This window comes from Camelus bactrianus, chromosome X (genome assembly GCF_048773025.1).
Source record: "Camelus bactrianus isolate YW-2024 breed Bactrian camel chromosome X, ASM4877302v1, whole genome shotgun sequence".
Lineage (NCBI taxonomy): Eukaryota > Metazoa > Chordata > Mammalia > Artiodactyla > Camelidae > Camelus > Camelus bactrianus.
Window position 1 is genome coordinate 54,571,116 of NC_133575.1, and position 72,089 is coordinate 54,643,204.

At 38.4% G+C, this 72,089-nt stretch overlaps 2 protein-coding genes across 2 annotated transcripts; one reads left to right on the forward strand and one right to left on the reverse strand.

Annotated features, from left to right (window-relative positions):
• The first annotated feature begins 23,194 nt into the window (after positions 1 to 23,194).
• Positions 23,195 to 25,563, forward strand: LOC141576381 (uncharacterized). Its single transcript, XM_074359438.1, has one exon. The coding sequence runs from the start codon at positions 24,040 to 24,042 to the stop codon at positions 25,144 to 25,146; it is 1,107 nt and encodes a 368-aa protein (XP_074215539.1). The 5' UTR covers positions 23,195 to 24,039; the 3' UTR covers positions 25,147 to 25,563.
• A 19,487-nt stretch (positions 25,564 to 45,050) lies between these two features.
• On the reverse strand, positions 45,051 to 47,419 carry LOC141576380 (uncharacterized). The gene has a single exon (XM_074359437.1). It carries the CDS (start codon positions 46,572 to 46,574, stop codon positions 45,468 to 45,470), a length of 1,107 nt encoding a protein of 368 aa, XP_074215538.1. The 5' UTR covers positions 46,575 to 47,419; the 3' UTR covers positions 45,051 to 45,467.
• Between the last annotated feature and the right edge of the window lie 24,670 nt (positions 47,420 to 72,089).

The following is a 72,089-nucleotide window of genomic DNA, read 5'->3' on the forward strand; positions in this document are numbered from 1 at the left end:
CTATGGAAAACAATACAGTCGCTCCTCATACAATTGAAAATAGAATTACAATACGATTCAGCATTTCCACTTCTTGTTATTCTCAAAAGAATAGAAGTGAGGACTCCAACAGGATTTGGAAACCCGTGTTCATTAGCACTATTATTAACAATACTGAAATACTGGAAGTAACCTAAGTTTCCATCAATAAAATAACGGAGAAATAAAAGTGTCATATACATACAAATGAGTATTATTCAGCCATAAAAAGGAAGGTAAACATCGTTGACATTATATTAATTAAAATATGACAGTCACAAAAAGACAAATGCTGTATGATTTCACTTATACGGGTTACATGGAGTAGTTAAATTTATACACACAGAAAGTATAATGGCGATTGACAGGACCTTCATGAAGGAGTGCATGGAAATTATCGTTTAATCTGTGCGGAGCTTCAGTTTTGCACGATGAGAAGTTCTGGAGATGAATGAAAGTTACGGTTGTGCAACAATGTGCCTGTGCTGAATACCACTGAATTGTACACTTAAAATTGATAACAAGGTAATTTTCTTTTTGTTTATGTGTGTTTTATGGCAGTTAAAACTTTTAAAAAATATAATAGAATTGGAAATGTGCAAAATATTAGTAATAACATCAGTAAAAATGGAGAAGAAAGGGAATCTAGGAGCTTTTACCTGCCTTAAAACACACAAAGAATGGCAAAATGTCAGAATCAAACTGATCAGAACTCTGGAAGATTTTGAACAGTTTACAGCAACCAAGAGACTGCTTAATTAGGATAAAGACCACTAAAACATGGTAGGAGATATCTGTGGTGTTTCAACTTAATATTTGCTAAAACTGTCTCCCAGTATGGGAGGAGATTTTAATTCAACAGCCTGTGTTCTCAGTTGGCTAACAGGTTCTAGAAGGAGCAGTAGTTCCAAATCATTGTTTTTCATTTATATTTTATTTTTTGTACTTTAATTGTGGTAAAATGTACATAACATAAAATTCACCATTTTAAATGTACAGTCCTGTGGTAACAAGTATATTCACATTGTTGCACAACCAACACCATCATCTATTTCTATAATTTTTTTTACCTTCCTAAACTGAAACTCCAAACCAATTAATGAATAACTTCCCATTTCCCCCTCCCTCCAACTCCAGTACCCATCCTTGTGCTTTCTGCCTGTATGAATTTGATTACTCTAGGTACTTCATTAAAAAAGGAATCATACAATATTTTCCCTTTTCTGTCTAGTTTATTTCATGTCACATAATGTTGTGTGAATATCTCTACATCTCTATCTCTATATCTGTATCTATATCTATGGAACTGTTGGGTTATGTAGTAATTCTATATTTAATTTTTGAAGAAACACTGTATTGTTTTTCATAGTGGCTCCACCATTTTACTTTCTAACCAGCAATGCAAAATTGCTTGAAATTCTCCATGTCCTTCCCAGCACCTGTTATTTTTGAATTGTTGATTAGTCCCTTGATTATCAGTGGGGTGTTAATTCCTCTACTATTATTGTATTCCTGTTAATTTCTCCCTTTATTTCTGTTAGTAGTTGATTTATGTATTTAGGTCCTCCTATATTGGATGCATATAAGTTAATGAGTGTAATATCCTCTTCTTTTATTGATCCCTTATCTCTTATATAGTGTCCTTCTTTGTCTTTCTTTGTGGTCTTTGTTTTAAAGCCTATTTTGTCTGATATGATTATTGCTACCCCCTATTCCTTGTCATTTCCACTTGCATGAAAGATATTTTCCTATTATCTCACTTTCAATCTATGCATGTCTTTTAACCTGAAGTGAGTCTCTTTTAGTCAATATATTGTACGTTACTGTTTTATGATTCAATCTGCCACTCTGTGCCTTTTGGTTGGAGCGTCGCTTTCACAAATTAAATTTTTTTTAATCTATGTACTTAGTTATTGATCTTCAATCCTTTCATATATTTGCTTTTCCTGTTGTAATTTTCTCTTTCCTATGGATTCTTGCTTCTTTTCTATTTGGAGAAGACCTTTCAATATTTCTTTTAGGATAGGTTTAGTATTGCTGTAATCTTCTAGTTTTTCTTGTCTGAGACATTATTTAACTCTCCTTCAATTCTAAATGATAATCCTGCTGGGTTGAGTATCTTAGGTTGCAGGTTTTTCCCTTTCAGGACTTTGAATGTATCTTCCCACTCCCTTCTGGCCTGCAATATTTCTGTAGAGGAATCAGCTAGTAGCCTTATGGAGGTTTCCCTGTAACTAACTGGTTTTCTCTTGCTGCCTTTAGAAATTCTTTCAGCAGTATCTTGTAATTTTCAGCGTACAGATCTTTCCCCTCCTTGGTTAAATTATTCTTTAGTATTTTAGTATTTTATGCTATTGTAAATGGGATTTTTTTTCATTTATTTCTTCTTCAGATAGATTTTTGCTAGTGTATAGCATATGTGTGTGTGTTCACCACACTGTAATGTATTTAAAATGGTATGTAGATCTAGATATAAACATAGATATAGATACAGATATAGATATAAAACTAAATATGGTGCTTCTAGCAGTTATGCATGCCTCTGAGTTTGAGAACAGCGTTATTTCAGTAAAAATATGTGTTCAACACACTATTCTGCATGTAAAACACCATTTAAAGATTAATAGATACAAACTACCACACATAAAATAAACAACAAAGATTTAGTGTATATCACAGGGAATTATACCCAATATATTATAATAACCTATAAAGGAATATACCCCGGGAGGGGGGAGGATCACTGTGCCATACACCTGAAATTAACACAATATTGTAAACCAATTATAATTCAATTTAAAGAAAAAAGCCCATAAATAACAAAGGTTGGCGAGGCTGTGGAGAAAAGAGAACCCTTGTACACTGTAGGTGAGAAATTAGTGTGGAAATTGGTATAGGCACTGTGGAAACAGTAGGGAAGTTCCTCAGAAAACTAAAAATAGAACTACTCCATGATCCAGCTATTCCACTCCTGGGTACATAGCCAAAGAAAATGAAAACATTAATTTAAAAAAGATACATGCACCTCAATGTTCATAAGAGTATTATTTATAAAAGCCAAGATATGGAAGCAACCTAAGTGTCCATCAACAGATAAATGGATAAAAATGATGATATATCCATACACAATGAAATACTACTTGGCCGTAAAAAGAATGGAATTCTGCCATTTGCAACAACATGGCTGGACCTGGAGAGTATTATACTTCATGAAAGACAAATACTACATACATATATGATCTAAAAAAATAAAACAAATCAATCAGTATGAAAAAACAGAAACAGACTCACAGATACAGAGAACAAACTAGTGGTTACCAGCAGGAGGAGCAAGACAGTTGTAGGGGATCAGGAGGTACAAACTACTACATATAAAATAAATAAGATAATGTACAACCCAGGGAAAATAGCCAATATTTTATAATAACTTTAAATGGAATATAATATAAACTTTTGAATTACCATATTGTGAAACTTAAACTAATATAATATTGTAAATCAACAATACCTCAATAAAAATATCCAGCCTTTCCAAAAAAGATGTATATATAATACATGATTTTTATATTGCTACTTTTAAGTAAAGTTTTGGAAAGTATTATTTAAGTGAAGGCATGTGTTTACCACAATGTAAACAAACATGTAAAAAATAATTTTGTAAGAGTGCTACTTGATTGAGATGTTGAAAACATTGTTATTGCAGTGAATGGATGTGTTGTCCACACTTTTATGCGTGTAATGCATTGTGTAAAGACACAGGTTAAAGGATATTCCTTGAGTGTTACTGTTGATTAAATTTCAGAACAGTGTTATTTCAGTGTTTGGATGTGTTCACCATACTGTAATGCGTGTAAAATCATGCTTAAACAGATATACAAAAGATGACTTTAAGAAATCTCCATACTGTTTCCCACAATGGCTACACCAAACAACATTCCCACCAACAATAGGAGGGTACCCTTTTCTTCACATCCTCTCCAGCATTTGCCATTTGTGGACTTTTTAATGATAGCCATTCTGACTTGTGTGAAGTGATACCTCATTGTAGCTTTGATTTGCACTTCTCTGATAATTAGCGATGCTGACCATTTTTTTCATGTGCCTATTGGTCATTTGTATGTCTTCATTGGAGGATTACTTGTTTTGGTCTTCTGCCCATTTTTGGATTGGCTTGTCTTTTTTAATTATTATTAAGTTGTGTGAGTTGTTTATATATTCTGGAAATTAAGCCCTTGTCAGTCTCATTTTTGCAAATATTTTCTCCCATTCTGTAGGTTGTTGTTTTGTTTCGCTTATGGTTTCCTTTGCTGTGCAAAAGCTTGTAAGTTAAATTAGGTCCCACTAGTTTATGTTTGATTTTATTACTCTTGCCTGGGTAGACTGCCCTAGGAGGGCATTGCTAAGATTTATGTCAGAAAATGTTTTGCCTATGTTTTCTTCTAAAAGGTTTATAGTGTTTTGTCTTATGTTGAAGTCTTTAAGCCATTTTGAGATTATTTTTGTGTATGGTGTGAGGGAGTATTCTAACCTCATACTTACCATATGATTCAGCAATCCCACTCCTGGGCATATATACAGAGGGAACCTTAATTCAAAAAGATACATGCACCTCAATGTTCACAGCAGCACTATTTACAGTAGCCAGGGACATGGAAACAACCTAGATGCCCATTGACAGATGACTGGATAGAGAAGTTGTGGTATACTTATACAATGGAATACTACTCAGCCATAAAACAGAATAAAATAATGCCATTTGCAGCAACATGGGTGGACCTGGAGATCGTCATTCTAAGTGAAGTAAGCCAGAAAGAGAAAGAAAAATACCATATGATATCACTTATATGTGGAATCTAAAAAAAGACAAATGAACTTATTTACAAAACAGAAACAGACTCACAGACACAGAAAACAAACATGGTTACTGGCAGGGAAGGGAGTAGTTAGGGATAAATTGGGAGTTTGAGATTTGCAGATACTAAATAGTATACATAAAATAGATAAACAACAAGTTTATACTGTATAGCACTGGGAAATAACATTCAATTTAATGAAAAAAATATGAAAGCAAATATATGTATGTATATGTATGACTGAACTATTATGCTGTACACCAGAAAATGACAGAACATTGTAAACTGACTATAATTCTATACAAAAAGAAAAGAAAAGTAAAGTAAAAGATGACTTTAAGAGTGCTAGTGCTTCTGCTGAGTGAACTTTAGAACAGCGTTATTTCAATGTCTGGATGTGTTCACCACGTGTATATAAATGTATGTAAAACCGTGTTTAAACAGACTTATATAAAACTTGACTTTAAGAGTGTTAGTTACTTCTAAAGTTGAGAATAGTGTTATTTCACTGAGGGGATGTTTTGATCACACTATTCTACCTGCAAAACAATGTTTAAAGATACATGTATATTAAGTCTTGTAAGAATGCCACTTTTTCATGAAGTTGAGGACAGTTTCAATTTTAGTGAATATATTCTCCACACATGTAAAAGAGTATTTAAAGACATATGTATTAAACACATTCTAAGAATCTTTTTTTTTCTTTCAAAGTCAAAAACAGTGTTTCTTCAGTGAACAGATATGTTGACCACTTTGTTCTGCACTATTTGTTTAAACACTGTTTAAGGATTCATGTATAAAAGCTATTTCTAATAGTGCTATTTTCTTTTGGATATAATGCTCTTTTGGTGAATAGATGTGTTCACCACACTCTAATTTTGGGGAAAATCACTTTTGTGCATGCAATCTTTCTACCCCGACTTGGCTGCATAAGGTCTCGGACCTGGAACACTTCCTTTCTGAAAAACAAATAGCCCACACAGCCTCTCCTTGGCTTATCACTTTGCATGGAATTTTTTTCTTCTTTTAAAGGCCAAACATATTATAATTTGGTCTGCTTAACTGTATGCCCAAAACACTGCTATATCTGTCCTGTGAGAATGGGATGAGGTTCTCCCACTGTGGCATGAGATGGGTGCACATAGACAAAATCCTCTCTGTTGGCTGCTAGAAGAGACCTGCTAGTCGTGGGGACCGCACTCACTATAGAAGCTGAACTTGCCTTGTCTCTTGTAAACAAAGCATTGTTACATCCAGTGCTTGAATATTCTGTGTTATTCTTGGTGATACTGATACCAAGATGCGATGGGCAGAAATGTTCAAGTTCCTCCCCTGTGATTGGTAACTGGTGCATGGTGTTTTGCTCCCCAGGTCCAAGACCAAGGAGAGCCACTTAGAAATCTGGCCTCCCCCTGATGGCTAACACACTGATTGTGATCCTGGTTGCAGATCTGGAAACAGATCCATGACCCTGTAGACACAGCTATATTCCCAGTTGGTGTCGGTGCTGCCATCAGCAGCATAAACCAAAGGTCCTTGGAGGAGTCGTGCACACCAGTGTTTAGAGAAATAAATTTGAAAACTTTGTTCCTGAAGAGTCATCTATGACTCAGCTCTAGGCACTCGAGGCTGTAGAGCAGGAGCCTCTAAAAGCAAGCCCACTAAATTCAATCTGACTATAGATCTTGAAATGACACTCTAACTTGGCTCCAGCCCTTCCCAGCTGTAGTCAGAGAGCAGTCTTGCCTGCCCAGGGACCAGACAGGAACCACGCCTGTCTGCTCACCTGGTTATAGGATTGCAGTCAAAGGACTCAACTGTGGTCCCTGAAATTCACTTGTCCCAGCACCACCCTAGTGAACAAAGTTCTGGGGGCACTCTAGTCCACCCAGGGACCAGACAAGAGCTACACCTGCCCAGGTCCCTAGCAAAAAGCCCACAAAGCATGTACCCCACTGCAGATGCAGCAACAGCCTCATGACCCAGTTCAAATCCAGAACAACTGTGACTCCACACAAAATCCCATCAACCCAGGGAACTGACAGGATAGAATACTTACCTTCCCAAACCAATCTGCAAAGACTGGAAGAGGTGTCTCCTCCCTCCAGTACACAGACACCAATGAAAGTGTGCATGGATCATTAAAAATCAGGCAAATATGACACAACCAAGAGAAAATAATGCTCTAGTAAGTGGCACCAAAAAAATGGAAATCTATACATTGCCTGACAAAGAATTAAAAATTATCATCTTAAAAATCTCAATGGAATAAAAAAAATGCAGATAGAAAACTGAACAAAATCAGGAAAAGAATGCATGAACAGACTGAGACTTTAATGAAGAAATAGACAAAATATAAAAGAACCAAAAGGAAATCCTGAAGCTGAAGCATACATAGACACAACTAAAAAATAAATCGGATAGAGTTTTTGAACAGCCAACAACAGCATACATAAAACAAAATAAAACAAACAACAAATCAGGCAAGTGGAAGTCAGAACATTTGAAATTAGCCACTTGGAGGAACAAGAACAAAAAAAAAAAAGACGAAGAAGGAGAAGGAGAAAGAAGGAGAAGGAGAAGAGGAAGAGGAAGAGGAAGAAGAAGAAGAAGAAGAAGAAGAAGAAGAAGAAGAAGAAGAAGAAGAAGAAGAAGAAGAAGAAGAAGAAGAAGAAGAAGAAGAAGAAGAAGAAGAAGGAGAAGAAGAAGGAGAAGAAGGAGAAGAAGGAGAAGAAGGAGAAGCAAGAGAAGGAGAAGAAGGAGAAGAAGGAGAATGGAGAAGGAGAAGAAGGAGAAGGAGAAGAAATTTTAAGGCCTACATTAATTGTAGGACACTGTCAAATGAGTAAATATCTGCATCACTAGAGGTGCAAAGGACAAGAGAGAGAGAAACGGCCAGAGAGCTTATTTAAATAAACAACAGCTCAAAATTCCAAAATACTGGGAGAGAGATGGGTACCCAGATACATGAAGCTCAAAGGGCCCAAGTGTGGTCAACCCAAGTAAGGTTATCTGATACATATTATAGTCAAATCATTAAAAGTCAAAGACAAACACAGAAATTTGAAAACAGCAAGAGGAAAATGACTCATCACATGCAAGGGAACCCACATAAAGCTATCAGTAGATTTCTCAGCAGAAACCTTGCAGATCGGGGTGGGGGGTACTGAGATTGTAGATGCAGGGAACAAACAAGATGTATTTATTTTTAAACTACCAACTATAGACACTATACCCAGCAAAACATTCCTTCAGAAATGGAGGAGAGATAAAGACTTTCCCAGACAAATAAAAGCTGGGGGAATTCATCACCAATAGATCTGCCTTATGAGAAATGCTAAAGGAAGTTCTTCAAATTGAAATAAAAGGACATTACATAACAACATGAAAACATACAAAACTAACAACAACATTTAAATTATAGTAACTTATATAAAACTCACTGGTAAAGCTAACCATATTGTCAAATTCAAAATACTCCATATTGTAATGATGATGCATAAATCATTTTTGTCTCTAGTATAACATTTAGAAGACAATTGAGTTAAAACAATTATACCTGCAATAATTTGTTAATGGGTGCACAATATAAAAATTATAAATTATGATGTCAATATTATGAAATGTGGGTGAAGGATAGTATAGAGCCTTTGTATGCCATTGTAGGTAAGTTGTTATCAACTTAAAACAAACTGTCGTATCCATAATAGGTTTAACGTAAGCCTTGTGCTAGCCACAAAGGAAAAAACATCCAGAGGTAAAGGTAAAGGAATTAAAGTGTACCACTACAAAAACTAAAATGGGAAGCAGCAAGAAAGGTAGAAAGTAACAAAGGAATGTCAAAACAGAAAAACAAAATGGCAATAATAAGTCCTTACCTATCAATAATTACTATAAAAGTAAATCAATTAAATTATCTAATCAAAAGAAATAGTGTGGATGGATACAAAAGAAAAAAATGTTTCAAGAATATGCTGGGTAAAGGAGACTCACTTTAGCTTTAAGGACACAAATAGTCTGAAAGTGAAGGAGTGGCAAAAGATATCCCATGGAAATGGTAACCAAAATATAGCAGGAGTGGCTACACTTGCACTAGATAAAATAGACTTGCAATCAAAATTGGTCACAAGGGACAAAGAAGGTCACTATATACTGATAAAGGTGTCAATTAAACAATTTGATACAACAGCTGTAATCTGGAGGACATTACGCTAAGTGAAATTAGCCAAGCAGAGAAAGACAAATACTACATGATCTCACTTATATGTACAATCATAAAAGTGGTACCCATTGAACCAGAGAGTAGAAAAACAGTTACCAAGGGTTGGGGGTTGGTGGGGAAAATAGGCAGAAGTTGATCAAAGGGTAATAAATTTTAGCCATATGATAAATAAGTTTTAGGGGTATATTGTACAACATAGTGACCAGATTTAATAATACTGTATTGCGGTTTGCTTGAAATTTGCTAAGAGAATAGACTTCGTGTTCTCACCATAGTGGAGAATAAAAAAAAAAAAAGTAATTATGTGGGGTGATAGATGTGTTAACTAGCTTGACTTCACAACGTATAACTATCAAACCATCATGTTGTACACCTTAAATATACACAATCTTTATTTGTTACTTAAACCCCAATTAACTGGTAGGAGAAAAACACCCTCCAAACAAAGAAAGCCTAGAACAAAATGACTTCACTATTAAATTCCAGCAAATATATAAACTACAGCAACAAAAAATATCTATTTTTTTCTTAACCACTTCCAAAATGTGGAGCTAAAGGACCACTTCAAAACTCACTTTTTTGAAGCCTGCCTTACTCTGATACCAAACACAGACAAAGACACTACAAGAAAAGAAAACTACAGGCCATTGTCCCTGATGAATATAGATGTGATAATCCCCAACTGCATACCAACAAATCAAATTCAACAGTGCATTAAAAGGATCAGACAGCATGACTAAGTGAGATTTATCCCTGGAATGCAAGGATGGTTCACCTTTTGCAGTTCAACTAATGTGATACATCACGTTAAGAGAATGAAGGATGAAAATCACATGGCTATGTCAAGAGGTATGAAAAAAACGCATTTATCAGAATTCAAAATACTTTCATGATAAAAACTAGATATAGAAGCGTTGTATCACAAACATAATAAAGGCCATACATGACAAGCCTACAACCCATGTTCTATTTATTGGCAAAGAGAGAGAGAGAGAGAGGAGAGAGAGAGAGAGCTTTTCCCGTAAGATCAGGAACAAGACAAGAGTGCACCCTCACCACTTCTGTAAAACATAGTACTAGAAAATCCTAGTAAGAGCATTTAGGCAAGAAAAGACAAAGGAAAGGCATCCAAAGCAGTAAGACAGAAATAAAAATATCTGTTTTCAGATGATATGATCTTGTATGTAGAAAATCCCAAAGAATTCAAAAACGCTGTTAGAACCAATACATAAATTAAGTAGAGTACCAGGATACAAAATCAACATACAAAAATCGGTTGGTTTCTATAGACTAATAAGAGCTCTCTGAAAATTAAATTAAGAAAGCATTCCCCATGCAAACAACAGCACATCACTAGTAAATTATAAAATACTGAAAGATAATAAAGACTAAACCAAAGACTCCATGAAAGAAGAATCTGGTCATGTATAAAAGGACAAGAATTAGAATGGCATTGGACTTCTTGAAAAAGAACTGGATTCAACAGTAACATCTTTTGAGTTTTACAATCTATACATCCTCGTACAAAGATGCAGAGATTACGCCCCATACGCTTTCTGGTGAAGTTATAAAGGATGTGCCCTAGAAAAACAAGGCAATAAAGTGAGAAAGAAAAAGAATGGGATCCAGAAACAACATCTTCAACTCAGGAGAGCAAAAAAAGGCAACATCCTTGTGTTACCAGTGGGGCAGCCAGAGTAGAGAGTGTATAGTCCTCATTGAAGAAATAAGACTGGGGGTTTTGAGACAGAGGTCTCCAAGAAAGCAGCATTATTTACTGGATAAGTGAGTCTTTGGATTAATACAAACTATCTGCATATGCACATCAAATCAAGGAGGGGAATAAAGAAAAAGAGAATTCTAGAAATTGCTGGATCGGGGGAGAAGGAGAGGCTGTTCAAGAAAGTAAAATTGAATTAGCTGAAACCAGAGTTTGTATTTGGAGGATAGTCAGGAAGTCACTAGGTAAGGCCTACACTGGATAAAGCAAGAAATGGCAGAATGAAGACATTATTAAGAAATAAAGAGGACTACCAAAATAAGTAGCAAGAAGAATGTAAAGTGACCGTTTCTGGTAAGTAGGCCAGAGGTGGAGTAGAATAAGATGAAGTTATTTATATCTTTTTTTAAAAATAAATACTTGATTAAAATACTCTACAAGTATTGATTTTATAAAAATAAAAAAAAAACACTTTACACTACTTTAAAAAAAAAATTAATGCCACACATGGCTAAACACAAAACCTAAATCTAAGTCTTGGTCTTTTGCTATTTAAAAAATATGCCCTTTAATTTTTACTATGGTCTCCTAGTGAATAGCATATATTTTTGCTAATTATTTAAAATTAGAAGGCTGATAAATTGTTTTGTGTAGTTATTTTATAATAACATTAAGTGTACGTTTATAAAACACTTTAATATCTATATGGCTGATCCTCTAAGAAAAGCCATCAATGCCTACAAACACTTTAATACTTATTAATGTAAACTGGTGTTTGTGGCAAAAAGTATTTTCATTTACTCCTAAAGTACTTTGGAATTTATTCCCAGGAATAACTTTCATGTTAGATTACTTTTTGTGTCAATTATGCAAATTCGGTTAGATTTAAACAAAACAAAACTATCACATTGATGCAGTCCCTCAAATCAAATGATTTTTATAACTTTAGTTGCATAAAAATAATGTAGAGAGATTGTTAAAATGCAGATTCTAAGATATCTCCCAGAAAATGATTATTAGTGGGTCTGGGATGGGAAAGAAAAATCAGCTTCTTTAAGAAACACCCCAGTTGATTTGATGTGGTTGATTCTTGGATCACACCTTAAGAAACACTTTTCTTGAATTTTATTTTTTAAATTTGCATTAATATGTTTAATTTTTGATAATATGGCAAGTGACCTTTAACCATGTATTCATGGGAGACTCTAGATACTGCACTGTCTAATACAAAGCTACAAAGCACGTGTGGATAATTTAACAGCTATACTTTTTTTTAGATGCTAAAACTACTAATTCTATAGCAAACTGTAATCTTAGGTAATAGGACTGTCTGCATAACTAAATTTGTGTCGCAACCCTATGCATTTAAAGGTGGTTCTTTGAACCCCCCCCAAAAAATATTTATGGTACAATTACTTTAGGATCTCTAGCTTCTACTTTTAATGGAGAATCAGAAGATGATGAATTTGGATTGAGGCATTGTCAACATATTTTAAGTGCCCAATAAAAATAAAAACTGCTTTCTTATTAGTGGTCAGGGAAATGCAAGTTAAGACTACAGTGATATGCAGTTTCCCACACTAAACTGGATGGGTACGTTTAAGGTGTTTAAAACATATGTATTGTTGTTCATACTATTTTGAAACTCAAGTGAAAAAATTTGTTTGCATCATTCATTTGGGATGCATTTTTAAAAGCTTCTGCAGTGCTCATTAAATCAGTTTCTCCTATTCTTTGTAAGCAAATATTTGGCAATTCATTCAAGATCACCTCTACAGTTGAATTTCTAAACTTTTTGAGGTGACAGGACATGTATATGACATAACATTGAAACACTTGGAGAACAAGAAAACATGCAATCAAATTCTAACTTTTCCTTTCAGGCTTGATTTTCTTCTTTATCTGCCTCTCATACAGTCAAGGACACTGCTTCGCAAATTACAAGCATTCAGTATTTTTTCTAAGTTTTAATGCTGTCATTTAGTTAGGGAAGGATAATCGAGCTCCTAAGTGTTTTTTTTTTTTTTTCCTTTCAAGAAATACTAACTGAAAGCATAAGTTGATGGCATTCATCCTTGCCATTCTTCTCTTACCCTTTACTTTTATTGTGTTTCTACCCAAACAGTTAAGTTGTATTTGTGAACAAGTGCTCTGTGTGAGTGTAGATGGATGAGCAAAAAAGATAAAACGATGCATTCAGAAAATGACCCTGCTTCCTTGCTCTGCTGCTGCCTCCTGACCAAAGAATTCCCATGCAGTGTCTCCCATGCAGACATTGCCTCTGTGTAACTTGGCTCAGTGCATTTTGTCTGTGTAACTTTTACCACTCCAAAGGACTATGCAGTGAATATGGCAATGGGACACTAGTGTGACAGTGAATTTTAATCACCTCCTTATTAAGTTTATTCAGAAAAGAAAAATTAGGAAGTGTGCTTTGCCACGAAGGAAAGGACATGTGCTGTTGAGGTTTGGACACATGTTAAGTAACAAACAATTCCTGTGCAAGATTAGGCTTCTTTTGAGGAGCAGATAAAATCCAGAGGACAATGATTCTATCAGATTTGACTAACAGCCAACAAACTTCCAGCTGGTATCCAAGCTAGATATAAGAGGAAAACAAACTTCATTTCATTTTGCAATCGACTTGAAGTGCTTCTTAATGGAAAAACAAGCTAGCAGAACCCAAGTTGCTGCTTTACTTACTATAAACACTGGCAGGCTTAGAGGTAGTTATTTGAGGTTTACTTGTCTAAATATTGAGCCAGTAGGCATTTGTTGATCATTCATCTATTTAAAGCCAACTGTATGGAGCAAGTGTAAGGTGTGAAGATTGATGTGGACCAGGATCTGTGAATCAGTTGCATGGTACACCGAAAAGAGCTGCTAGTGGTTTTGTTCCTTTTGAAGTTTTGCATACTGATTCAGAGCAGGTTGAAACTGAGGGTATTTTCCAAATAAAGGATACAATTAAGAACCTGCTCATCTTTTTCCAATCTTTTGCTAATTTTTACTCATTAGTGATTCTTTAGGCTCATGAAAAGTGAATTCTCTATAATCAAATGAGAATTCCAGGAGAAGGGGCTATTGAAATTGTCCCTTTGACTCCATGATTAATACACAAATCTCCTTCAAATCCTGTATCAAGGGCTGTGTATCCCATATCTGGAGGCTCACTTCTATCCTCAAATCTAGACCCAATCTAACTCTTAGCAGGAGAAACTTTATTTCTCAGTAACAAAACAGTCTTGGCACAAGATTGCACAATTAAGAGCCTGGGGAGAACCATCAGAACAAAAAAAAAATTATATTAAGATGCAAAAATATGGAAATATATATCATGTTCGTGGATTGGAAAAATTAAAGTTAAAATGACTGCACTGCCCAAAGTGATCTGCAGATTCAATGAATCTCTATCCAAATCCCAATGGCATTGCTCATAGAAATAGAAAACAACCCTAACATTCATATGGAACTACAAAATACTCCAAATAGTCAAAACAATCTTGAGAAAGTGTAACAACATACTTCTTGATTTCAAAATACATTACAAAGCAAACAATTAAAACAGCATGGTACTGGCACAAAAACAGACCTATAGACCAATGAAATGCAATAGAAATCCCCCAAATAAGCCCAGACATACATTGTCAATTGATTTTTCAACAAGGGTGCCAATACTACACAATGGGGAAAGGAGAATCTCTCCAACAAATGCTGTTGAGAAAAGTGAATATCTACATGCATGAGAATAAAATTGCAGCTTTATTTTACCCAAAAGCCTACTCAAAATGGATTAAAAGCTTTAGCATATAAGACCTGAAACTGTAAATCTACCAGAAGAAAATTTAGGGAAAAATCTTCATGTCATTGGTCTAGTAAATGATTTCTTGGCTATAACACCAAAAGCACAAGAGGAAAAAAAAAAAAAAAGGAAAAATAGGCAAGTGAAACTACATCAAACTGAAATGGCTTCTGCTTGGCAAAGGAAACAATCCACAGAGAGAAAAAGGTAACCTTGGAATGACAGAAAATATTTGCAAACCATGTATCTGAAAGGGGGTTAATACCTAAAATATATCAAGAACCCCTATAACTCAATAACAAAATAACCCAGTTAAAGAATGGGCAAAAGGACCTAAAAAAACTTAATGAGATATCAGCTCACACCTGTAAGTATGGTGGTCTTGTGTACTAAAAAAAAATATAATGAGTGCCGGCAAATTTGTGGAGTAATTCATATCCTGTGCACTGTTGGTGGGAATGTAAAATGACAAAGCTGCTATGGAAAATGAAAATGTAGGTTTCTCAAAACAAAATAAATAAATAAACATAGAACTACTATGTGATCCTGCAGTCCCACTTCTGAATATATATCCAAAAGAGCTGAAATCAGGATACCTAAGACATATCTGCACTCTTGTGTTCCTTGCAGCATTATTGACAATATCCAAGATATGGAAACACCTGAATTTCATCAAAGGATGAATATATAGAGGAAATTTGGTATATGCACACAGTGGAATATAATTCAGCCTTAAAAACAGGAGGAAATCCTGTCATACGTGTCAACATGGATGTACCTGAAGGACATTATGCTGAGTGAAGTAAGCTGATCACAGAAGGACAAATACTGAATGATTCCACTTACATGAGGTACCTAAAGTAGTCTAACTCATAGGAACAGAGAACGGTGGTTACCAGAGGGTGGAGGGAAAGAGAAATGGGAAATTGGTGTCCAATGGGTAAAAAATTAGGTATACAAGATTAATAAGTTCTAGATATCTGCTGTACATCATTGTGCTTATAGTTAACAATACTGTATTGTGCACTTAAAAATTTTTTATGACGGTAGATCTCATGTTAAGTGTTGATACCACGATAAAAAATGTCGTATGTATATGTAATGGAATCTTATTCAGCCTTACAAAGGAATGCAATTCTGGTGCAGGCTGAAACATGGATGAAACTTGAAGACATTATGCTAATTGAAATAAGCCAGATACAAAAGGACAAATAGTGCATATACTTCAATTATGTGAAGTGCATAGAATGGTCAAATACACAGAGACAGAAAGTAGTATGGTGGTTACCAGGGTCTGGAGATAGGAGAGAATAGGGAGTTATTGTTTAATGGGCACAGAGTTTCAGTATGGGAACATGGAAATTTCTGGAGATGGGTAGTAGTGGTGGGTGTGCAACAATGTTAGTGTACTTAATGTCACTGGACCACTCACTTAAAATGATTAAAATGGTAAATTTTATGGTATGCATATTTTGCCAAAGTAGAAATAAAACATGATTGACTTTTTAAACGAAAACAATAACAATATGCTGTAGGGTTTATAAAACGTGTAATAGTATATATGACAACATAGCATAAAGAACATATGAGGGGGGAGAAATGGAAACTTACTATTATAAATTTCTAACAGCAGTTTTGGAGTGGTACGGTGCCACCTGAAGAAAGACCATGATAAAATAAGACTGCAGTATAAATCCTATAGCAACCACTAAAACAGCAAAATGAATAGTTTTAGCCAGTAAGCCAGCAAGAGAGATAACTTTGAATCATAAAAAAAATCCAATTCATCCAAATGAAGGTCAAAAAAAAAAAAAAAAAGAGGGAAAAAGGTAAGAAAGGAAAGATAGAAAACAAAGAGCATGAAAAACAACTATATCAATAATCACATTAAATTTAAATGGCCCAAGTCAAGGCCTAGCAAACTTTTCCCACAAAGGGCCACATAGTAAATATTCTAGATTTGAAGGCCTGTGTTCTCTGTGCAACTGATCAAATCTGTCATTGGACTCAAAAGCAGCAATAGTCAAAACATAAACAAATGAGCATGTCTGTGTTCCAAAATAAACTTTGCTTATTAAAGTGTATAGGTGACCATTGCTTGCAGACCCCTGTAAATAGCCAAAATCTTACTCCAAATTAAAAGCAGATATCATGGGATTAGATAAAAGAGCAAGACTGAACAATGTGCTGGCAAAAAGAAACATAATTCAAAAATGAAGACCCAAATGCATTGAGATAAATATATATATTTCATGCTAATGATAATCAAAAGAAACCTGGAGCGGCTATACTTATCTCAGACAAAACAGGCCTCAGAAGTAAGAATAGCAACATGTTTAAAGGAGATTTTGTCATAATGATAAAGGGGTCAATTCATCAAGAAGACATTAAAAATCCTCAGCAATTCTGCATCTGACAGAGCCTCAACATACAAAACACACACACACACACACACACACACACACACACACACACGGATTCAGCTGCAAGGAGAAATAGTAAAATCCATAATTATAGTTGGAGATTTAAAGAGTTCTCTCTCAGTAATAGATAAAACAAATAGACAGACAATCAGCAATGAGGTAGAACTAAGCAAGGCCATCAATCAAATGTAACATGTTGACACTTACAGAATACTTCTTCCACAGAAAGGAGAATAAAACTTATATTTGAGACAATATGGAACATTCACCAAAATAGCCAAACACCTTGGATTGTGAAACAAGCCTTACCAGATGTAACAGAATGGATATCAAATAAAATGTGTTCTCAGACTATGATGAAATTAAGCTGGAAATTAATAGCAGAAAAATATCCCAACACTGGGAATTAAGCAGCACACGTCTAAATGGTCCTTAGGTCAATAAGGAGGTCTCAGTTGAAATAAGAAGTTTCAGTTTTTTAACTGAACAATGACAAGAATACAACATACCAAAATGTGTGGGATGCAGCTAAGGCAGCAGTTATGGAGAAATTTTTAGGTTTAAATGCTTACGTTAGAAAAGAAAGAAAGACTCCAATTAGTAATCTAAGATTCACTCTCAAAGGAGAAAAGAGGAACAAAGTAAAGTCAAATCAAGCTGTGGAAAGGAAATAAGATAAAAGCCAAAAGCAATGCAACTGAGACAGAAAAACAGAAAAATCAATAAATCAAAACACTTGACCGTGGCTTGAAAAAGATTAATAAATTGATAAATCTCTTTTATTTCAGGCCTGACATAAAAGGTGTGAAGATACCAATATCAATATAGGACTGAATAAGGAGTTATCACTATAAGCTTGGAAACATTAAGACGAATACTACAAAATGGCTCTACAATGAAAACTAGATGGTTTAGGTGAAGACAGACTATTTCCTTAAAGAACAAAAGCTACTAAAATGCCCACAAGATCAAATACATAACAGTGAATGTTCATGTAACTATTAAATGAATCAAATTCTTAGTCAAAAACATATTTAAAAGGAAATCTCCAGGGACTCATGGTTTCATTTGAAAATCCTTCCAGTTACAGAGGAAATAATACCCATTGAGTACACACCTGTGTAAGGAATTGAAGAGGAAGGACTACATCAAAACTCTAAAACTTACTTTATGAGACTGAAATTACTCTGATACTACAACCAGATAAAGACATTACCAAAACAGTGATCTGAAGTCCAATATTCCTAAAGAACATAGATGGAAATAATTGTCAAGGAATTATTAGCAGATTATATTCCACAGCATATTAAAAAGGATAATACAGCATGACCAAAAGAAGTGTATCAACAGGATGCAAAGCTGGTTCTATATTTGGAATTTAACAAGTGTAATCCGCCATATAAACAGATTAAAGAAGAAGAACCACATGGTCAATGACAATAGATGCAGAAAAAGCTTTTGGCAAAGTGCAACATAATTTCATAATTAAAACTCTCCTAAGAGTAGGAACAGAAGGGTACTTCCTCAAACAAAACACATTTACAAAAAAACTTACAGCTAACATCATACTTAATGTTGAATTACTGGATGCCTTTCTTCTGAGATCGGGGGCAAGTTAAAGAACTTATCTCCTGACAGTCCTATTCAACATGGTGCCGAAAGTATGAGCCAGTGAAATAAGGCAAGGCAAAAAATTAAAAATGCATACAGTTTGGGAAGGAATAAGTAAAAGGGATTTTACTCACAGTCTACACAGAAAAACCCAAAGAAAGAATCTACAGAAAACAAAAACCAAAAACAAAACCAACAACAATAACAATAACAACAACAAAAAGCCCTCTAAAACCAATAAGAGAGTTTAACAAGGTGACAGGATACAGGGTCAACACACACACAAAAAATCAAACTTATTTCTATACACTAGAAATGTCCAATCCTTTGCAAAAGAGTGAACCTCCACATAAGCCTGAAATCTTATGTGAAAGCTAACTCAAAGTGGGTGAAAGGTCTAAGTGTAAACTGTAGAGCTCTAAAACTTTTAGAATAAAGCATAGGGGAATATCTTCATGAATTAGGGTTAGGCAAAGGCTTCTTAGATGTGGCATCAAAATCATGATCCATAAGTAAAATAATTGATATATTGGACAATTCCAAGATTAAAAACTTTTGTTCTCTGGAGAACACTACTAAAGAAAGAGAGAATAAACTACAGCCTAGAAGAAAATATTTGCAAATAAAATATCTGAAATAGGATTTATATGCAGGATGTATAAAAACTCCCCAAACTCAACAATAAGTTAAGAGAAAAAAAAAACTAGTTGTAGAGTGAGCAATAGATATTGAGATTTCAACCAAGATGACATAAGGATGACACAAATCTAATAGGAAGTACCAACACGCATCTAATTAAATGACTAAAATACACACAAACACACACACACACACACACATTACCAAGTGCTGGAGATGATGTGGAGCTACTGGATCTCTCAGGCATTGCTGCTATGAATGCTAAAATCTGGATCAACCTGTCACATGGTTTTGCAGTTTCTTCCAAATTTAAACCTATACTTACCATGTTATTCAGCAGTCCAAATCCTGTGTAACCTAGAAAATAGAAAACTTATGTTCACTGAAAAATCCTGTATGCAGATGTTATGGCAGGTCTATGCATATTTCACCAAAAAAAAAAAAAAAACCCAAAAACAAAAACCTGGAAACAACCCAAATGCCTTACAATAGGTGAATGGATAAAATACACCATGGTACATCCATACAATTAGATTGAATGAACTACTAATGCATGTGACAGCTTGGATGGATCACAAGGTACTGCATGATTTCACTTATATATCACTCTCAAAATGACAAAATTACACTGATGGAGAATAGGTCTGTGGTCGCTGGGACTTGGGGCCAAGGTAGTGGTGTGATGGAACAGTGCCATATCCTGATTGCAGTAATGGTTACACTAATCTATACATTTGATACAATTCATAGAGCTTTATGCCAAGAGGGAAAAATCAAAGTTTATAGGGTGATAATTTGAAAAAAATAAAAAAATTAAAAAGCATGCACACACACAGTATTCCACGACATACCTATTAAAATGGCTGAAGTTTATAGAATTTATTTTACTTTATTTTTTTAATGGAGGTACTGGGGATTGAACCCAGGACCTCACGCATGCTAAGCACGCACTCTCCCACTGAGCTATACTCTCCCCCCTACAGTGGCTAAAGTTTAAAACACTGATTTTATCAAGTGCTGGCAAAGATGTGGAGGAACTAGAATTTGAATACACTGCTGATGGAAATGTAAAATGGTACAACAACATTGGAAAAATATTTGGCAATATGTCTTAGTCCGTTCAGGCTGCCATAACAAAACACCACAGACTAGGTGGCTTATAGACAACAGAGATGTATTTCTGGAGGCTGGAAAGTCCAAGATCAAGGAGCCAGCATGGTCACGTTCTGGTGAGGGCTTTCTTCTTGGTTTGTACCAGGTGATGTCTTACTGTGTTTTCACATGGTTAGAAGCGCTGAGCTGTCTCTCTGGAGCTTCTTTCACAAAGGCATTAATGTTATTCACGAGGGCTCCATTGTCATGGCCTACTCACCTCCCAAAAGCCCTACCTCCTAATACCATCACATTGGGAATCAGAGTTTTAACATATAAATTTGGGGGGAACACAGACATTTAGACCATAGCAGGCAGTTTCTTAAAATATTACATATACACCTACCATATGATCCAGGCATTCTAGTCCTAGGAATTTACCAAAGAGAAAGGAAATCATGTGTACAAACAAATACTTGTATATGAATCTTCAGAGCAGCTTTATTTTCAATAGCCAAATAATACACATAATAATAAAACAGTGGTAAAGTCCATCAACATGTGAATGGATAAACACACTGTGGTATTTCCACATAATGGAATACTCAGAGCAATAAAAAGTAATGAACCATTGATATGCATTACAACATCAATGAATCGCAACATGCTGAGTGCAAGAAGCCAGACTAAAATGCGTATATACACTATAATTAAATTTATGTAAAATTCCAGAGAATGCAACTGAATATACATATATATATATATGACAGAGAGCAGGTCAGTGGTTGCCTGGGGACCAGAGGGAGTAAGGAGAGGATGGAGGCAGGGATCACAAAGGAGCAGGGGCAGGAAATTCATCATATCAAAATATACCTTGGAGGAGTGTATGTGAAAGGAAAGGGCAATGAAGTAAGGCTGCACAGGGTGCTTCCAAGTTACTCACAAGATTCTAAAACTCACTGAGGGGCAGCGACCATGCATTCTGCCTGATCAACATACAAATTACTACACACACACACACACACACACACACACATATACTTCCTTCTTGTATGTGTGAAACATTTAAGAAAATGCACGTAAGCATCATGAAAGATAAATACATGCATATATATTATAGAGTTAATGGTAACTGTAGGGTTATTTTATAGACCAGGGATTCATACAGTTTTAGAAATGGATAGAGTACTATGATCATCAACTGTGAGGCCCTCAGTTTACATCGAGAATAGTGAAGCGACCTGCCTCAGGTCAAACAACTAAGACTTAAACCTTGGTTGTTACTTTACTCCCACAGGACAGTTCTTTGAATTACTCCACCTTCCTTTTCTCATCTCTTGAGCTAGTTCTCTTTCTGTGACTTCAGTTAAACACTCTGCCCCCTCACAAGTAAAAGACATTCCTACATACATATATAAACGTATAGATACACAAATACAGCATTTGCCCATACATCCATACATACATGCATGGTGTGCTGTTTAAAAACCAGCTCTGTGGGAGGGGGACAAATTTGCAGCATGCACTTACCAATTTCTCTGTTCCCATTTCTCCCACCATGGCTGATTTCAAGCTCCCAACATGGTGTCACTGAATATGGAGTTTTGGAAGAGATGTGCAGTAGAACGCCATTTATAGTTTTTTCACCATACAGATACAGTAGATGAAAATAAGCTCAAAAAAACAGATTAATAGTAAAATGTAGTAAAATAATTAGGAAAGAATGTGTTTTGAGTGTTTACTAACTTTGGCTTTAATATAATGTATTAATGAATTCATTTACTTATTTTGTTTATATAATCTGATATTTACTAATGGTATGCTTCCCAACTGGCTCACAAAATTTCCTAAAACTTTAATAACTGATTACCACCAGTTGATTTGAGACAGCTTTAGCATACCATTGCTGCATAAACAGCTGCAAACTTTGGTGTGTGCTTCAAAAGTTCCTTGGAGTATTTCTTCCCTACTATAAAGCAAACAGAGTAAGCCTGCATTGCCCTTATTTGCTATATTTAAGAATTTGGCAAAGTAGTGGGTTAAATTTATGAACCATTCTTTGATCATCCTTATCAAATAAAAAGTGGAATTGAGTAAGCACTATATAGAGAGAGTCCATAATGTAAAATAAAGTAATTTGTACCTACTATACATAGATGGATTCATGCTGGAATCACATTTCTCCAGATGTGCCTTCCTGTTTATCTAAAAATCTAGGCCCCATCCCTCCCTCCCTCCCTTTCCTCCTTTCCTTCATTTCCTCCCTTCCTTCCCTCCCTTCCTTCCTTTCCTCCCTCCCTCCGTCTTTCATTTGTCATTGTTTTCTTGAGAACAGAAACAATAGAATATAGAGAGAGATAGAAATAAAGGTAGTGAGAGAGAGAGAGGGAGGAGAGAGAGAGAGAGAGATTTTACAGAATTGGCCCCCACCATATGAAGATGTAATAAATATTTTTTGATATTATGTAATTATTGTTTTGGCATCTTGAGGTCATGGGGCCATGCTAGTGACCCAAGGTTGTTTTCACCCCCACCATCCCAGTGTTTTTGCAAGTATGTGGAAATCTTATTACAAACACTCCATCCACTAGCCTCAACACATATGTTTTGCTTCTTTCCCAATAGGGGGCATCTCCACCTAGCTAGTTCCTGCCAACATAGCAAAAGACTTTACCCAAGTTCCTCTCTCTTCTCCCTGCAGGTGACCCCATGTGCCCCTGTGTGGTGTGTCATGCCTCCCATCCTCTGAGGAATTGTGAGTAATAAAGTTTTCTTTCAAAGGCAGTAAGCTCCTTTTCTGACATCTTACCATACCTGAGTACAACAAATGCTGGGTACATCTTAAAATAAATCCTGGGTACAATGGCAAGTCCAAAACCTGTAGGATAGACTGACAGTCTATTTGTCTTAGGTCAACACAATCTTGATACTAGTCTGGATAAACCTGCGCTAGTTTAGCATCTCTCAGGCCTAGCATGCTAGCCCTGGCAGCCTTCCTTTGTTCCCCTGCAGGAAAATAAAAACACAACAAACCAACCAACCAACCAACCAACCAACCAACCAGCCCCACATCAGGCTTCTTCCATTGGGTCTTAATTTCACGCCGTTGTCATTTTGCCTGCTTACACAAAATGGCTAACCCACAGAGAGGGGACACCAGGGTTTGGAAGAGGACCACAGTTTTGTGAGTGAATATTGGGAGAGTGCCCTTAGAAGGCTGCCAATCTCCTCAACCAAGGCAGGGGGGTGGAAGGAGGGTCCTCTCTTCACAACCACTCAAGCAAGCAAGAGGGTCTTCAAGACCCCTCGCTAGAGCGTCCTGTGCCCCTGCTCCACCAGAGCCACGAGGCGCTGTGACGTGATGGCAGGAGCACGGGGCAGAGCACATATGCCCCGCCCCCATCTCGAGCCCCCTCTAGGGCCCCATTGAGACGTCACCGCGGTAGCCATTGTCTGGTCCGCGTCGCGTTGCCCCAGGAGACGCCACAGGCCTCTCCAAGACTGTCAGAGCGAAGCCACAGAGTCCTTGGCCCTGACCCACGACCCTCCCCGAGAGAGGCTCCTACCTCCAGCCCAAGCCCCCTCGCCCACCTTCCAACCTCAGAGGACCAACTTTCCCTCAGATTCTCTGAGAAAGGAGAGCAAGGACTGACGGCCTCATGAGTGAGGCCGGAGAGGCCACCTGCACGGAGGTGGCAGCTTCCATCTCCCCTCAAGCCGCGCAGAAACACCTGGCGTCCTTGGGAGGCGGAGATCCTCCCCGGGCCCTAGTCGCAGGCAACCTCAGCAGCGATGGGATCCCCAAGACCCCCGCGGCAGGCGCCAAGGGAAAGGTGCCCAAGCAGGTCATCGCTAAGAGAGTGCGAGGCTCCGTCAAGTGGTTTAACGTGAAGAACGGGTACGGTTTCATCAGCAGGCACGACACCCAGGAAGATGTGTTCGTTCACCAGACGGCCATCACCCGAAACAACCCTCACAAGTACCAACGCAGCGTGGGCGACGGCGAGACGGTCGAGTTCGACGTGGTGCAGGGCGAGCGGGGCACCGAGGCCGCTAACGTGACCGGGCCAGCCGGCGCACCAGTGGAGGGCAGCCGCTATGCTGCCAACCGCCCCCGCTTCCGCCGGGGCTTCTATATCCACCGCCGCGAGCAGCCACCACGCGGTCCCAAGGGTGCTGAGGACGACGTTGACGAAGGCGAGGGCAGCGGCGAAGGCTCCACCGCAGCCCAGGGCCTGAGGCGCCGCCCGCCTGGCCACTCCCAAGACCCACGGCTGCGGCGCTTCCCGCCCTTCCGCAGGGCCCCGGCGGTGATCCGCCGCCCATCGATCCAGGCTACTACCAACGGTCCACGGGCCGCCCAGCTGCCGGGGGCCGCCCAGACCGCAGGGCCCGAGCCACGGCGGGGGCCGCGCCTCAGCTACCTGCAGAGTCGCCCTAGGGGCCGAGGCACCACGCTTGCTCCAAGACCCTCACCAAGCATCTCTGTGGAGCTGGAGGAGGAAAACAAGGAGAGCGGACGCGTCGCTGGAGATCCAAAGCAGGGGCCCCCTCCAAGCTACGGATCCCGCCGCCCCAGTAACCCGCGCCACCTCACGCAGCAGGCTCCTGGAACCCAGGACCAGGACCCCGAGGGAGGAGAGGGCAAGATACGGAAGAGCCCTACTGAAACACCTGCTGCCATTGCTGTGGCCAAGAAGAGCAGTGCCACTGCGGAGGAGGATCCTCTGCTCATGGATGCCCCCTCTGCCGCCCAGGCCGACTAACAGCTCGGCTCCCTCCCCAGGGGCTCCCTGGCTTGGGCTGCAGGTGATGTCCCCTTGAAGAGAAGATGCCCTTTGGTGCATCACAGTCCAAACATCCACACTGTTAGAGTTGTGCCCTGAGAAAAATACATGCCCCTTCCCCAAGGCTTGAGGATAAATCACAAGATCTATACGTTTCTAAACTCCCTCATACAATCTGCCTTGGTAGTTTTGGTACACACACACACACGCCTGTACCTCTGAGTATTCTTTTTAAAGATCTGACTAGGACCACAGCTATTATACTGCATCCCCAGGTGAATTAGTTGGAGTGCTTTTAAAAATTAGTTTTTATTTTTAATACAAAAACTAAGATTATCTGATGTTGAAGATTATCTGACATTGGTTGCTGTGTGATATTACTCACCTGAAGTGGTCATTTTCTCAATAAAACATTTCATGTTACTTTTATCTGTTATCACTGTTGTCTGATTTTTTTTAAAGCCTGTCAGCACGTAATTGTATTGACACAGTCCTTTCAATCCTTCTTAGAACCAGTTTTAGCAAAGATCATGCCTATTGTTCTCTTTCCAAGTCACGAATTTAAAACTAATTCTGGACTTACAGGTTGAACTTCTCAGGGTATTCTAAAGGATAAGAATACTTGGAAAAGAAAGACATATCCCCAACACTTTCTCTTTCATCCTCTTCCCCTGCCCTGCCATTTGAGCAATAAATCTGGAGGGTGGGCCCAACTACCCACACTTCCTGCTTAGGTAGTAAGTACTCTATGAGGCAAAACACAAAAAGCTGAGCAAAACACCATGACAAGTGAAAAATGTGGCTCTCTGGAAACAGAATTTGCCTCCTCTGTATTTTTTTTCTTTTAATGGATTCAATATAATACGATTTAAGTGGTTAAAAGAAAATGGGCATGAAGGGCTGGGGGGTGGGGGAAGTGGGGAGATACTGGTCAAGGGGTACAAACTTTCAGTTGTCAGATGAATGAGTTCCAGGGACCTAATGTACAGCATGGTGACTATAGTTAACAGTACTGTATTGTGTACTTGATAGTTGCTATGAAAGTAGAGCATTAATGTTCTCACCATGACAACAACAAACAAAATGATAATTATGTGAGGTGAAGGGTGTGTTAATTAACCTTATTGGGGGAAACATTTCACAATGTATACCTGTATAAACTTATCACATTGTATATTTTAAACTTACACAATGTTATGTGTCAGTTATACCTCAATAAAGCTGGGGGAAAATCTGAAAGAAAACAAAAAAGTGAGCATGGAAGCAGGTACAGTTTTCGTTGTGCGTATCTCTGGAGCTGAATAGAAACAGCTAGTCCACAGTTTTCATCTGTGCTTCCTGGTTGAGTTCATCCAGGGGGCCTGTGGAGGATTCCTGGAGGGCTGAGCAAGTGTAGTTTAGCCCACCTCAGCCCCATTTTTGCAACAAACAGAGAAGCTCTTACTGGGAATGTCATCCCTATCCTGGTTTTCATTTGAACATACAGTGAGGTTGGTGGATGGGAGGCATGAGTTGGGTGTGGGGGGCTGGGGGAAGTGAGCGATCAATAAATTTGAAACCAACAAGGGTCTTTAAAACCTCATTTTACAGATTAATGTAATTGGATTATAAATAGCAAGATCAAAATACTTTTCTCATTTAAATGTTGAGGCATTTTATACCGCATTATAGGCTAGCATAAGGTATTTGGAGAGTGAGTATTTAATCATTCACCATGGCTAAATGTCCTCAGTCAATTGGAGTAGAAACAGTACAGATTCCTCATTCAGCAAAATATTTGGGTGCTCACTTGTGCCAGACACTCTGCAAGGCACTAGGAGCTGCATCATGGTGAAGAAGATGGTCCCTTCTCTCAAGAAGCCCACAGCCTAGTGGAGAGTGAGACAAAACTAGCAGTGACTACACAATGGAGTGAGTGCTCTGGTGGAATTAGCACAGGATGTGAGAGAAAACACGGGTGACCCAGATGGTGGCAGGGTTATTTCCAGGCTAAAGGAACCACTACTTGGACGCTTAAATTTAAAATTATATTCAGCAATCACCACAAACAGAGCTCAGATTTTTTTTTTTTAATTTAATTTTTTTCTTAATTCAAGTATAGTCAATTTACAATGTTGTGTTAATTTCTGGTGTACAGCATAGTGACATATATACATTATATATACATATATAATATTACATATACACACACACACATACATATACATATATGTATATATACACACACACATATGTATGTGTATTCCTTTTCATATTCTTTCTCATTATAGACCATTACAAGGTATTGAATATACTTCCCTGTGCTATACAGTAGGACCTTGTTTGATAAAGTCATGTCAGCATACATCTAGAAGTTTTTCCTCCAGACTCCTAGCCCAGTGCATGTCCCACTACACCAGCTGACTTCTTCAGAGACTAGCAGGGTGCACCACAAATCGTTAAACATAAGAATTTATACTGACACACAGCGCCAAGAGAGAATGGGGGAAGACCTGAAGCGAGACTAAACCTACTATGATTAGGAAATGACTCAGAAGCATCCTGGATGCCTTTTCGTGCCGAACAACAGGCATGGACATGATGTGGGGAAATTTTTTCTGTATATGCATGTTGGGTTCATAGGCCGCTCCCTGTTGTGTGAGGTATATGCATCGGGAAACAGTGAATTGGTCAGCCTTGCCGTGGAGGCTTCACTTTGGGGGGATGGAGGACATGAAGGGCCAGGCTAAGGAATCTAGGATTTTCCCTGCTCACAAAGGTATCTGACAGGATCCATTAGGTGGAGTTGACCTGGTGATTGCTGGCTGGGTGTGGAATTGAAGGGTACAGAGGCACATATCTGGAGGTGAACATATTTAACTGAGAGCAGGAATATTCTGCTGTTTCCCAGCTGCTCCAGGATTTAGGTGTACTTACTTAAGGGCAACTTCAATAGCCCAATAGGAGCCAAAGAGTATCGCCCAAGACACGACAGAAGGATGCCTGGGCTGTCTCCAGGAAACTTTGATTTAAAACAAAACCAAAAAAGAAATGTATCCTTTGTGATAATCCTCTTCCCTCTCTCACTCCCACTTCACATACCAGATATTACTTGGTTTCCCTGACTGAAAATGTGAATGCAGCAGTCATCTTTGTTTGGGTCATTGAAAGGTGACGTGCTCCAGCCTAAAGCCTTTAGTAAGAGCAGGCCTCCCTTGGATACCCTTGATTGGGAGGCTATATCCCAGAGAGCATGGGTAGGAAGGCTGTTTGCACATTAGAGCGACGTCTCAGAACCCCCAGTGTCCTATTATAATTGAATGTGAAGTCAAGAGGGTGGGATTCTTCACCCTTCTAAGAAAAAGGTGAGTCGTGAATCTGAAGCAGAAACCCCAACCGCAGTCCATTGCCTTCCTGTGACTTGCAGCATCAACAAAATGGCACTTTGTAGCTGATCTGAATCACTTCATGGATCCCCTTGATGCGGGAAGGCACGCAGTCGCAGGTGTCAATTTGGATTCCATTTTTTTTTTCTCTTCTGTATTTGGCGCTATGTGCTCCCATGCTATTATTGACTGGTTGCATAAGTTCTTTATTTTTTATTGAACCATAGTAGTTGCAACATTATGTTAGTTTTGGTTGTACAGCATTGTGATCCAGTGTTTTTGCAGATTATACTCCGTTATAGATTATTACAAAATAATGGCTATAATTTCCTTTGCAGTACAGTATATCTTGTTGCTTATCAATTTTATACATATTGGCTTGTATCTGTTAATCCTTACCCACAATTTGTCCCTTCCCCCTTTCCTCTCCTCTTTGGTAACCGCAAGTTTGTTTTCTGTATCTGTGGTCTGTTTCTGTTTTGCATATGCATTCATTTCTATTATCTTTTAGATTGCACATGTAAGTGATATCTTGCAGTGTCTGTCTTTTTCTGTCTGACATTTCACTAAGCATGATAATCTTTAGGTCCTTCCATGTTGCTGCAAATGGCAGTATTTCGTGCTTTTTAATGGCTGAGGTACATTCCATTACATAGATATAGACGTATAGATATATAGGTATGGTACATACTACATCTTCTTAATCCAATCATCTGTTGATGGGCACTTGGGTTGCTTTCATGTTTTGGCCATTGTAAATAGAGCTGCTATGAACATTGGGGTGCATGTATTTTTTTCAAATTAGTGTTTTCATTATTTTTCTGCATATATACCCAGGAGTGGAATTGCTGGATCATATGGTAGTTTTAGTTTTAGTTTTTTTTTTTTTTTTTTTTTTAGGAGCCACCGTACGAGTTTCCCTAGTGGTTGCACCAATTTACATTTCCATCAACAGTGTACAAGGATTCCTTTTTCTCCACATCTTCTTCAACATTGGTTCTCTGTGGACTTCCTGATGATATGCAGTCTGGCAGTTGTGAGGTGATATCTCATTGCTGTTTTGATTTGCATTTCTCTACTAATTAAAAATATTGAGCATCTTTTCATCTGCCTGTTAGTCATTGATGTGTCTTCTTTCAATAAAAATGTCTATTCAAGTCTTCTGCCCAATTTTAAATTGATTTATTTTTTGATATTGAGTTGTATGAGCTCTTTGTATATTTTGGATATTAACCCCTTGTTGATTGCATCATTTGAAAGTATTTTCACCCATTCCATAGATTGTGTTTTTGTTTTGATGATGGTTTTCTTTGCTGTGCAAAAGGTTTTATTCTTTTTTAACATTTCTTATTGAGCTATAGTCATTTTACAATGTTGTGTCAATTTTCAGTGTAGAGCACAACTTTTTAGTTATACATGAACATACATATATTCATAGTCGCATTTTTTTTTCACTGTGAGCTACCACAAGATCTTGTATATATTTCCCTGTGCTATACAGTATAATCTTGTTTATCTATTCTACATATGCCTGTCAATATCTACAAATTTCAAAATCCCAGTCTGTCCCTTCCCACCCCATCCCCCTTGGCAACCACAAGTTTGTATTCTATGTCTATGTGTCTATTTCTGTTTTGTATTTATGCTTTGTGTGTGTGTGTGTGTGTGTTTTAGATTCCACATATGGGCGATATCATATGGTATTTTTCTTTCTCTCTCTGGCTCACTTCACTTAGAATGACATTGTCCAGGGACATCCATGTTGCTGCAAATGGCGTTATGTTGTCACTTTTTATGTCTGAGTAGTATTCCATTGTATAAATATACCACCACTTCTTTATCCAGTCATCTGTTGATGGACATTTAGGCTGTTTCCATGTTTTGGCTATTGTAAATAGTGTTGCTATGAACATTGGGGTGCAGGTGTCTTTTTGAAGTAGGGTTCCTTCTGGATATATGCCCAGGAGCGGCATTACTGGGTCACATGGTAAGTCTATTCCTAGTCTTTTGAGGAATCTCCATACTGTTTTCCACAGTGGCTGCACCAAACTGCATTCCCACCAGCAGTGTAGGAGGGTTCCCTTTTCTCCACAGCCTCTTCAGCATTTGTCATTTGTGGACTTTTGAGTGATGGCCATTCTGATTGGTGTGAGGTGATACCTCATTGTAGTTTTGATTTGCATTTCTCTGATAATTAGTGATATTGAGCAGTTTTTCATGTGCCTTTTGATCATTTGTATGTCTTCCTTGGAGAATTGCTTGCTTAGGTCTTCTGCCCATTTTTGGATTGGGTTGTTTGCTTTTTTCTTATTGAGTCATATGAGCTGCTTATATATTCTGGAGATCAAGCCTTTGTCAGTTTCATCTTTTGCAAAAATTTTCTCCCATTCTGTAGGCTGTCGTTTTGTTTTGCTTATGGTTTCCTTTGCTGTGCAGAAGCTTGTAAGTTTAATTAGGTCCTATTTGTTTATTCTTGCCTTTATTTCTATTGTGGTGGTAGACTGCCCTAGGAGAACATTTCTGAGATGTATGTGAGATAATGTTTTGCCTATATTTTCTTCTCAGAGTTTTATTGTATCTTGTCTTATGTTTAAGTCTTTGATCCATTTTGAGTTTGCTTTTGTGTATGGTGTATGGGAGTGTTCTAGCTTCATTGATCTACATGCTGCTGTCCAGTTTTCCCAACACCATTTGCTGAAGAGACTGTCTTTATTCCATTGTGTATTCTTGCCTCCTTGGTCAAAGATTAGTTGACCAAAAGTTTGTAGGTTCATTTCTGGGCTCTCATTTCTGTTTCATTGGTCCATATATCTGTTTTTGTACCAATACCATGCTGTCTTGATGACTGTAGCTCTATAGTATACTCTGAAGTCTGGGAGAGTTATTCCTCCAGCCCCTTTCTTTTTCTTCAGTAATGCTTTGGCAATTCTAGGTCTTTTGTGGTTCCATATAAATTTTATTATGATTTGTTCTAGTTCTACAAACTATGTCCTGGGTAATTTGATAAGGATTTCATTGAATCTGTAGATTGCCTTGGGCAGTATGACCATTTCAACAATATTGATTCTTCCAATCCAGGAGTATGGGCTATGTTTCCATTTTGTCAGGTTTGTTTTTATTATGTTACTTATGACAATACAATCACATCAAGTTAATATTTGTTGACAAGTTTGTAACAGATGTAATACAACCTTTTTGACTTTTAGTAAGCCTAGGTATAATAAGGGTATTATATTTAATATTGATGACTCCAAAGACATCTCATGCCTGTTTATGGCTTGCTAAACATATATTTTACATCTGCTTTAATCATTAAGAGGGGAAAAAAAGTACTACAAAGTTGCATTTTGATCATTATCCTCATTGTAAAATGTCTACTAATATTCAAATGTTTGTCCAGGTGCTATGACAAAGCAGTCAAAGAAAGAAGCAGTGCTTTCATAATACAAAATATTGATACTAAGTTTAAGACTAGAAACTATTTCTAAATCAGTGCCCATTCTGCAAATTAAGGCAGTACTAAACCCCATTTCAGGAGAAAATAGCCGGAGCGATTGTTGCCCTACTCCCTCAAAGATTTGGGGAAAATTGAAACAAAAATGGGAACTAAAACTGTATTCCTCTGCCAAGTTTATGATTAACCTCTCTATCCAAAAACTTCATTCCCCTTCTTCTTCTGCATCTGTTCCTTCTCAAGACTGAAGAATGTTAAAAAAAAAAAAAAAAAGGGAGATTAAATCCAAGTCTCTGGGGCCTTTCCTGGGACAAAACCCAGTCCCATGTCCTCTCTCTGCCTTTTGTTTCCAAAAAAAAAAAAAAAAAAGTAGCCTCCTATCTAATTCCAAAAAATAAATTTAATCAGATAAATGAGAAAATGCAGAAGCAAAGGCAAGCAGTCTAAAAAGACAAAGTAATAGTAGTTTAGCCATTAAACAAAGTCAAGGACCTTTAGTTCCTCCTCAAGGGCTATAGATAATATTCCGAGCCATATCCTTTGAGCTGTTTGCAAATACTAAAATCTCCACCAAGTGGAAGAAATTAATCACATGGAGATCAGACTGTAGCCATGACATAAGCTGCTCCATCTCACACAGTTCCAAGAACTGGCCTCAAGGAAAGGAACACAAACTGACCCTGGAATTAAAGATTAACTGTACTTAAAACAATCTAGATGACACTGAGAAGAACACCACATAGCCAACTTCAAGATGATTGTTTGAGCTAGACCTTCTGCATGTAGGTCCCTCCCTCTGCCTATACACTCCTGAACCTCCCCTTTAGAAGCTCTTTTCCCCCTGATTGGCAGTTGGGAATTGGCTTTTGGATATGAGTCTTCCTTCTCCCCAGGCCGCTGGCTTCCTAAATAAAGCAAGATTTCCTTTATTACCAACACCTGTCTTTTGAGTATTGGCTTTTGAGTGGTGAGCAGCCAAGCCTGAGTACGGTACCAGAACCACAATGAGATGGGCAGGAGAGGCAGAGATGCTGTATGGTCAAGACCCACACCCCTGGGTAGGTTACCCACAAGTGGGAGAATAATCACAATTGCAGAGGTTCTCCTCAAGGAGTGTGGGGTCCAAACCCCACACTGAGCTCCCGAGCTTGGAAGTCTTGCACTGGGAAGATGTGTCTCCAGAACATCTGGCATTGAAGGCTAGGGGGACTTGCATAAAGAAGTGCCAGAGGACTGTGAGAAACAGACTCTGCTCTTAAGGGGCACATGCAAAATCTCACATGCTCTGAGTCCCAGTACAGATGCAGCATTTTGAAAGGAGCCTGGGTAAAACCTATTTACTGATCTTGGAGAGCCTCCCAGAGGGGCTGGGAGCAACTGGGACTCCCGCTCAGGACACAGACACTGGCGGCAGCCATTTTGGGGGTCTCATTCAACCACAAAGACACTGGTGCTGGCAAGCATCATTTTGCCTCATCATAATAAACCTCTCTGTCGCTTATTAGCCCTGGGGGCTTATATGCCCACCAGCAGGCTGACAACAGTGCTGAGACACCCAGGGCCAAACAGGATAGAGCAAACAATCCTAAAATCCATATGGAGCCACAAAAGATGCCTAAAAGCCAAAGTGGTCTTGAGAAAAAAGAACAAAGCTGGAGGTATAACCCTCCCAGGCTTAAGACCATGCTACAAAGCTACAGTAATCAAACTGCATGGCATTGCGACAAGAGCAGAAACATAGAACCAACAGAACAGAAAAGAGAGCCCAAAAGTAAACGCACGCACCTGTGGTCAACCAATCACGACAAAGGAAGAAAGAGTACACGGTGGAGAAAAGACCATCTTTTCAACAAGTGGTGCTGGGAAAACTGGACAGCCATATGTAAAACAATGAGATTAGATCATTCCCTCACACCACATACAAAAATAAAGAGCAGAAACTATAAAATTCCTAGAAGAGAGCATAGGCGGCTCACTCTTTGACATAAATCTTAGCAATATTTTCTTGGATCAGTCTACTAAAGCAAAAGAAATAAAGGCAAAAATAAATGAATTGGACCTAATTAAACTTAAAACCTTTTGCACAGCAGAAGGGGGCTAAAATGGTGGAGTAGAAGGACGCTCATAGCTCACCCTCTCCCACAAATACACCAAAACTCACATCCGTGCACCCATCCAGCCAACCAGACCACCTGCTGAACTCCGACAGAACATCGACCTCTTCAAAAGACAAAGACGCCACGAATCTGGTGGGAGAAAAGGAAAAAAGAAAGAAGAAAAAGCAAAACAGTGTGGGACCGGTCCCGCAGGGAGGGAGCAGCAAAGGAGGAGTAGCACTCATTCACTGGGTCCTTCCCTCTCCAACAGAGAGGTCGGCGGGAGGGAGGGGGAACCTCCGAGGCTTGGATCTGTACGGATCTACACCCCTTGACTGACAGAACTAAGTTAAATGGGCACAGAGGGTCTCCACAACCCCTAGCCCTAGAGGCAAAGCGGCTGGTGGGGGAAGGGACAGGCTGCCCAAGCAGGGTGGAGGACTGGGGCAGGCTGCACAGAGGCAACCCTGGGGGGCTGCAGGGGGCTGCACGCCATGGATGAGTGGGTACACAGGGCAAAACAACCTGGGCCCTCCATAAAATACGGGAAAAAAAAAAACAAACCCACAGCTGATGTTCCCTGGGGGGAAGGGTGCCATACACCCATCTCCGAAAACCCGCTGAAAGTTTTCGGGGGAAGAGAGGTGGGGCTCAGCCACAGCCTCCATATCCTCCTGCGCTTAGCACCCAGGTGGGGGTGGGGTGGAAACCTGAATCCTAAGGGCTTAGGAGCCTCAAAGGCCAGACGGAGACTTGTTTACAGCCCAAGGCAGATAGGATCCTTCTTCCCTGGTACCTCTGAGAATTCACACTGCCAAGACAAACAAGAGGCTGCGTTTTGGCAAGGAACAGGGGCGGGGCTGTTCCTCCGTCTTCCCCTTTTTTAAACTCTTTTTTTATCTATTCCATTTTCTATTCCATTTTAATTTTTACTTTTTAAACATTGTGCGTGTCTCCAGTTTTAATCCCTGTAAAATTTTTCTTTTAAAATATTATTATTATTATATTTAAAAATCCACTTCAATTCATTTTTCTTTCCTTTTTTTTTTTTAAAAAAAAAGGGGGATGTGTTCTTAAGGCGACTGTGTGCTCTTAATGATTTTACCGAGAGGTCTTTCTGTCTTTGCCCTGTTTCTCGAACTCAGCTTGCTGCTTCCAGAGGCCCTCCATTGGTGCCCATGGTCTGTGATGCTCACAGTGCCTGTCAGCAAGCAGATCGCGGCCCCTCCCAACACTGCGGTCAGGTGATGTGCTTTTACACGGTGGGTGGGCAGATCACTCCCCCTCCATATGCCGCTGTCAGATGCTGTGCTCTGGCGAGGAAGGTGGGTGGATCTGACCCCCTCCCAACATCACAGTAGGCGGCGGGCCACTCCCCCTCCCAATACTGCAGGTCAGATGCTGCACTAGGGCAAGATAGGTGGGCAGGTTGCACCCCCTCCCAGCACCCTGGTCAGGTGCTGTGCCCCTGCTGGGAAGGCGGGTGGCCACCTGCCCTCTCCTGGCGCCACTCGCTCCCCTGCTCTGTGCAGATGCCTGCTCTGCCTTGGGCCCACGCTCCATAGGCAGGCTCAGGGAAGACGGAGGAACAGCCCCGCCCCTGTTCCTTGCCAAAACGCAGCCCCTTGTTTGTCTTGGCAGTGTGAATTCTCAGAGGTACCAGGGAAGAAGGATCCTATCTGCCTTGGGCTGTAAACAAGTCTCCGTCTGGCCTTTGAGGCTCCTAAGCCCTTAGGATTCAGGTTTCCACCCCACCCCCACCTGGGTGCTAAGCGCAGGAGGATATGGAGGCTGTGGCTGAGCCCCACCTCTCTTCCCCCGAAAACTTTCAGCGGGTTTTCGGAGATGGGTGTATGGCACCCTTCCCCCCAGGGAACATCAGCTGTGGGTTTGTTTTTTTTTTTCCCGTATTTTATGGAGGGCCCAGGTTGTTTTGCCCTGTGTACCCACTCATCCATGGCGTGCAGCCCCCTGCAGCCCCCCAGGGTTGCCTCTGTGCAGCCTGCCCCAGTCCTCCACCCTGCTTGGGCAGCCTGTCCCTTCCCCCACCAGCCGCTTTGCCTCTAGGGCTAGGGGTTGTGGAGACCCTCTGTGCCCATTTAACTTAGTTCTGTCAGTCAAGGGGTGTAGATCCGTACAGATCCAAGCCTCGGAGGTTCCCCCTCCCTCCCGCCGACCTCTCTGTTGGAGAGGGAAGGACCCAGTGAATGAGTGCTACTCCTCCTTTGCTGCTCCCTCCCTGCGGGACCGGTCCCACACTGTTTTGCTTTTTCTTCTTTCTTTTTTCCTTTTCTCCCACCAGATTCGTGGCGTCTTTGTCTTTTGAAGAGGTCGATGTTCTGTCGGAGTTCAGCAGGTGGTCTGGTTGGCTGGATGGGTGCACGGATGTGAGTTTTGGTGTATTTGTGGGAGAGGGTGAGCTATGAGCGTCCTTCTACTCCACCATTTTAGCCCCCTTCTGCTGTGCAAAAGGTTTTAAGTTTAATTAGGTCCAATTCATTTATTTTTGCCTTTATTTCTTTTGCTTTAGTAGACTGATCCAAGAAAATATTGCTAAGATTTATGTCAAAGAGTGAGCCGCCTATGCTCTCTTCTAGGAATTTTATAGTTTCTGCTCTTTATTTTTGTATGTGGTGTGAGGGAATGATCTAATCTCATTGTTTTACATATGGCTGTCCAGTTTTCCCAGCACCACTTGTTGAAAAGATGGTCTTTTCTCCACCGTGTACTCTTTCTTCCTTTGTCGTGATTGGTTGACCACAGGTGCGTGCGTTTACTTTTGGGCTCTCTTTTCTGTTCTGTTGGTTCTATGTTTCTGCTCTTGTCGCAATGCCATGCAGTTTGATTACTGTAGCTTTGTAGCATGGTCTTAAGCCTGGGAGGGTTATACCTCCAGCTTTGTTCTTTTTTCTCAAGACCACTTTGGCTTTTAGGCATCTTTTGTGGCTCCATATGGATTTTAGGATTGTTTGCTCTATCCTGTTTGGCCCTGGGTGTCTCAGCACTGTTGTCAGCCTGCTGGTGGGCATATAAGCCCCCAGGGCTAATAAGCGACAGAGAGGTTTATTATGATGAGGCAAAATGATGCTTGCCAGCACCAGTGTCTTTGTGGTTGAATGAGACCCCCAAAATGGCTGCCGCCAGTGTCTGTGTCCTGAGCGGGAGTCCCAGTTGCTCCCAGCCCCTCTGGGAGGCTCTCCAAGATCAGTAAATAGGTTTTACCCAGGCTCCTTTCAAAATGCTGCATCTGTACTGGGACTCAGAGCATGTGAGATTTTGCATGTGCCCCTTAAGAGCAGAGTCTGTTTCTCACAGTCCTCTGGCACTTCTTTATGCAAGTCCCCCTAGCCTTCAATGCCAGATGTTCTGGAGACACATCTTCCCAGTGCAAGACTTCCAAGCTCGGGAGCTCAGTGTGGGGTTTGGACCCCACACTCCTTGAGGAGAACCTCTGCAATTGTGATTATTCTCCCACTTGTGGGTAACCTACCCAGGGGTGTGGGTCTTGACCATACAGCATCTCTGCCTCTCCTGCCCATCTCATTGTGGTTCTGGTACCGTACTCAGGCTTGGCTGCTCACCACTCAAAAGCCAATACTCAAAAGACAGGTGTTGGTAATAAAGGAAATCTTGCTTTATTTAGGAAGCCAGCGGCCTGGGGAGAAGGAAGACTCATATCCAAAAGCCAATTCCCAACTGCCAATCAGGGGGAAAAGAGCTTCTAAAGGGGAGGTTCAGGAGTGTATAGGCAGAGGGAGGGACCTACATGCAGAAGGTCTAGCTCAAACAATCATCTTGAAGTTGGCTATGTGGTGTTCTTCTCAGTGTCATCTAGATTGTTTTAAGTACAGTTAATCTTTAATTCCAGGGTCAGTTTGTGTTCCTTTCCTTGAGGCCAGTTCTTGGAACTGTGTGAGATGGAGCAGCTTATGTCATGGCTACAGTCTGATCTCCATGTGATTAATTTCTTCCACTTGGTGGAGATTTTAGTATTTGCAAACAGCTCAAAGGATATGGCTCGGAATATTATCTATAGCCCTTGAGGAGGAACTAAAGGTCCTTGACTTTGTTTAATGGCTAAACTACTATTACTTTGTCTTTTTAGACTGCTTGCCTTTGCTTCTGCATTTTCTCATTTATCTGATTAAATTTATTTTTTGGAATTAGATAGGAGGCTACTTTTTTTTTTTTTTTTTTGGAAACAAAAGGCAGAGAGAGGACATGGGACTGGGTTTTGTCCCAGGAAAGGCCCCAGAGACTTGGATTTAATCTCCCTTTTTTTTTTTTTTTTTAACATTCTTCAGTCTTGAGAAGGAACAGATGCAGAAGAAGAAGGGGAATGAAGTTTTTGGATAGAGAGGTTAATCATAAACTTGGCAGAGGAATACAGTTTTAGTTCCCATTTTTGTTTCAATTTTCCCCAAATCTTTGAGGGAGTAGGGCAACAATCGCTCCGGCTATTTTCTCCTGAAATGGGGTTTAGTACTGCCTTAATTTGCAGAATGGGCACTGATTTAGAAATAGTTTCTAGTCTTAAACTTAGTATCAATATTTTGTATTATGAAAGCACTGCTTCTTTCTTTGACTGCTTTGTCATAGCACCTGGACAAACATTTGAATATTAGTAGACATTTTACAATGAGGATAATGATCAAAATGCAACTTTGTAGTACTTTTTTTCCCCTCTTAATGATTAAAGCAGATGTAAAATATATGTTTAGCAAGCCATAAACAGGCATGAGATGTCTTTGGAGTCATCAATATTAAATATAATACCCTTATTATACCTAGGCTTACTAAAAGTCAAAAAGGTTGTATTACATCTGTTACAAACTTGTCAACAAATATTAACTTGATGTGATTGTATTGTCATAAGTAACATAATAAAAACAAACCTGACAAAATGGAAACATAGCCCATACTCCTGGATTGGAAGAATCAATATTGTTGAAATGGTCATACTGCCCAAGGCAATCTACAGATTCAATGAAATCCTTATCAAATTACCCAGGACATAGTTTGTAGAACTAGAACAAATCATAATAAAATTTATATGGAACCACAAAAGACCTAGAATTGCCAAAGCATTACTGAAGAAAAAGAAAGGGGCTGGAGGAATAACTCTCCCAGACTTCAGAGTATACTATAGAGCTACAGTCATCAAGACAGCATGGTATTGGTACAAAAACAGATATATGGACCAATGAAACAGAAATGAGAGCCCAGAAATGAACCTACAAACTTTTGGTCAACTAATCTTTGACCAAGGAGGCAAGAATACACAATGGAATAAAGACAGTCTCTTCAGCAAATGGTGTTGGGAAAACTGGACAGCAGCATGTAGATCAATGAAGCTAGAACACTCCCATACACCATACACAAAAGCAAACTCAAAATGGATCAAAGACTTAAACATAAGACAAGATACAATAAAACTCTGAGAAGAAAATATAGGCAAAACATTATCTCACATACATCTCAGAAATGTTCTCCTAGGGCAGTCTACCACCACAATAGAAATAAAGGCAAGAATAAACAAATAGGACCTAATTAAACTTACAAGCTTCTGCACAGCAAAGGAAACCATAAGCAAAACAAAACGACAGCCTACAGAATGGGAGAAAATTTTTGCAAAAGATGAAACTGACAAAGGCTTGATCTCCAGAATATATAAGCAGCTCATATGACTCAATAAGAAAAAAGCAAACAACCCAATCCAAAAATGGGCAGAAGACCTAAGCAAGCAATTCTCCAAGGAAGACATACAAATGATCAAAAGGCACATGAAAAACTGCTCAATATCACTAATTATCAGAGAAATGCAAATCAAAACTACAATGAGGTATCACCTCACACCAATCAGAATGGCCATCACTCAAAAGTCCACAAATGACAAATGCTGAAGAGGCTGTGGAGAAAAGGGAACCCTCCTACACTGCTGGTGGGAATGCAGTTTGGTGCAGCCACTGTGGAAAACAGTATGGAGATTCCTCAAAAGACTAGGAATAGACTTACCATGTGACCCAGTAATGCCGCTCCTGGGCATATATCCAGAAGGAACCCTACTTCAAAAAGACACCTGCACCCCAATGTTCATAGCAACACTATTTACAATAGCCAAAACATGGAAACAGCCTAAATGTCCATCAACAGATGACTGGATAAAGAAGTGGTGGTATATTTATACAATGGAATACTACTCAGACATAAAAAGTGACAACATAACGCCATTTGCAGCAACATGGATGTCCCTGGACAATGTCATTCTAAGTGAAGTGAGCCAGAGAGAGAAAGAAAAATACCATATGATATCGCCCATATGTGGAATCTAAAACACACACACACACACACACAAAGCATAAATACAAAACAGAAATAGACACATAGACATAGAATACAAACTTGTGGTTGCCAAGGGGGATGGGGTGGGAAGGGACAGACTGGGATTTTGAAATTTGTAGATATTGACAGGCATATGTAGAATAGATAAACAAGATTATACTGTATAGCACAGGGAAATATATACAAGATCTTGTGGTAGCTCACAGTGAAAAAAAAATGCGACTATGAATATATGTATGTTCATGTATAACTAAAAAGTTGTGCTCTACACTGAAAATTGACACAACATTGTAAAATGACTATAGCTCAATAAGAAATGTTAAAAAAGAATAAAACCTTTTGCACAGCAAAGAAAACCATCATCAAAACAAAAACACAATCTATGGAATGGGTGAAAATACTTTCAAATGATGCAATCAACAAGGGGTTAATATCCAAAATATACAAAGAGCTCATACAACTCAATATCAAAAAATAAATCAATTTAAAATTGGGCAGAAGACTTGAATAGACATTTTTATTGAAAGAAGACACATCAATGACTAACAGGCAGATGAAAAGATGCTCAATATTTTTAATTAGTAGAGAAATGCAAATCAAAACAGCAATGAGATATCACCTCACAACTGCCAGACTGCATATCATCAGGAAGTCCACAGAGAACCAATGTTGAAGAAGATGTGGAGAAAAAGGAATCCTTGTACACTGTTGATGGAAATGTAAATTGGTGCAACCACTAGGGAAACTCGTACGGTGGCTCCTAAAAAAAAAAAAAAAAAAAACTAAAACTAAAACTACCATATGATCCAGCAATTCCACTCCTGGGTATATATGCAGAAAAATAATGAAAACACTAATTTGAAAAAAATACATGCACCCCAATGTTCATAGCAGCTCTATTTACAATGGCCAAAACATGAAAGCAACCCAAGTGCCCATCAACAGATGATTGGATTAAGAAGATGTAGTATGTACCATACCTATATATCTATACGTCTATATCTATGTAATGGAATGTACCTCAGCCATTAAAAAGCACGAAATACTGCCATTTGCAGCAACATGGAAGGACCTAAAGATTATCATGCTTAGTGAAATGTCAGACAGAAAAAGACAGACACTGCAAGATATCACTTACATGTGCAATCTAAAAGATAATAGAAATGAATGCATATGCAAAACAGAAACAGACCACAGATACAGAAAACAAACTTGCGGTTACCAAAGAGGAGAGGAAAGGGGGAAGGGACAAATTGTGGGTAAGGATTAACAGATACAAGCCAATATGTATAAAATTGATAAGCAACAAGATATACTGTACTGCAAAGGAAATTATAGCCATTATTTTGTAATAATCTATAACGGAGTATAATCTGCAAAAACACTGGATCACAATGCTGTACAACCAAAACTAACATAATGTTGCAACTACTATGGTTCAATAAAAAATAAAGAACTTATGCAACCAGTCAATAATAGCATGGGAGCACATAGCGCCAAATACAGAAGAGAAAAAAAAAATGGAATCCAAATTGACACCTGCGACTGCGTGCCTTCCCGCATCAAGGGGATCCATGAAGTGATTCAGATCAGCTACAAAGTGCCATTTTGTTGATGCTGCAAGTCACAGGAAGGCAATGGACTGCGGTTGGGGTTTCTGCTTCAGATTCACGACTCACCTTTTTCTTAGAAGGGTGAAGAATCCCACCCTCTTGACTTCACATTCAATTATAATAGGACACTGGGGGTTCTGAGACGTCGCTCTAATGTGCAAACAGCCTTCCTACCCATGCTCTCTGGGATATAGCCTCCCAATCAAGGGTATCCAAGGGAGGCCTGCTCTTACTAAAGGCTTTAGGCTGGAGCACGTCACCTTTCAATGACCCAAACAAAGATGACTGCTGCATTCACATTTTCAGTCAGGGAAACCAAGTAATATCTGGTATGTGAAGTGGGAGTGAGAGAGGGAAGAGGATTATCACAAAGGATACATTTCTTTTTTGGTTTTGTTTTAAATCAAAGTTTCCTGGAGACAGCCCAGGCATCCTTCTGTCGTGTCTTGGGCGATACTCTTTGGCTCCTATTGGGCTATTGAAGTTGCCCTTAAGTAAGTACACCTAAATCCTGGAGCAGCTGGGAAACAGCAGAATATTCCTGCTCTCAGTTAAATATGTTCACCTCCAGATATGTGCCTCTGTACCCTTCAATTCCACACCCAGCCAGCAATCACCAGGTCAACTCCACCTAATGGATCCTGTCAGATACCTTTGTGAGCAGGGAAAATCCTAGATTCCTTAGCCTGGCCCTTCATGTCCTCCATCCCCCCAAAGTGAAGCCTCCACGGCAAGGCTGACCAATTCACTGTTTCCCGATGCATATACCTCACACAACAGGGAGCGGCCTATGAACCCAACATGCATATACAGAAAAAATTTCCCCACATCATGTCCATGCCTGTTGTTCGGCACGAAAAGGCATCCAGGATGCTTCTGAGTCATTTCCTAATCATAGTAGGTTTAGTCTCGCTTCAGGTCTTCCCCCATTCTCTCTTGGCGCTGTGTGTCAGTATAAATTCTTATGTTTAACGATTTGTGGTGCACCCTGCTAGTCTCTGAAGAAGTCAGCTGGTGTAGTGGGACATGCACTGGGCTAGGAGTCTGGAGGAAAAACTTCTAGATGTATGCTGACATGACTTTATCAAACAAGGTCCTACTGTATAGCACAGGGAAGTATATTCAATACCTTGTAATGGTCTATAATGAGAAAGAATATGAAAAGGAATACACATACATATGTGTGTGTGTATATATACATATATGTATATGTATGTGTGTGTGTGTATATGTAATATTATATATGTATATATAATGTATATATGTCACTATGCTGTACACCAGAAATTAACACAACATTGTAAATTGACTATACTTGAATTAAGAAAAAAATTAAATTAAAAAAAAAAATCTGAGCTCTGTTTGTGGTGATTGCTGAATATAATTTTAAATTTAAGCGTCCAAGTAGTGGTTCCTTTAGCCTGGAAATAACCCTGCCACCATCTGGGTCACCCGTGTTTTCTCTCACATCCTGTGCTAATTCCACCAGAGCACTCACTCCATTGTGTAGTCACTGCTAGTTTTGTCTCACTCTCCACTAGGCTGTGGGCTTCTTGAGAGAAGGGACCATCTTCTTCACCATGATGCAGCTCCTAGTGCCTTGCAGAGTGTCTGGCACAAGTGAGCACCCAAATATTTTGCTGAATGAGGAATCTGTACTGTTTCTACTCCAATTGACTGAGGACATTTAGCCATGGTGAATGATTAAATACTCACTCTCCAAATACCTTATGCTAGCCTATAATGCGGTATAAAATGCCTCAACATTTAAATGAGAAAAGTATTTTGATCTTGCTATTTATAATCCAATTACATTAATCTGTAAAATGAGGTTTTAAAGACCCTTGTTGGTTTCAAATTTATTGATCGCTCACTTCCCCCAGCCCCCCACACCCAACTCATGCCTCCCATCCACCAACCTCACTGTATGTTCAAATGAAAACCAGGATAGGGATGACATTCCCAGTAAGAGCTTCTCTGTTTGTTGCAAAAATGGGGCTGAGGTGGGCTAAACTACACTTGCTCAGCCCTCCAGGAATCCTCCACAGGCCCCCTGGATGAACTCAACCAGGAAGCACAGATGAAAACTGTGGACTAGCTGTTTCTATTCAGCTCCAGAGATACGCACAACGAAAACTGTACCTGCTTCCATGCTCACTTTTTTGTTTTCTTTCAGATTTTCCCCCAGCTTTATTGAGGTATAACTGACACATAACATTGTGTAAGTTTAAAATATACAATGTGATAAGTTTATACAGGTATACATTGTGAAATGTTTCCCCCAATAAGGTTAATTAACACACCCTTCACCTCACATAATTATCATTTTGTTTGTTGTTGTCATGGTGAGAACATTAATGCTCTACTTTCATAGCAACTATCAAGTACACAATACAGTACTGTTAACTATAGTCACCATGCTGTACATTAGGTCCCTGGAACTCATTCATCTGACAACTGAAAGTTTGTACCCCTTGACCAGTATCTCCCCACTTCCCCCACCCCCCAGCCCTTCATGCCCATTTTCTTTTAACCACTTAAATCGTATTATATTGAATCCATTAAAAGAAAAAAAATACAGAGGAGGCAAATTCTGTTTCCAGAGAGCCACATTTTTCACTTGTCATGGTGTTTTGCTCAGCTTTTTGTGTTTTGCCTCATAGAGTACTTACTACCTAAGCAGGAAGTGTGGGTAGTTGGGCCCACCCTCCAGATTTATTGCTCAAATGGCAGGGCAGGGGAAGAGGATGAAAGAGAAAGTGTTGGGGATATGTCTTTCTTTTCCAAGTATTCTTATCCTTTAGAATACCCTGAGAAGTTCAACCTGTAAGTCCAGAATTAGTTTTAAATTCGTGACTTGGAAAGAGAACAATAGGCATGATCTTTGCTAAAACTGGTTCTAAGAAGGATTGAAAGGACTGTGTCAATACAATTACGTGCTGACAGGCTTTAAAAAAAATCAGACAACAGTGATAACAGATAAAAGTAACATGAAATGTTTTATTGAGAAAATGACCACTTCAGGTGAGTAATATCACACAGCAACCAATGTCAGATAATCTTCAACATCAGATAATCTTAGTTTTTGTATTAAAAATAAAAACTAATTTTTAAAAGCACTCCAACTAATTCACCTGGGGATGCAGTATAATAGCTGTGGTCCTAGTCAGATCTTTAAAAAGAATACTCAGAGGTACAGGCGTGTGTGTGTGTGTACCAAAACTACCAAGGCAGATTGTATGAGGGAGTTTAGAAACGTATAGATCTTGTGATTTATCCTCAAGCCTTGGGGAAGGGGCATGTATTTTTCTCAGGGCACAACTCTAACAGTGTGGATGTTTGGACTGTGATGCACCAAAGGGCATCTTCTCTTCAAGGGGACATCACCTGCAGCCCAAGCCAGGGAGCCCCTGGGGAGGGAGCCGAGCTGTTAGTCGGCCTGGGCGGCAGAGGGGGCATCCATGAGCAGAGGATCCTCCTCCGCAGTGGCACTGCTCTTCTTGGCCACAGCAATGGCAGCAGGTGTTTCAGTAGGGCTCTTCCGTATCTTGCCCTCTCCTCCCTCGGGGTCCTGGTCCTGGGTTCCAGGAGCCTGCTGCGTGAGGTGGCGCGGGTTACTGGGGCGGCGGGATCCGTAGCTTGGAGGGGGCCCCTGCTTTGGATCTCCAGCGACGCGTCCGCTCTCCTTGTTTTCCTCCTCCAGCTCCACAGAGATGCTTGGTGAGGGTCTTGGAGCAAGCGTGGTGCCTCGGCCCCTAGGGCGACTCTGCAGGTAGCTGAGGCGCGGCCCCCGCCGTGGCTCGGGCCCTGCGGTCTGGGCGGCCCCCGGCAGCTGGGCGGCCCGTGGACCGTTGGTAGTAGCCTGGATCGATGGGCGGCGGATCACCGCCGGGGCCCTGCGGAAGGGCGGGAAGCGCCGCAGCCGTGGGTCTTGGGAGTGGCCAGGCGGGCGGCGCCTCAGGCCCTGGGCTGCGGTGGAGCCTTCGCCGCTGCCCTCGCCTTCGTCAACGTCGTCCTCAGCACCCTTGGGACCGCGTGGTGGCTGCTCGCGGCGGTGGATATAGAAGCCCCGGCGGAAGCGGGGGCGGTTGGCAGCATAGCGGCTGCCCTCCACTGGTGCGCCGGCTGGCCCGGTCACGTTAGCGGCCTCGGTGCCCCGCTCGCCCTGCACCACGTCGAACTCGACCGTCTCGCCGTCGCCCACGCTGCGTTGGTACTTGTGAGGGTTGTTTCGGGTGATGGCCGTCTGGTGAACGAACACATCTTCCTGGGTGTCGTGCCTGCTGATGAAACCGTACCCGTTCTTCACGTTAAACCACTTGACGGAGCCTCGCACTCTCTTAGCGATGACCTGCTTGGGCACCTTTCCCTTGGCGCCTGCCGCGGGGGTCTTGGGGATCCCATCGCTGCTGAGGTTGCCTGCGACTAGGGCCCGGGGAGGATCTCCGCCTCCCAAGGACGCCAGGTGTTTCTGCGCGGCTTGAGGGGAGATGGAAGCTGCCACCTCCGTGCAGGTGGCCTCTCCGGCCTCACTCATGAGGCCGTCAGTCCTTGCTCTCCTTTCTCAGAGAATCTGAGGGAAAGTTGGTCCTCTGAGGTTGGAAGGTGGGCGAGGGGGCTTGGGCTGGAGGTAGGAGCCTCTCTCGGGGAGGGTCGTGGGTCAGGGCCAAGGACTCTGTGGCTTCGCTCTGACAGTCTTGGAGAGGCCTGTGGCGTCTCCTGGGGCAACGCGACGCGGACCAGACAATGGCTACCGCGGTGACGTCTCAATGGGGCCCTAGAGGGGGCTCGAGATGGGGGCGGGGCATATGTGCTCTGCCCCGTGCTCCTGCCATCACGTCACAGCGCCTCGTGGCTCTGGTGGAGCAGGGGCACAGGACGCTCTAGCGAGGGGTCTTGAAGACCCTCTTGCTTGCTTGAGTGGTTGTGAAGAGAGGACCCTCCTTCCACCCCCCTGCCTTGGTTGAGGAGATTGGCAGCCTTCTAAGGGCACTCTCCCAATATTCACTCACAAAACTGTGGTCCTCTTCCAAACCCTGGTGTCCCCTCTCTGTGGGTTAGCCATTTTGTGTAAGCAGGCAAAATGACAACGGCGTGAAATTAAGACCCAATGGAAGAAGCCTGATGTGGGGCTGGTTGGTTGGTTGGTTGGTTGGTTGGTTGGTTTGTTGTGTTTTTATTTTCCTGCAGGGGAACAAAGGAAGGCTGCCAGGGCTAGCATGCTAGGCCTGAGAGATGCTAAACTAGCGCAGGTTTATCCAGACTAGTATCAAGATTGTGTTGACCTAAGACAAATAGACTGTCAGTCTATCCTACAGGTTTTGGACTTGCCATTGTACCCAGGATTTATTTTAAGATGTACCCAGCATTTGTTGTACTCAGGTATGGTAAGATGTCAGAAAAGGAGCTTACTGCCTTTGAAAGAAAACTTTATTACTCACAATTCCTCAGAGGATGGGAGGCATGACACACCACACAGGGGCACATGGGGTCACCTGCAGGGAGAAGAGAGAGGAACTTGGGTAAAGTCTTTTGCTATGTTGGCAGGAACTAGCTAGGTGGAGATGCCCCCTATTGGGAAAGAAGCAAAACATATGTGTTGAGGCTAGTGGATGGAGTGTTTGTAATAAGATTTCCACATACTTGCAAAAACACTGGGATGGTGGGGGTGAAAACAACCTTGGGTCACTAGCATGGCCCCATGACCTCAAGATGCCAAAACAATAATTACATAATATCAAAAAATATTTATTACATCTTCATATGGTGGGGGCCAATTCTGTAAAATCTCTCTCTCTCTCTCTCCTCCCTCTCTCTCTCTCACTACCTTTATTTCTATCTCTCTCTATATTCTATTGTTTCTGTTCTCAAGAAAACAATGACAAATGAAAGACGGAGGGAGGGAGGAAAGGAAGGAAGGGAGGGAAGGAAGGGAGGAAATGAAGGAAAGGAGGAAAGGGAGGGAGGGAGGGATGGGGCCTAGATTTTTAGATAAACAGGAAGGCACATCTGGAGAAATGTGATTCCAGCATGAATCCATCTATGTATAGTAGGTACAAATTACTTTATTTTACATTATGGACTCTCTCTATATAGTGCTTACTCAATTCCACTTTTTATTTGATAAGGATGATCAAAGAATGGTTCATAAATTTAACCCACTACTTTGCCAAATTCTTAAATATAGCAAATAAGGGCAATGCAGGCTTACTCTGTTTGCTTTATAGTAGGGAAGAAATACTCCAAGGAACTTTTGAAGCACACACCAAAGTTTGCAGCTGTTTATGCAGCAATGGTATGCTAAAGCTGTCTCAAATCAACTGGTGGTAATCAGTTATTAAAGTTTTAGGAAATTTTGTGAGCCAGTTGGGAAGCATACCATTAGTAAATATCAGATTATATAAACAAAATAAGTAAATGAATTCATTAATACATTATATTAAAGCCAAAGTTAGTAAACACTCAAAACACATTCTTTCCTAATTATTTTACTACATTTTACTATTAATCTGTTTTTTTGAGCTTATTTTCATCTACTGTATCTGTATGGTGAAAAAACTATAAATGGCGTTCTACTGCACATCTCTTCCAAAACTCCATATTCAGTGACACCATGTTGGGAGCTTGAAATCAGCCATGGTGGGAGAAATGGGAACAGAGAAATTGGTAAGTGCATGCTGCAAATTTGTCCCCCTCCCACAGAGCTGGTTTTTAAACAGCACACCATGCATGTATGTATGGATGTATGGGCAAATGCTGTATTTGTGTATCTATACGTTTATATATGTATGTAGGAATGTCTTTTACTTGTGAGGGGGCAGAGTGTTTAACTGAAGTCACAGAAAGAGAACTAGCTCAAGAGATGAGAAAAGGAAGGTGGAGTAATTCAAAGAACTGTCCTGTGGGAGTAAAGTAACAACCAAGGTTTAAGTCTTAGTTGTTTGACCTGAGGCAGGTCGCTTCACTATTCTCGATGTAAACTGAGGGCCTCACAGTTGATGATCATAGTACTCTATCCATTTCTAAAACTGTATGAATCCCTGGTCTATAAAATAACCCTACAGTTACCATTAACTCTATAATATATATGCATGTATTTATCTTTCATGATGCTTACGTGCATTTTCTTAAATGTTTCACACATACAAGAAGGAAGTATATGTGTGTGTGTGTGTGTGTGTGTGTGTAGTAATTTGTATGTTGATCAGGCAGAATGCATGGTCGCTGCCCCTCAGTGAGTTTTAGAATCTTGTGAGTAACTTGGAAGCACCCTGTGCAGCCTTACTTCATTGCCCTTTCCTTTCACATACACTCCTCCAAGGTATATTTTGATATGATGAATTTCCTGCCCCTGCTCCTTTGTGATCCCTGCCTCCATCCTCTCCTTACTCCCTCTGGTCCCCAGGCAACCACTGACCTGCTCTCTGTCATATATATATATATGTATATTCAGTTGCATTCTCTGGAATTTTACATAAATTTAATTATAGTGTATATACGCATTTTAGTCTGGCTTCTTGCACTCAGCATGTTGCGATTCATTGATGTTGTAATGCATATCAATGGTTCATTACTTTTTATTGCTCTGAGTATTCCATTATGTGGAAATACCACAGTGTGTTTATCCATTCACATGTTGATGGACTTTACCACTGTTTTATTATTATGTGTATTATTTGGCTATTGAAAATAAAGCTGCTCTGAAGATTCATATACAAGTATTTGTTTGTACACATGATTTCCTTTCTCTTTGGTAAATTCCTAGGACTAGAATGCCTGGATCATATGGTAGGTGTATATGTAATATTTTAAGAAACTGCCTGCTATGGTCTAAATGTCTGTGTTCCCCCCAAATTTATATGTTAAAACTCTGATTCCCAATGTGATGGTATTAGGAGGTAGGGCTTTTGGGAGGTGAGTAGGCCATGACAATGGAGCCCTCGTGAATAACATTAATGCCTTTGTGAAAGAAGCTCCAGAGAGACAGCTCAGCGCTTCTAACCATGTGAAAACACAGTAAGACATCACCTGGTACAAACCAAGAAGAAAGCCCTCACCAGAACGTGACCATGCTGGCTCCTTGATCTTGGACTTTCCAGCCTCCAGAAATACATCTCTGTTGTCTATAAGCCACCTAGTCTGTGGTGTTTTGTTATGGCAGCCTGAACGGACTAAGACATATTGCCAAATATTTTTCCAATGTTGTTGTACCATTTTACATTTCCATCAGCAGTGTATTCAAATTCTAGTTCCTCCACATCTTTGCCAGCACTTGATAAAATCAGTGTTTTAAACTTTAGCCACTGTAGGGGGGAGAGTATAGCTCAGTGGGAGAGTGCGTGCTTAGCATGCGTGAGGTCCTGGGTTCAATCCCCAGTACCTCCATTAAAAAAATAAAGTAAAATAAATTCTATAAACTTCAGCCATTTTAATAGGTATGTCGTGGAATACTGTGTGTGTGCATGCTTTTTAATTTTTTTATTTTTTTCAAATTATCACCCTATAAACTTTGATTTTTCCCTCTTGGCATAAAGCTCTATGAATTGTATCAAATGTATAGATTAGTGTAACCATTACTGCAATCAGGATATGGCACTGTTCCATCACACCACTACCTTGGCCCCAAGTCCCAGCGACCACAGACCTATTCTCCATCAGTGTAATTTTGTCATTTTGAGAGTGATATATAAGTGAAATCATGCAGTACCTTGTGATCCATCCAAGTTGTCACATGCATTAGTAGTTCATTCAATCTAATTGTATGGATGTACCATGGTGTATTTTATCCATTCACCTATTGTAAGGCATTTGGGTTGTTTCCAGGTTTTTGTTTTTGGGTTTTTTTTTTTTTTTGGTGAAATATGCATAGACCTGCCATAACATCTGCATACAGGATTTTTCAGTGAACATAAGTTTTCTATTTTCTAGGTTACACAGGATTTGGACTGCTGAATAACATGGTAAGTATAGGTTTAAATTTGGAAGAAACTGCAAAACCATGTGACAGGTTGATCCAGATTTTAGCATTCATAGCAGCAATGCCTGAGAGATCCAGTAGCTCCACATCATCTCCAGCACTTGGTAATGTGTGTGTGTGTGTGTGTGTGTTTGTGTGTATTTTAGTCATTTGATTAGATGCGTGTTGGTACTTCCTATTAGATTTGTGTCATCCTTATGTCATCTTGGTTGAAATCTCAATATCTATTGCTCACTCTACAACTAGTTTTTTTTTTCTCTTAACTTATTGTTGAGTTTGGGGAGTTTTTATACATCCTGCATATAAATCCTATTTCAGATATTTTATTTGCAAATATTTTCTTCTAGGCTGTAGTTTATTCTCTCTTTCTTTAGTAGTGTTCTCCAGAGAACAAAAGTTTTTAATCTTGGAATTGTCCAATATATCAATTATTTTACTTATGGATCATGATTTTGATGCCACATCTAAGAAGCCTTTGCCTAACCCTAATTCATGAAGATATTCCCCTATGCTTTATTCTAAAAGTTTTAGAGCTCTACAGTTTACACTTAGACCTTTCACCCACTTTGAGTTAGCTTTCACATAAGATTTCAGGCTTATGTGGAGGTTCACTCTTTTGCAAAGGATTGGACATTTCTAGTGTATAGAAATAAGTTTGATTTTTTGTGTGTGTGTTGACCCTGTATCCTGTCACCTTGTTAAACTCTCTTATTGGTTTTAGAGGGCTTTTTGTTGTTGTTATTGTTATTGTTGTTGGTTTTGTTTTTGGTTTTTGTTTTCTGTAGATTCTTTCTTTGGGTTTTTCTGTGTAGACTGTGAGTAAAATCCCTTTTACTTATTCCTTCCCAAACTGTATGCATTTTTAATTTTTTGCCTTGCCTTATTTCACTGGCTCATACTTTCGGCACCATGTTGAATAGGACTGTCAGGAGATAAGTTCTTTAACTTGCCCCCGATCTCAGAAGAAAGGCATCCAGTAATTCAACATTAAGTATGATGTTAGCTGTAAGTTTTTTTGTAAATGTGTTTTGTTTGAGGAAGTACCCTTCTGTTCCTACTCTTAGGAGAGTTTTAATTATGAAATTATGTTGCACTTTGCCAAAAGCTTTTTCTGCATCTATTGTCATTGACCATGTGGTTCTTCTTCTTTAATCTGTTTATATGGCGGATTACACTTGTTAAATTCCAAATATAGAACCAGCTTTGCATCCTGTTGATACACTTCTTTTGGTCATGCTGTATTATCCTTTTTAATATGCTGTGGAATATAATCTGCTAATAATTCCTTGACAATTATTTCCATCTATGTTCTTTAGGAATATTGGACTTCAGATCACTGTTTTGGTAATGTCTTTATCTGGTTGTAGTATCAGAGTAATTTCAGTCTCATAAAGTAAGTTTTAGAGTTTTGATGTAGTCCTTCCTCTTCAATTCCTTACACAGGTGTGTACTCAATGGGTATTATTTCCTCTGTAACTGGAAGGATTTTCAAATGAAACCACGAGTCCCTGGAGATTTCCTTTTAAATATGTTTTTGACTAAGAATTTGATTCATTTAATAGTTACATGAACATTCACTGTTATGTATTTGATCTTGTGGGCATTTTAGTAGCTTTTGTTCTTTAAGGAAATAGTCTGTCTTCACCTAAACCATCTAGTTTTCATTGTAGAGCCATTTTGTAGTATTCGTCTTAATGTTTCCAAGCTTATAGTGATAACTCCTTATTCAGTCCTATATTGATATTGGTATCTTCACACCTTTTATGTCAGGCCTGAAATAAAAGAGATTTATCAATTTATTAATCTTTTTCAAGCCACGGTCAAGTGTTTTGATTTATTGATTTTTCTGTTTTTCTGTCTCAGTTGCATTGCTTTTGGCTTTTATCTTATTTCCTTTCCACAGCTTGATTTGACTTTACTTTGTTCCTCTTTTCTCCTTTGAGAGTGAATCTTAGATTACTAATTGGAGTCTTTCTTTCTTTTCTAACGTAAGCATTTAAACCTAAAAATTTCTCCATAACTGCTGCCTTAGCTGCATCCCACACATTTTGGTATGTTGTATTCTTGTCATTGTTCAGTTAAAAAACTGAAACTTCTTATTTCAACTGAGACCTCCTTATTGACCTAAGGACCATTTAGACGTGTGCTGCTTAATTCCCAGTGTTGGGATATTTTTCTGCTATTAATTTCCAGCTTAATTTCATCATAGTCTGAGAACACATTTTATTTGATATCCATTCTGTTACATCTGGTAAGGCTTGTTTCACAATCCAAGGTGTTTGGCTATTTTGGTGAATGTTCCATATTGTCTCAAATATAAGTTTTATTCTCCTTTCTGTGGAAGAAGTATTCTGTAAGTGTCAACATGTTACATTTGATTGATGGCCTTGCTTAGTTCTACCTCATTGCTGATTGTCTGTCTATTTGTTTTATCTATTACTGAGAGAGAACTCTTTAAATCTCCAACTATAATTATGGATTTTACTATTTCTCCTTGCAGCTGAATCCGTGTGTGTGTGTGTGTGTGTGTGTGTGTGTGTGTGTGTGTGTGTGTGTGTTTTGTATGTTGAGGCTCTGTCAGATGCAGAATTGCTGAGGATTTTTAATGTCTTCTTGATGAATTGACCCCTTTATCATTATGACAAAATCTCCTTTAAACATGTTGCTATTCTTACTTCTGAGGCCTGTTTTGTCTGAGATAAGTATAGCCGCTCCAGGTTTCTTTTGATTATCATTAGCATGAAATATATATATTTATCTCAATGCATTTGGGTCTTCATTTTTGAATTATGTTTCTTTTTGCCAGCACATTGTTCAGTCTTGCTCTTTTATCTAATCCCATGATATCTGCTTTTAATTTGGAGTAAGATTTTGGCTATTTACAGGGGTCTGCAAGCAATGGTCACCTATACACTTTAATAAGCAAAGTTTATTTTGGAACACAGACATGCTCATTTGTTTATGTTTTGACTATTGCTGCTTTTGAGTCCAATGACAGATTTGATCAGTTGCACAGAGAACACAGGCCTTCAAATCTAGAATATTTACTATGTGGCCCTTTGTGGGAAAAGTTTGCTAGGCCTTGACTTGGGCCATTTAAATTTAATGTGATTATTGATATAGTTGTTTTTCATGCTCTTTGTTTTCTATCTTTCCTTTCTTACCTTTTTCCCTCTTTTTTTTTTTTTTTTTGACCTTCATTTGGATGAATTGGATTTTTTTTATGATTCAAAGTTATCTCTCTTGCTGGCTTACTGGCTAAAACTATTCATTTTGCTGTTTTAGTGGTTGCTATAGGATTTATACTGCAGTCTTATTTTATCATGGTCTTTCTTCAGGTGGCACCGTACCACTCCAAAACTGCTGTTAGAAGTTTATAATAGTGAGTTTCCATTTCTCCCCCCTCATATGTTCTTTATGCTATGTTGTCATATATACTATTACACGTTTTATAAACCCTACAGCATATTGTTATTGTTTTCGTTTAAAAAGTCAATCATGTTTTATTTCTACTTTGGCAAAATATGCATACCATAAAATTTACCATTTTAATCATTTTAAGTGAGTGGTCCAGTGACATTAAGTACACTAACATTGTTGCACACCCACCACTACTACCCATCTCCAGAAATTTCCATGTTCCCATACTGAAACTCTGTGCCCATTAAACAATAACTCCCTATTCTCTCCTATCTCCAGACCCTGGTAACCACCATACTACTTTCTGTCTCTGTGTATTTGACCATTCTATGCACTTCACATAAGTGAAGTATATGCACTATTTGTCCTTTTGTATCTGGCTTATTTCAATTAGCATAATGTCTTCAAGTTTCATCCATGTTTCAGCCTGCACCAGAATTGCATTCCTTTGTAAGGCTGAATAAGATTCCATTACATATACATACGACATTTTTTATCGTGGTATCAACACTTAACATGAGATCTACCGTCATAAAAAATTTTTAAGTGCACAATACAGTATTGTTAACTATAAGCACAATGATGTACAGCAGATATCTAGAACTTATTAATCTTGTATACCTAATTTTTTACCCATTGGACACCAATTTCCCATTTCTCTTTCCCTCCACCCTCTGGTAACCACCGTTCTCTGTTCCTATGAGTTAGACTACTTTAGGTACCTCATGTAAGTGGAATCATTCAGTATTTGTCCTTCTGTGATCAGCTTACTTCACTCAGCATAATGTCCTTCAGGTACATCCATGTTGACACGTATGACAGGATTTCCTCCTGTTTTTAAGGCTGAATTATATTCCACTGTGTGCATATACCAAATTTCCTCTATATATTCATCCTTTGATGAAATTCAGGTGTTTCCATATCTTGGATATTGTCAATAATGCTGCAAGGAACACAAGAGTGCAGATATGTCTTAGGTATCCTGATTTCAGCTCTTTTGGATATATATTCAGAAGTGGGACTGCAGGATCACATAGTAGTTCTATGTTTATTTATTTATTTTGTTTTGAGAAACCTACATTTTCATTTTCCATAGCAGCTTTGTCATTTTACATTCCCACCAACAGTGCACAGGATATGAATTACTCCACAAATTTGCCGGCACTCATTATATTTTTTTTTAGTACACAAGACCACCATACTTACAGGTGTGAGCTGATATCTCATTAAGTTTTTTTAGGTCCTTTTGCCCATTCTTTAACTGGGTTATTTTGTTATTGAGTTATAGGGGTTCTTGATATATTTTAGGTATTAACCCCCTTTCAGATACATGGTTTGCAAATATTTTCTGTCATTCCAAGGTTACCTTTTTCTCTCTGTGGATTGTTTCCTTTGCCAAGCAGAAGCCATTTCAGTTTGATGTAGTTTCACTTGCCTATTTTTCCTTTTTTTTTTTTTTTCCTCTTGTGCTTTTGGTGTTATAGCCAAGAAATCATTTACTAGACCAATGACATGAAGATTTTTCCCTAAATTTTCTTCTGGTAGATTTACAGTTTCAGGTCTTATATGCTAAAGCTTTTAATCCATTTTGAGTAGGCTTTTGGGTAAAATAAAGCTGCAATTTTATTCTCATGCATGTAGATATTCACTTTTCTCAACAGCATTTGTTGGAGAGATTCTCCTTTCCCCATTGTGTAGTATTGGCACCCTTGTTGAAAAATCAATTGACAATGTATGTCTGGGCTTATTTGGGGGATTTCTATTGCATTTCATTGGTCTATAGGTCTGTTTTTGTGCCAGTACCATGCTGTTTTAATTGTTTGCTTTGTAATGTATTTTGAAATCAAGAAGTATGTTGTTACACTTTCTCAAGATTGTTTTGACTATTTGGAGTATTTTGTAGTTCCATATGAATGTTAGGGTTGTTTTCTATTTCTATGAGCAATGCCATTGGGATTTGGATAGAGATTCATTGAATCTGCAGATCACTTTGGGCAGTGCAGTCATTTTAACTTTAATTTTTCCAATCCACGAACATGATATATATTTCCATATTTTTGCATCTTAATATAATTTTTTTTTTGTTCTGATGGTTCTCCCCAGGCTCTTAATTGTGCAATCTTGTGCCAAGACTGTTTTGTTACTGAGAAATAAAGTTTCTCCTGCTAAGAGTTAGATTGGGTCTAGATTTGAGGATAGAAGTGAGCCTCCAGATATGGGATACACAGCCCTTGATACAGGATTTGAAGGAGATTTGTGTATTAATCATGGAGTCAAAGGGACAATTTCAATAGCCCCTTCTCCTGGAATTCTCATTTGATTATAGAGAATTCACTTTTCATGAGCCTAAAGAATCACTAATGAGTAAAAATTAGCAAAAGATTGGAAAAAGATGAGCAGGTTCTTAATTGTATCCTTTATTTGGAAAATACCCTCAGTTTCAACCTGCTCTGAATCAGTATGCAAAACTTCAAAAGGAACAAAACCACTAGCAGCTCTTTTCGGTGTACCATGCAACTGATTCACAGATCCTGGTCCACATCAATCTTCACACCTTACACTTGCTCCATACAGTTGGCTTTAAATAGATGAATGATCAACAAATGCCTACTGGCTCAATATTTAGACAAGTAAACCTCAAATAACTACCTCTAAGCCTGCCAGTGTTTATAGTAAGTAAAGCAGCAACTTGGGTTCTGCTAGCTTGTTTTTCCATTAAGAAGCACTTCAAGTCGATTGCAAAATGAAATGAAGTTTGTTTTCCTCTTATATCTAGCTTGGATACCAGCTGGAAGTTTGTTGGCTGTTAGTCAAATCTGATAGAATCATTGTCCTCTGGATTTTATCTGCTCCTCAAAAGAAGCCTAATCTTGCACAGGAATTGTTTGTTACTTAACATGTGTCCAAACCTCAACAGCACATGTCCTTTCCTTCGTGGCAAAGCACACTTCCTAATTTTTCTTTTCTGAATAAACTTAATAAGGAGGTGATTAAAATTCACTGTCACACTAGTGTCCCATTGCCATATTCACTGCATAGTCCTTTGGAGTGGTAAAAGTTACACAGACAAAATGCACTGAGCCAAGTTACACAGAGGCAATGTCTGCATGGGAGACACTGCATGGGAATTCTTTGGTCAGGAGGCAGCAGCAGAGCAAGGAAGCAGGGTCATTTTCTGAATGCATCGTTTTATCTTTTTTGCTCATCCATCTACACTCACACAGAGCACTTGTTCACAAATACAACTTAACTGTTTGGGTAGAAACACAATAAAAGTAAAGGGTAAGAGAAGAATGGCAAGGATGAATGCCATCAACTTATGCTTTCAGTTAGTATTTCTTGAAAGGAAAAAAAAAAAAAACACTTAGGAGCTCGATTATCCTTCCCTAACTAAATGACAGCATTAAAACTTAGAAAAAATACTGAATGCTTGTAATTTGCGAAGCAGTGTCCTTGACTGTATGAGAGGCAGATAAAGAAGAAAATCAAGCCTGAAAGGAAAAGTTAGAATTTGATTGCATGTTTTCTTGTTCTCCAAGTGTTTCAATGTTATGTCATATACATGTCCTGTCACCTCAAAAAGTTTAGAAATTCAACTGTAGAGGTGATCTTGAATGAATTGCCAAATATTTGCTTACAAAGAATAGGAGAAACTGATTTAATGAGCACTGCAGAAGCTTTTAAAAATGCATCCCAAATGAATGATGCAAACAAATTTTTTCACTTGAGTTTCAAAATAGTATGAACAACAATACATATGTTTTAAACACCTTAAACGTACCCATCCAGTTTAGTGTGGGAAACTGCATATCACTGTAGTCTTAACTTGCATTTCCCTGACCACTAATAAGAAAGCAGTTTTTATTTTTATTGGGCACTTAAAATATGTTGACAATGCCTCAATCCAAATTCATCATCTTCTGATTCTCCATTAAAAGTAGAAGCTAGAGATCCTAAAGTAATTGTACCATAAATATTTTTTGGGGGGGGTTCAAAGAACCACCTTTAAATGCATAGGGTTGCGACACAAATTTAGTTATGCAGACAGTCCTATTACCTAAGATTACAGTTTGCTATAGAATTAGTAGTTTTAGCATCTAAAAAAAAGTATAGCTGTTAAATTATCCACACGTGCTTTGTAGCTTTGTATTAGACAGTGCAGTATCTAGAGTCTCCCATGAATACATGGTTAAAGGTCACTTGCCATATTATCAAAAATTAAACATATTAATGCAAATTTAAAAAATAAAATTCAAGAAAAGTGTTTCTTAAGGTGTGATCCAAGAATCAACCACATCAAATCAACTGGGGTGTTTCTTAAAGAAGCTGATTTTTCTTTCCCATCCCAGACCCACTAATAATCATTTTCTGGGAGATATCTTAGAATCTGCATTTTAACAATCTCTCTACATTATTTTTATGCAACTAAAGTTATAAAAATCATTTGATTTGAGGGACTGCATCAATGTGATAGTTTTGTTTTGTTTAAATCTAACCGAATTTGCATAATTGACACAAAAAGTAATCTAACATGAAAGTTATTCCTGGGAATAAATTCCAAAGTACTTTAGGAGTAAATGAAAATACTTTTTGCCACAAACACCAGTTTACATTAATAAGTATTAAAGTGTTTGTAGGCATTGATGGCTTTTCTTAGAGGATCAGCCATATAGATATTAAAGTGTTTTATAAACGTACACTTAATGTTATTATAAAATAACTACACAAAACAATTTATCAGCCTTCTAATTTTAAATAATTAGCAAAAATATATGCTATTCACTAGGAGACCATAGTAAAAATTAAAGGGCATATTTTTTAAATAGCAAAAGACCAAGACTTAGATTTAGGTTTTGTGTTTAGCCATGTGTGGCATTAATTTTTTTTTTAAAGTAGTGTAAAGTGTTTTTTTTTTATTTTTATAAAATCAATACTTGTAGAGTATTTTAATCAAGTATTTATTTTTAAAAAAAGATATAAATAACTTCATCTTATTCTACTCCACCTCTGGCCTACTTACCAGAAACGGTCACTTTACATTCTTCTTGCTACTTATTTTGGTAGTCCTCTTTATTTCTTAATAATGTCTTCATTCTGCCATTTCTTGCTTTATCCAGTGTAGGCCTTACCTAGTGACTTCCTGACTATCCTCCAAATACAAACTCTGGTTTCAGCTAATTCAATTTTACTTTCTTGAACAGCCTCTCCTTCTCCCCCGATCCAGCAATTTCTAGAATTCTCTTTTTCTTTATTCCCCTCCTTGATTTGATGTGCATATGCAGATAGTTTGTATTAATCCAAAGACTCACTTATCCAGTAAATAATGCTGCTTTCTTGGAGACCTCTGTCTCAAAACCCCCAGTCTTATTTCTTCAATGAGGACTATACACTCTCTACTCTGGCTGCCCCACTGGTAACACAAGGATGTTGCCTTTTTTTGCTCTCCTGAGTTGAAGATGTTGTTTCTGGATCCCATTCTTTTTCTTTCTCACTTTATTGCCTTGTTTTTCTAGGGCACATCCTTTATAACTTCACCAGAAAGCGTATGGGGCGTAATCTCTGCATCTTTGTACGAGGATGTATAGATTGTAAAACTCAAAAGATGTTACTGTTGAAATCAGTTCTTTTTCAAGAAGTCCAATGCCATTCTAATTCTTGTCCTTTTATACATGACCAGATTCTTCTTTCATGGAGTCTTTGGTTTAGTCTTTATTATCTTTCAGTATTTTATAATTTACTAGTGATGTGCTGTTGTTTGCATGGGGAATGCTTTCTTAATTTAATTTTCAGAGAGCTCTTATTAGTCTATAGAAACCAACCGATTTTTGTATGTTGATTTTGTATCCTGGTACTCTACTTAATTTATGTATTGGTTCTAACAGCGTTTTTGAATTCTTTGGGATTTTCTACATACAAGATCATATCATCTGAAAACAGATATTTTTATTTCTGTCTTACTGCTTTGGATGCCTTTCCTTTGTCTTTTCTTGCCTAAATGCTCTTACTAGGATTTTCTAGTACTATGTTTTACAGAAGTGGTGAGGGTGCACTCTTGTCTTGTTCCTGATCTTACGGGAAAAGCTCTCTCTCTCTCTCCTCTCTCTCTCTCTCTCTTTGCCAATAAATAGAACATGGGTTGTAGGCTTGTCATGTATGGCCTTTATTATGTTTGTGATACAACGCTTCTATATCTAGTTTTTATCATGAAAGTATTTTGAATTCTGATAAATGCGTTTTTTTCATACCTCTTGACATAGCCATTTGATTTTCATCCTTCATTCTCTTAACGTGATGTATCACATTAGTTGAACTGCAAAAGGTGAACCATCCTTGCATTCCAGGGATAAATCTCACTTAGTCATGCTGTCTGATCCTTTTAATGCACTGTTGAATTTGATTTGTTGGTATGCAGTTGGGGATTATCACATCTATATTCATCAGGGACAATGGCCTGTAGTTTTCTTTTCTTGTAGTGTCTTTGTCTGTGTTTGGTATCAGAGTAAGGCAGGCTTCAAAAAAGTGAGTTTTGAAGTGGTCCTTTAGCTCCACATTTTGGAAGTGGTTAAGAAAAAAATAGATATTTTTTGTTGCTGTAGTTTATATATTTGCTGGAATTTAATAGTGAAGTCATTTTGTTCTAGGCTTTCTTTGTTTGGAGGGTGTTTTTCTCCTACCAGTTAATTGGGGTTTAAGTAACAAATAAAGATTGTGTATATTTAAGGTGTACAACATGATGGTTTGATAGTTATACGTTGTGAAGTCAAGCTAGTTAACACATCTATCACCCCACATAATTACTTTTTTTTTTTTTATTCTCCACTATGGTGAGAACACGAAGTCTATTCTCTTAGCAAATTTCAAGCAAACCGCAATACAGTATTATTAAATCTTGTCACTATGTTGTACAATATACCCCTAAAACTTATTTATCATATGGCTAAAATTTATTACCCTTTGATCAACTTCTGCCTATTTTCCCCACCAACCCCCAACCCTTGGTAACTGTTTTTCTACTCTCTGGTTCAATGGGTACCACTTTTATGATTGTACATATAAGTGAGATCATGTAGTATTTGTCTTTCTCTGCTTGGCTAATTTCACTTAGCGTAATGTCCTCCAGATTACAGCTGTTGTATCAAATTGTTTAATTGACACCTTTATCAGTATATAGTGACCTTCTTTGTCCCTTGTGACCAATTTTGATTGCAAGTCTATTTTATCTAGTGCAAGTGTAGCCACTCCTGCTATATTTTGGTTACCATTTCCATGGGATATCTTTTGCCACTCCTTCACTTTCAGACTATTTGTGTCCTTAAAGCTAAAGTGAGTCTCCTTTACCCAGCATATTCTTGAAACATTTTTTTCTTTTGTATCCATCCACACTATTTCTTTTGATTAGATAATTTAATTGATTTACTTTTATAGTAATTATTGATAGGTAAGGACTTATTATTGCCATTTTGTTTTTCTGTTTTGACATTCCTTTGTTACTTTCTACCTTTCTTGCTGCTTCCCATTTTAGTTTTTGTAGTGGTACACTTTAATTCCTTTACCTTTACCTCTGGATGTTTTTTCCTTTGTGGCTAGCACAAGGCTTACGTTAAACCTATTATGGATACGACAGTTTGTTTTAAGTTGATAACAACTTACCTACAATGGCATACAAAGGCTCTATACTATCCTTCACCCACATTTCATAATATTGACATCATAATTTATAATTTTTATATTGTGCACCCATTAACAAATTATTGCAGGTATAATTGTTTTAACTCAATTGTCTTCTAAATGTTATACTAGAGACAAAAATGATTTATGCATCATCATTACAATATGGAGTATTTTGAATTTGACAATATGGTTAGCTTTACCAGTGAGTTTTATATAAGTTACTATAATTTAAATGTTGTTGTTAGTTTTGTATGTTTTCATGTTGTTATGTAATGTCCTTTTATTTCAATTTGAAGAACTTCCTTTAGCATTTCTCATAAGGCAGATCTATTGGTGATGAATTCCCCCAGCTTTTATTTGTCTGGGAAAGTCTTTATCTCTCCTCCATTTCTGAAGGAATGTTTTGCTGGGTATAGTGTCTATAGTTGGTAGTTTAAAAATAAATACATCTTGTTTGTTCCCTGCATCTACAATCTCAGTACCCCCCACCCCGATCTGCAAGGTTTCTGCTGAGAAATCTACTGATAGCTTTATGTGGGTTCCCTTGCATGTGATGAGTCATTTTCCTCTTGCTGTTTTCAAATTTCTGTGTTTGTCTTTGACTTTTAATGATTTGACTATAATATGTATCAGATAACCTTACTTGGGTTGACCACACTTGGGCCCTTTGAGCTTCATGTATCTGGGTACCCATCTCTCTCCCAGTATTTTGGAATTTTGAGCTGTTGTTTATTTAAATAAGCTCTCTGGCCGTTTCTCTCTCTCTTGTCCTTTGCACCTCTAGTGATGCAGATATTTACTCATTTGACAGTGTCCTACAATTAATGTAGGCCTTAAAATTTCTTCTCCTTCTCCTTCTTCTCCTTCTCCATTCTCCTTCTTCTCCTTCTTCTCCTTCTCTTGCTTCTCCTTCTTCTCCTTCTCCTTCTTCTTCTCCTTCTTCTTCTCCTTCTTCTTCTTCTTCTTCTTCTTCTTCTTCTTCTTCTTCTTCTTCTTCTTCTTCTTCTTCTTCTTCTTCTTCTTCTTCTTCTTCTTCTTCTTCTTCTTCTTCTTCTTCTTCTTCTTCTTCTTCTTCTTCTTCTTCTTCTTCTTCTTCTTCTTCTTCTTCTTCTTCTTCTTCTTCTTCCTCTTCCTCTTCCTCTTCTCCTTCTCCTTCTTTCTCCTTCTCCTTCTTCGTCTTTTTTTTTTTTGTTCTTGTTCCTCCAAGTGGCTAATTTCAAATGTTCTGACTTCCACTTGCCTGATTTGTTGTTTGTTTTATTTTGTTTTATGTATGCTGTTGTTGGCTGTTCAAAAACTCTATCCGATTTATTTTTTAGTTGTGTCTATGTATGCTTCAGCTTCAGGATTTCCTTTTGGTTCTTTTATATTTTGTCTATTTCTTCATTAAAGTCTCAGTCTGTTCATGCATTCTTTTCCTGATTTTGTTCAGTTTTCTATCTGCATTTTTTTTATTCTATTGAGATTTTTAAGATGATAATTTTTAATTCTTTGTCAGGCAATGTATAGATTTCCATTTTTTTGGTGCCACTTACTAGAGCATTATTTTCTCTTGGTTGTGTCATATTTGCCTGATTTTTAATGATCCATGCACACTTTCATTGGTGTCTGTGTACTGGAGGGAGGAGACACCTCTTCCAGTCTTTGCAGATTGGTTTGGGAAGGTAAGTATTCTATCCTGTCAGTTCCCTGGGTTGATGGGATTTTGTGTGGAGTCACAGTTGTTCTGGATTTGAACTGGGTCATGAGGCTGTTGCTGCATCTGCAGTGGGGTACATGCTTTGTGGGCTTTTTGCTAGGGACCTGGGCAGGTGTAGCTCTTGTCTGGTCCCTGGGTGGACTAGAGTGCCCCCAGAACTTTGTTCACTAGGGTGGTGCTGGGACAAGTGAATTTCAGGGACCACAGTTGAGTCCTTTGACTGCAATCCTATAACCAGGTGAGCAGACAGGCGTGGTTCCTGTCTGGTCCCTGGGCAGGCAAGACTGCTCTCTGACTACAGCTGGGAAGGGCTGGAGCCAAGTTAGAGTGTCATTTCAAGATCTATAGTCAGATTGAATTTAGTGGGCTTGCTTTTAGAGGCTCCTGCTCTACAGCCTCGAGTGCCTAGAGCTGAGTCATAGATGACTCTTCAGGAACAAAGTTTTCAAATTTATTTCTCTAAACACTGGTGTGCACGACTCCTCCAAGGACCTTTGGTTTATGCTGCTGATGGCAGCACCGACACCAACTGGGAATATAGCTGTGTCTACAGGGTCATGGATCTGTTTCCAGATCTGCAACCAGGATCACAATCAGTGTGTTAGCCATCAGGGGGAGGCCAGATTTCTAAGTGGCTCTCCTTGGTCTTGGACCTGGGGAGCAAAACACCATGCACCAGTTACCAATCACAGGGGAGGAACTTGAACATTTCTGCCCATCGCATCTTGGTATCAGTATCACCAAGAATAACACAGAATATTCAAGCACTGGATGTAACAATGCTTTGTTTACAAGAGACAAGGCAAGTTCAGCTTCTATAGTGAGTGCGGTCCCCACGACTAGCAGGTCTCTTCTAGCAGCCAACAGAGAGGATTTTGTCTATGTGCACCCATCTCATGCCACAGTGGGAGAACCTCATCCCATTCTCACAGGACAGATATAGCAGTGTTTTGGGCATACAGTTAAGCAGACCAAATTATAATATGTTTGGCCTTTAAAAGAAGAAAAAAATTCCATGCAAAGTGATAAGCCAAGGAGAGGCTGTGTGGGCTATTTGTTTTTCAGAAAGGAAGTGTTCCAGGTCCGAGACCTTATGCAGCCAAGTCGGGGTAGAAAGATTGCATGCACAAAAGTGATTTTCCCCAAAATTAGAGTGTGGTGAACACATCTATTCACCAAAAGAGCATTATATCCAAAAGAAAATAGCACTATTAGAAATAGCTTTTATACATGAATCCTTAAACAGTGTTTAAACAAATAGTGCAGAACAAAGTGGTCAACATATCTGTTCACTGAAGAAACACTGTTTTTGACTTTGAAAGAAAAAAAAAGATTCTTAGAATGTGTTTAATACATATGTCTTTAAATACTCTTTTACATGTGTGGAGAATATATTCACTAAAATTGAAACTGTCCTCAACTTCATGAAAAAGTGGCATTCTTACAAGACTTAATATACATGTATCTTTAAACATTGTTTTGCAGGTAGAATAGTGTGATCAAAACATCCCCTCAGTGAAATAACACTATTCTCAACTTTAGAAGTAACTAACACTCTTAAAGTCAAGTTTTATATAAGTCTGTTTAAACACGGTTTTACATACATTTATATACACGTGGTGAACACATCCAGACATTGAAATAACGCTGTTCTAAAGTTCACTCAGCAGAAGCACTAGCACTCTTAAAGTCATCTTTTACTTTACTTTTCTTTTCTTTTTGTATAGAATTATAGTCAGTTTACAATGTTCTGTCATTTTCTGGTGTACAGCATAATAGTTCAGTCATACATATACATACATATATTTGCTTTCATATTTTTTTCATTAAATTGAATGTTATTTCCCAGTGCTATACAGTATAAACTTGTTGTTTATCTATTTTATGTATACTATTTAGTATCTGCAAATCTCAAACTCCCAATTTATCCCTAACTACTCCCTTCCCTGCCAGTAACCATGTTTGTTTTCTGTGTCTGTGAGTCTGTTTCTGTTTTGTAAATAAGTTCATTTGTCTTTTTTTAGATTCCACATATAAGTGATATCATATGGTATTTTTCTTTCTCTTTCTGGCTTACTTCACTTAGAATGACGATCTCCAGGTCCACCCATGTTGCTGCAAATGGCATTATTTTATTCTGTTTTATGGCTGAGTAGTATTCCATTGTATAAGTATACCACAACTTCTCTATCCAGTCATCTGTCAATGGGCATCTAGGTTGTTTCCATGTCCCTGGCTACTGTAAATAGTGCTGCTGTGAACATTGAGGTGCATGTATCTTTTTGAATTAAGGTTCCCTCTGTATATATGCCCAGGAGTGGGATTGCTGAATCATATGGTAAGTATGAGGTGAGAATACTCCCTCACACCATACACAAAAATAATCTCAAAATGGCTTAAAGACTTCAACATAAGACAAAACACTATAAACCTTTTAGAAGAAACATAGGCAAAACATTTTCTGACATAAATCTTAGCAATGCCCTCCTAGGGCAGTCTACCCAAGCAACAGTAATAAAATCAAACATAAACTAGTGGGACCTAATTTAACTTACAAGCTTTTGCACAGCAAAGGAAACCATAAGCGAAACAAAACAACAACCTACAGAATGGGAGAAAATATTTGCAAAAATGAGACTGACAAGGGCTTAATTTCCAGAATATATAAACAACTCACACAACTTAAGAATAATAAAAAAAAGACAAACCAATCCAAAAATGGGCAGAAGACCAAAACAAGTAATTCTCCAATGAAGACATACAAATGACCAATAGGCACATGAAAAAAATGGTCAGCATCGCTAATTATCAGAGAAGTGCAAATCAAAGCTACAATGAGGTATCACTTCACACAAGTCAGAATGGCTATCATTAAAAAGTCCACAAATGGCAAATGCTGGAGAGGATGTGAAGAAAAGGGTAAAAGGGTACCCTCCTGCTGTTGGTGGGAATGTTGTTTGGTGTAGCCATTGTGGGAAACAGTATGGAGATTTCTTAGAGTCACATTTTGTATGTCTGTTTAAGCGTGATTTTACACGCATTACAGTATGGTGAACACATCCAAACACTGAAATAACACTGTTCTGAAATTTAATCAACAGTAACACTCAAGGAATATCCTTTATACCTGTGTCTTTACACAATGCATTACACGCATAAAAGTGTGGACAACACATCCATTCACTGCAATAACAATGTTTTCAACATCTCAATCAAGTAGCACTCTTACAAAATTATTTTTTACATGTTTGTTTACATTGTGGTAAACACATGCCTTCACTTAAATAATACTTTCCAAAACTTTACTTAAAAGTAACAATATAAAAATCATGTATTATATATACATCTCTTTTGGAAAGGCTGGATATTTTTATTGAGGTATTGTTGATTTACAATATTATATTAGTTTAAGTTTCACAATATGGTAATTCAAAAGTTTATATTATATTCCATTTAAAGTTATTCTAAAATATTGGCTATTTTCCCTGGGTTGTACATTATCTTATTTATTTTATATGTAGTAGTTTGTACCTCCTGATCCCCTACAACTGTCTTGCTCCTCCTGCTGGTAACCACTAGTTTGTTCTCTGTATCTGTGAGTCTGTTTCTGTTTTTTCATACTGATTGATTTGTTTTATTTTTTTAGATCATATATATATGTAGTATTTGTCTTTCATGAAGTATAATACTCTCCAGGTCCAGCCATGTTGTTGCAAATGGCAGAATTCCATTCTTTTTACAGCCAAGTAGTATTTCATTGTGTATGGATATATCATCATTTTTATCCATTTATCTGTTGATGGACACTTAGGTTGCTTCCATATCTTGGCTTTTATAAATAATACTCTTATGAACATTGAGGTGCATGTATCTTTTTTAAATTAATGTTTTCATTTTCTTTGGCTATGTACCCAGGAGTGGAATAGCTGGATCATGGAGTAGTTCTATTTTTAGTTTTCTGAGGAACTTCCCTACTGTTTCCACAGTGCCTATACCAATTTCCACACTAATTTCTCACCTACAGTGTACAAGGGTTCTCTTTTCTCCACAGCCTCGCCAACCTTTGTTATTTATGGGCTTTTTTCTTTAAATTGAATTATAATTGGTTTACAATATTGTGTTAATTTCAGGTGTATGGCACAGTGATCCTCCCCCCTCCCGGGGTATATTCCTTTATAGGTTATTATAATATATTGGGTATAATTCCCTGTGATATACACTAAATCTTTGTTGTTTATTTTATGTGTGGTAGTTTGTATCTATTAATCTTTAAATGGTGTTTTACATGCAGAATAGTGTGTTGAACACATATTTTTACTGAAATAACGCTGTTCTCAAACTCAGAGGCATGCATAACTGCTAGAAGCACCATATTTAGTTTTATATCTATATCTGTATCTATATCTATTTTTATATCTAGATCTACATACCATTTTAAATACATTACAGTGTGGTGAACACACACACATATGCTATACACTAGCAAAAATCTATCTGAAGAAGAAATAAATGAAAAAAAAATCCCATTTACAATAGCATAAAATACTAAAATACTAAAGAATAATTTAACCAAGGAGGGGAAAGATCTGTACGCTGAAAATTACAAGATACTGCTGAAAGAATTTCTAAAGGCAGCAAGAGAAAACCAGTTAGTTACAGGGAAACCTCCATAAGGCTACTAGCTGATTCCTCTACAGAAATATTGCAGGCCAGAAGGGAGTGGGAAGATACATTCAAAGTCCTGAAAGGGAAAAACCTGCAACCTAAGATACTCAACCCAGCAGGATTATCATTTAGAATTGAAGGAGAGTTAAATAATGTCTCAGACAAGAAAAACTAGAAGATTACAGCAATACTAAACCTATCCTAAAAGAAATATTGAAAGGTCTTCTCCAAATAGAAAAGAAGCAAGAATCCATAGGAAAGAGAAAATTACAACAGGAAAAGCAAATATATGAAAGGATTGAAGATCAATAACTAAGTACATAGATTAAAAAAAATTTAATTTGTGAAAGCGACGCTCCAACCAAAAGGCACAGAGTGGCAGATTGAATCATAAAACAGTAACGTACAATATATTGACTAAAAGAGACTCACTTCAGGTTAAAAGACATGCATAGATTGAAAGTGAGATAATAGGAAAATATCTTTCATGCAAGTGGAAATGACAAGGAATAGGGGGTAGCAATAATCATATCAGACAAAATAGGCTTTAAAACAAAGACCACAAAGAAAGACAAAGAAGGACACTATATAAGAGATAAGGGATCAATAAAAGAAGAGGATATTACACTCATTAACTTATATGCATCCAATATAGGAGGACCTAAATACATAAATCAACTACTAACAGAAATAAAGGGAGAAATTAACAGGAATACAATAATAGTAGAGGAATTAACACCCCACTGATAATCAAGGGACTAATCAACAATTCAAAAATAACAGGTGCTGGGAAGGACATGGAGAATTTCAAGCAATTTTGCATTGCTGGTTAGAAAGTAAAATGGTGGAGCCACTATGAAAAACAATACAGTGTTTCTTCAAAAATTAAATATAGAATTACTACATAACCCAACAGTTCCATAGATATAGATACAGATATAGAGATAGAGATGTAGAGATATTCACACAACATTATGTGACATGAAATAAACTAGACAGAAAAGGGAAAATATTGTATGATTCCTTTTTTAATGAAGTACCTAGAGTAATCAAATTCATACAGGCAGAAAGCACAAGGATGGGTACTGGAGTTGGAGGGAGGGGGAAATGGGAAGTTATTCATTAATTGGTTTGGAGTTTCAGTTTAGGAAGGTAAAAAAAATTATAGAAATAGATGATGGTGTTGGTTGTGCAACAATGTGAATATACTTGTTACCACAGGACTGTACATTTAAAATGGTGAATTTTATGTTATGTACATTTTACCACAATTAAAGTATAAAAAATAAAATATAAATGAAAAACAATGATTTGGAACTACTGCTCCTTCTAGAACCTGTTAGCCAACTGAGAACACAGGCTGTTGAATTAAAATCTCCTCCCATACTGGGAGACAGTTTTAGCAAATATTAAGTTGAAACACCACAGATATCTCCTACCATGTTTTAGTGGTCTTTATCCTAATTAAGCAGTCTCTTGGTTGCTGTAAACTGTTCAAAATCTTCCAGAGTTCTGATCAGTTTGATTCTGACATTTTGCCATTCTTTGTGTGTTTTAAGGCAGGTAAAAGCTCCTAGATTCCCTTTCTTCTCCATTTTTACTGATGTTATTACTAATATTTTGCACATTTCCAATTCTATTATATTTTTTAAAAGTTTTAACTGCCATAAAACACACATAAACAAAAAGAAAATTACCTTGTTATCAATTTTAAGTGTACAATTCAGTGGTATTCAGCACAGGCACATTGTTGCACAACCGTAACTTTCATTCATCTCCAGAACTTCTCATCGTGCAAAACTGAAGCTCCGCACAGATTAAACGATAATTTCCATGCACTCCTTCATGAAGGTCCTGTCAATCGCCATTATACTTTCTGTGTGTATAAATTTAACTACTCCATGTAACCCGTATAAGTGAAATCATACAGCATTTGTCTTTTTGTGACTGTCATATTTTAATTAATATAATGTCAACGATGTTTACCTTCCTTTTTATGGCTGAATAATACTCATTTGTATGTATATGACACTTTTATTTCTCCGTTATTTTATTGATGGAAACTTAGGTTACTTCCAGTATTTCAGTATTGTTAATAATAGTGCTAATGAACACGGGTTTCCAAATCCTGTTGGAGTCCTCACTTCTATTCTTTTGAGAATAACAAGAAGTGGAAATGCTGAATCGTATTGTAATTCTATTTTCAATTGTATGAGGAGCGACTGTATTGTTTTCCATAGTACTTGCATCATTTTATATTCCCACCAACAGAGTACAAAGTTTCCAACCTCCACATCCTCACCAGTATATTTTAAAAATTTCTTTTATTTTTTATAGCACCCATCCTAACGGGTGTGAAGTGGTTATTTTTACTGTGGTTTTAATTTGCATTTTCCTAATGATTAGTGGTACTGACCAAATTTTCACATGCTTATTGGCTATTTTTATGTATTCTTTGGAGAAATGCGTATTTACAGACTTTTACATTTTGCCCTTTTGTGATCAGGTTTTTCTTTGTTTTGATGTTGTTGCATTGTAGGAGTTCTTTATATAAAATGAATATGAGCCCTCTTTAGATATAAATTTGCAAATAATTCTTCCATTCTGTAGGTTACCTTTTCATTTAATTGACCGTGTCCTTTGATGCACAGAAATTTCTAACTTTGATAGAGTCCATCTTATTAATTTTTCTGTTTTGCTGCATGTGCTGTTATAATATCCAAGAAAGCATGGACAAATCCAATGTTATGAAGTTTTACCTTTTTATTATTTTAGGATTCTTATAGTTTTTGTGTTTGTCTCTGATACATTTTGAGTTTTTTAATTGAGATATATCTGAAGTACGGCATTGTGTAAGTTTAAGATGTACAACACACTGATTTGATACATTTACATTGAGATAGGATTGCCATTGTATATTGGGTTACATAACTTTTATTTTTTTCTGGTGGTGGGAATAATTAAGATATATTCTCTTAGCAAGTTTAATGTTTATGATACAGACTTATTATTTATAATCACTGCACAGTGTGTAATAAATCACCAGGACTTATTTATATATTAGTTGCACACATGGACTTTTAACATCTCTCCCATTCTCCCAACCCTCAGCCCCTGGTAACCAACATTGCAATCCCTGTTTTTTTTCAAGTTTATTCATTTATTTTTTTAGATTCCACATAAAAGATATATCAAACATTGTTTGTCTTTCTCTGACTTATTCTACTTAGATAATGTCCTCAAGGTCTGTCCATGTTGTCATAAATGGCAAGGTTTCCTTTTGTCTCACAACTGAATATATATATTTTATACACACACACACACACACACACATAGACACACATACACACGTGTGTGTGTGTGTGTGTGTACAGCTACCCCCCACTTTTCAAAAGTTTACTTTTGCCACATTGCTTTTATAAAAGGCTCACTTTAGTATCTGTTGTTGCTAACTGAGAGAAATAATGAAGGATTTTTTTTTGGCTGTTACAAAAGAAAAATTGAAAAGCAAATGTATCATTCAGAGTTTATTTTGCAGTGAGCCATTATATAGGCAGTGAGCACTAGAGCCGCTAGAGTGGCTCCACTATGCTCTTGTCCCAGGAAGTATATTCAGCATC

Excerpts from the sequence above, each read along its gene's own strand:
- LOC141576381 (XM_074359438.1), top strand. The coding sequence starts at position 24,040 with ATGAGTGAGGCCGGAGAGGCCACCTGCACGGAGGTGGCAGCTTCCATC.
- LOC141576380 (XM_074359437.1), bottom strand. The coding sequence starts at position 46,574 with ATGAGTGAGGCCGGAGAGGCCACCTGCACGGAGGTGGCAGCTTCCATC.